General features: G+C 42.4%; 1 protein-coding gene across 1 annotated transcript; it reads right to left on the bottom strand.

Annotated features, from left to right (window-relative positions):
* Positions 1-15859: 15859 nt before the first annotated feature.
* On the bottom strand, positions 15860-62273 carry egln1a (egl-9 family hypoxia-inducible factor 1a). The gene is made up of 5 exons (XM_046368395.1): positions 61162-62273; positions 28020-28139; positions 20872-21008; positions 18477-18544; positions 15860-17071 (listed from the first exon to the last, which is right to left on the bottom strand). Exons 1-5 carry the CDS (start codon positions 61909-61911, stop codon positions 17016-17018), a joined length of 1131 nt encoding a protein of 376 aa, XP_046224351.1. The 5' UTR covers positions 61912-62273; the 3' UTR covers positions 15860-17015.
* Positions 62274-72089: the final 9816 nt, after the last annotated feature.

Here is a 72089-nt window from a genome sequence, read left to right as displayed (position 1 = left end):
TAGGATAGACAACCACATATCAGTCATTATAACTAAGGTAGGACAGACAACCACATATCAGTCATTATAACTAAGGTAGGACAGACAACCACATATCAGTCATTATATTATAACTAAGGTAGGACAGACAACCACATATCAGTCATTACATTATAACTAAGGTAGGATAGACAACCACATATCAGTCATTACATTATAACTAAGGTAGGACAGACAACCACATATCAGTCATTACATTATAACTAAGGTAGGATAGACAACCACATATCAGTCATTACATTATAACTAAGGTAGGACAGACAACCACATATCAGTCATTATAACTAAGGTAGGACAGACAACCACATATCAGTCATTACATTATAACTAAGGTAGGATAGACAACCACATATCAGTCATTATATTATAACTAAGGTAGGATAGACAACCACATATCAGTCATTATAACTAAGGTAGGACAGACAACCACATATCAGTCATTACATTATAACTAAGGTAGGATAGACAACCACATATCAGTCATTATAACTAAGGTAGGACAGACAACCACATATCAGTCATTACATTATAACTAAGGTAGGACAGACAACCACATATCAGTCATTATAACTAAGGTAGGACAGACAACCACATATCAGTCATTATAACTAAGGTAGGACAGACAACCACATATCAGTCATTATAACTAAGGTAGGATAGACAACCACATATCAGTCATTATAACTAAGGTAGGACAGACAACCACATATCAGTCATTATAACTAAGGTAGAATAGACAACCACATATCAGTCATTATAACTAAGGTAGGATAGACAACCACATATCAGTCATTACATTATAACTAAGGTAGGACAGACAACCACATATCAGTCATTATAACTAAGGTAGGATAGACAACCACATATCAGTCATTACATTATAACTAAGGTAGGATAGACAACCACATATCAGTCATTATATTATAACTAAGGTAGGACAGACAACCACATATCAGTCATTATAACTAAGGTAGAATAGACAACCACATATCAGTCATTATAACTAAGGTAGGATAGACAACCACATATCAGTCATTACATTATAACTAAGGTAGGATAGACAACCACATATCAGTCATTATAACTAAGGTAGGACAGACAACCACATATCAGTCATAACATTATAACTAAGGTAGGACAGACAACCACATATCAGTCATTATAACTAAGGTAGGATAGACAACCACATATCAGTCATTATAACTAAGGTAGGACAGACAACCACATATCAGTCATTACATTATAACTAAGGTAGGACAGACAACCACATATCAGTCATTATAACTAAGGTAGGACAGACAACCACATATCAGTCATTACATTATAACTAAGGTAGGACAGACAACCACATATCAGTCATTATAACTAAGGTAGGACAGACAACCACATATCAGTCATTATAACTAAGGTAGGATAGACAACCACATATCAGTCATTATAACTAAGGTAGGACAGACAACCACATATCAGTCATTATAACTAAGGTAGGACAGACAACCACATATCAGTCATTATAACTAAGGTAGGACAGACAACCACATATCAGTCATTATAACTAAGGTAGGACAGACAACCACATATCAGTCATTATAACTAAGGTAGGACAGACAACCACATATCAGTAGGACAGACAACCACATATCAGTCATTATAACTAAGGTAGGATAGACAACCACATATCAGTCATTATAACTAAGGTAGGATAGACAACCACATATCAGTCATTACATTATAACTAAGGTAGGATAGACAACCACATATCAGTCATTACATTATAACTAAGGTAGGATAGACAACCACATATCAGTCATTATATTATAACTAAGGTAGGACAGACAACCACATATCAGTCATTACATTATAACTAAGGTAGGACAGACAACCACATATCAGTCATTATAACTAAGGTAGGATAGACAACCACATATCAGTCATTATAACTAAGGTAGGACAGACAACCACATATTAGTCATTATAACTAAGGTAGGACAGACAACCACATATCAGTCATTATAACTAAGGTAGGACAGACAACCACATATCAGTCATTATAACTAAGGTAGGACAGACAACCACATATCAGTCATTATAACTAAGGTAGGACAGACAACCACATATCAGTCATTATAACTAAGGTAGAACAGACAACCACATATTAGTCATTACATTATAACTAAGGTAGAATAGACAACCACATATCAGTCATTATAACTAAGGTAGGATAGACAACCACATATCAGTCATTATAACTAAGGTAGGATAGACAACCACATATCAGTCATTATAACTAAGGTAGGACAGACAACCACATATCAGTCATTATAACTAAGGTAGGATAGACAACCACATATCAGTCATTATATTATAACTAAGGTAGGATAGACAACCACATATCAGTCATTATAACTAAGGTAGGACAGACAACCACATATCAGTCATTATAACTAAGGTAGGATAGACAACCACATATCAGTCATTATAACTAAGGTAGGACAGACAACCACATATCAGTCATTATAACTAAGGTAGGACAGACAACCACATATCAGTCATTATATTATAACTAAGGTAGGACAGACAACCACATATCAGTCATTACATTATAACTAAGGTAGGACAGACAACCACATATCAGTCATTACATTATAACTAAGGTAGGACAGACAACCACATATCAGTCATTACATTATAACTAAGGTAGGATAGACAACCACATATCAGTCATTACATTATAACTAAGGTAGGACAGACAACCACATATCAGTCATTACATTATAACTAAGGTAGGATAGACAACCACATATCAGTCATTATAACTAAGGTAGGACAGACAACCACATATTAGTCATTATAACTAAGGTAGGATAGACAACCACATATCAGTCATTATAACTAAGGTAGGACAGACAACCACATATCAGTCATTATAACTAAGGTAGGATAGACAACCACATATCAGTCATTATAACTAAGGTAGGACAGACAACCACATATCAGTCATTATAACTAAGGTAGGACAGACAACCACATATCAGTCATTATAACTAAGGTAGAATAGACAACCACATATCAGTCATTATAACTAAGGTAGGATAGACAACCACATATCAGTCATTATAACTAAGGTAGAACAGACAACCACATATCAGTCATTATAACTAAGGTAGGACAGACAACCACATATCAGTCATTATATTATAACTAAGGTAGGACAGACAACCAAATATCAGTCATTACATTATAACTAAGGTAGGATAGACAACCACATATCAGTCATTACATTATAACTAAGGTAGGACAGACAACCACATATCAGTCATTACATTATAACTAAGGTAGGATAGACAACCACATATCAGTCATTACATTATAACTAAGGTAGGACAGACAACCACATATCAGTCATTATAACTAAGGTAGGACAGACAACCACATATCAGTCATTACATTATAACTAAGGTAGGATAGACAACCACATATCAGTCATTATATTATAACTAAGGTAGGATAGACAACCACATATCAGTCATTATAACTAAGGTAGGACAGACAACCACATATCAGTCATTACATTATAACTAAGGTAGGATAGACAACCACATATCAGTCATTATAACTAAGGTAGGACAGACAACCACATATCAGTCATTACATTATAACTAAGGTAGGACAGACAACCACATATCAGTCATTATAACTAAGGTAGGACAGACAACCACATATCAGTCATTATAACTAAGGTAGGACAGACAACCACATATCAGTCATTATAACTAAGGTAGGATAGACAACCACATATCAGTCATTATAACTAAGGTAGGACAGACAACCACATATCAGTCATTATAACTAAGGTAGAATAGACAACCACATATCAGTCATTATAACTAAGGTAGGATAGACAACCACATATCAGTCATTACATTATAACTAAGGTAGGACAGACAACCACATATCAGTCATTATAACTAAGGTAGGATAGACAACCACATATCAGTCATTACATTATAACTAAGGTAGGATAGACAACCACATATCAGTCATTATATTATAACTAAGGTAGGACAGACAACCACATATCAGTCATTATAACTAAGGTAGAATAGACAACCACATATCAGTCATTATAACTAAGGTAGGATAGACAACCACATATCAGTCATTACATTATAACTAAGGTAGGATAGACAACCACATATCAGTCATTATAACTAAGGTAGGACAGACAACCACATATCAGTCATTACATTATAACTAAGGTAGGACAGACAACCACATATCAGTCATTATAACTAAGGTAGGATAGACAACCACATATCAGTCATTATAACTAAGGTAGGACAGACAACCACATATCAGTCATTACATTATAACTAAGGTAGGACAGACAACCACATATCAGTCATTATAACTAAGGTAGGACAGACAACCACATATCAGTCATTACATTATAACTAAGGTAGGACAGACAACCACATATCAGTCATTATAACTAAGGTAGGATAGACAACCACATATCAGTCATTATAACTAAGGTAGGACAGACAACCACATATCAGTCATTACATTATAACTAAGGTAGGATAGACAACCACATATCAGTCATTATAACTAAGGTAGGACAGACAACCACATATCAGTCATTATAACTAAGGTAGGATAGACAACCACATATCAGTCATTATAACTAAGGTAGGACAGACAACCACATATCAGTCATTACATTATAACTAAGGTAGGACAGACAACCACATATCAGTCATTATAACTAAGGTAGGACAGACAACCACATATCAGTCATTATAACTAAGGTAGGACAGACAACCACATATCAGTCATTACAACTAAGGTAGGATAGACAACCACATATCAGTCATTATAACTAAGGTAGGACAGACAACCACATATCAGTCATTATAACTAAGGTAGGATAGACAACCACATATCAGTCATTATAACTAAGGTAGCATAGACAACCACATATCAGTCATTACATTATAACTAAGGTAGGATAGACAACCACATATCAGTCATTACATTATAACTAAGGTAGGATAGACAACCACATATCAGTCATTATATTATAACTAAGGTAGGACAGACAACCACATATCAGTCATTACATTATAACTAAGGTAGGACAGACAACCACATATCAGTCATTATAACTAAGGTAGGATAGACAACCACATATCAGTCATTATAACTAAGGTAGGACAGACAACCACATATTAGTCATTATAACTAAGGTAGGACAGACAACCACATATCAGTCATTATAACTAAGGTAGGACAGACAACCACATATCAGTCATTATAACTAAGGTAGGACAGACAACCACATATCAGTCATTATAACTAAGGTAGGACAGACAACCACATATCAGTCATTATAACTAAGGTAGAACAGACAACCACATATTAGTCATTACATTATAACTAAGGTAGAATAGACAACCACATATCAGTCATTATAACTAAGGTAGGATAGACAACCACATATCAGTCATTATAACTAAGGTAGGATAGACAACCACATATCAGTCATTATAACTAAGGTAGGACAGACAACCACATATCAGTCATTATAACTAAGGTAGGACAGACAACCACATATCAGTCATTATAACTAAGGTAGAATAGACAACCACATATCAGTCATTATATTATAACTAAGGTAGGATAGACAACCACATATCAGTCATTATATTATAACTAAGGTAGGATAGACAACCACATATCAGTCATTATAACTAAGGTAGAATAGACAACCACATATCAGTCATTATAACTAAGGTAGGACAGACAACCACATATCAGTCATTATATTATAACTAAGGTAGGATAGACAACCACATATCAGTCATTATAACTAAGGTAGGACAGACAACCACATATCAGTCATTATAACTAAGGTAGGACAGACAACCACATATCAGTCATTATAACTAAGGTAGAATAGACAACCACATATCAGTCATTATATTATAACTAAGGTAGGATAGACAACCACATATCAGTCATTATATTATAACTAAGGTAGGATAGACAACCACATATCAGTCATTATAACTAAGGTAGAATAGACAACCACATATCAGTCATTATAACTAAGGTAGGACAGACAACCACATATCAGTCATTATATTATAACTAAGGTAGGATAGACAACCACATATCAGTCATTATAACTAAGGTAGGATAGACAACCACATATCAGTCATTATATTATAACTAAGGTAGGATAGACAACCACATATCAGTCATTATAACTAAGGTAGGACAGACAACCACATATCAGTCATTATAACTAAGGTAGGATAGACAACCACATATCAGTCATTATAACTAAGGTAGGATAGACAACCACATATCAGTCATTATAACTAAGGTAGGATAGACAACCACATATCAGTCATTATAACTAAGGTAGGATAGACAACCACATATCAGTCATTATAACTAAGGTAGGACAGACAACCACATATCAGTCATTATAACTAAGGTAGGATAGACAACCACATATCAGTCATTATAACTAAGGTAGGACAGACAACCACATATCAGTCATTACATTATAACTAAGGTAGGATAGACAACCACATATCAGTCATTATAACTAAGGTAGGACAGACAACCACATATCAGTCATTATAACTAAGGTAGGACAGACAACCACATATCAGTCATTATAACTAAGGTAGGATAGACAACCACATATCAGTCATTACATTATAACTAAGGTAGGACAGACAACCACATATCAGTCATTACATTATAACTAAGGTAGGATAGACAACCACATATCAGTCATTATAACTAAGGTAGGATAGACAACCACATATCAGTCATTACATTATAACTAAGGTAGGATAGACAACCACATATCAGTCATTATAACTAAGGTAGGATAGACAACCACATATCAGTCATTATAACTAAGGTAGGATAGACAACCACATATCAGTCATTACATTATAACTAAGGTAGGACAGACAACCACATATCAGTCATTACATTATAACTAAGGTAGGATAGACAACCACATATCAGTCATTATAACTAAGGTAGGACAGACAACCACATATTAGTCATTATAACTAAGGTAGGACAGACAACCACATATCAGTCATTACATTATAACTAAGGTAGGATAGACAACCACATATCAGTCATTATAACTAAGGTAGGACAGACAACCACATATTAGTCATTATAACTAAGGTAGGACAGACAACCACATATCAGTCATTATAACTAAGGTAGGATAGACAACCACATATCAGTCATTATAACTAAGGTAGGACAGACAACCACATATCAGTCATTATAACTAAGGTAGGATAGACAACCACATATCAGTCATTATAACTAAGGTAGGATAGACAACCACATATCAGTCATTACATTATAACTAAGGTAGGACAGACAACCACATATCAGTCATTATAACTAAGGTAGGACAGACAACCACATATCAGTCATTATATTATAACTAAGGTAGGATAGACAACCACATATCAGTCATTACATTATAACTAAGGTAGGACAGACAACCACATATCAGTCATTATAACTAAGGTAGGACAGACAACCACATATCAGTCATTACATTATAACTAAGGTAGGATAGACAACCACATATCAGTCATTATAACTAAGGTAGGATAGACAACCACATATCAGTCATTATAACTAAGGTAGGACAGACAACCACATATCAGTCATTACATTATAACTAAGGTAGGACAGACAACCACATATCAGTCATTATAACTAAGGTAGGATAGACAACCACATATCAGTCATTACATTATAACTAAGGTAGGATAGACAACCACATATCAGTCATTATATTATAACTAAGGTAGGATAGACAACCACATATCAGTCATTATAACTAAGGTAGGATAGACAACCACATATCAGTCATTATAACTAAGGTAGGATAGACAACCACATATCAGTCATTATATTATAACTAAGGTAGGACAGACAACCACATATCAGTCATTATAACTAAGGTAGGATAGACAACCACATATCAGTCATTATAACTAAGGTAGGACAGACAACCACATATCAGTCATTACATTATAACTAAGGTAGGACAGACAACCACATATCAGTCATTATAACTAAGGTAGGATAGACAACCACATATCAGTCATTACATTATAACTAAGGTAGGACAGACAACCACATATCAGTCATTATAACTAAGGTAGGATAGACAACCACATATCAGTCATTATAACTAAGGTAGGATAGACAACCACATATCAGTCATTATATTATAACTAAGGTAGGATAGACAACCACATATCAGTCATTATAACTAAGGTAGGATAGACAACCACATATCAGTCATTATAACTAAGGTAGGACAGACAACCACATATCAGTCATTATAACTAAGGTAGGATAGACAACCACATATCAGTCATTATATTATAACTAAGGTAGGATAGACAACCACATATCAGTCATTATAACTAAGGTAGGACAGACAACCACATATCAGTCATTATAACTAAGGTAGGACAGACAACCACATATCAGTCATTATAACTAAGGTAGAATAGACAACCACATATCAGTCATTATATTATAACTAAGGTAGAATAGACAACCACATATCAGTCATTATAACTAAGGTAGGATAGACAACCACATATCAGTCATTATAACTAAGGTAGGATAGACAACCACATATCAGTCATTATAACTAAGGTAGGACAGACAACCACATATCAGTCATTATAACTAAGGTAGGACAGACAACCACATATCAGTCATTATAACTAAGGTAGAATAGACAACCACATATCAGTCATTATATTATAACTAAGGTAGGATAGACAACCACATATCAGTCATTATATTATAACTAAGGTAGGATAGACAACCACATATCAGTCATTATAACTAAGGTAGAATAGACAACCACATATCAGTCATTATAACTAAGGTAGGACAGACAACCACATATCAGTCATTATATTATAACTAAGGTAGGATAGACAACCACATATCAGTCATTATAACTAAGGTAGGACAGACAACCACATATCAGTCATTATAACTAAGGTAGGACAGACAACCACATATCAGTCATTATAACTAAGGTAGAATAGACAACCACATATCAGTCATTATATTATAACTAAGGTAGGATAGACAACCACATATCAGTCATTATATTATAACTAAGGTAGGATAGACAACCACATATCAGTCATTATAACTAAGGTAGAATAGACAACCACATATCAGTCATTATAACTAAGGTAGGACAGACAACCACATATCAGTCATTATATTATAACTAAGGTAGGATAGACAACCACATATCAGTCATTATAACTAAGGTAGGATAGACAACCACATATCAGTCATTATATTATAACTAAGGTAGGATAGACAACCACATATCAGTCATTATAACTAAGGTAGGACAGACAACCACATATCAGTCATTATAACTAAGGTAGGATAGACAACCACATATCAGTCATTATAACTAAGGTAGGATAGACAACCACATATCAGTCATTATAACTAAGGTAGGATAGACAACCACATATCAGTCATTATAACTAAGGTAGGATAGACAACCACATATCAGTCATTATAACTAAGGTAGGACAGACAACCACATATCAGTCATTATAACTAAGGTAGGATAGACAACCACATATCAGTCATTATAACTAAGGTAGGACAGACAACCACATATCAGTCATTACATTATAACTAAGGTAGGATAGACAACCACATATCAGTCATTATAACTAAGGTAGGACAGACAACCACATATCAGTCATTATAACTAAGGTAGGACAGACAACCACATATCAGTCATTATAACTAAGGTAGGATAGACAACCACATATCAGTCATTACATTATAACTAAGGTAGGACAGACAACCACATATCAGTCATTACATTATAACTAAGGTAGGATAGACAACCACATATCAGTCATTATAACTAAGGTAGGATAGACAACCACATATCAGTCATTACATTATAACTAAGGTAGGATAGACAACCACATATCAGTCATTATAACTAAGGTAGGATAGACAACCACATATCAGTCATTATAACTAAGGTAGGATAGACAACCACATATCAGTCATTACATTATAACTAAGGTAGGACAGACAACCACATATCAGTCATTACATTATAACTAAGGTAGGATAGACAACCACATATCAGTCATTATAACTAAGGTAGGACAGACAACCACATATTAGTCATTATAACTAAGGTAGGACAGACAACCACATATCAGTCATTACATTATAACTAAGGTAGGATAGACAACCACATATCAGTCATTATAACTAAGGTAGGACAGACAACCACATATTAGTCATTATAACTAAGGTAGGACAGACAACCACATATCAGTCATTATAACTAAGGTAGGATAGACAACCACATATCAGTCATTATAACTAAGGTAGGACAGACAACCACATATCAGTCATTATAACTAAGGTAGGATAGACAACCACATATCAGTCATTATAACTAAGGTAGGATAGACAACCACATATCAGTCATTACATTATAACTAAGGTAGGACAGACAACCACATATCAGTCATTATAACTAAGGTAGGACAGACAACCACATATCAGTCATTATATTATAACTAAGGTAGGATAGACAACCACATATCAGTCATTACATTATAACTAAGGTAGGACAGACAACCACATATCAGTCATTATAACTAAGGTAGGACAGACAACCACATATCAGTCATTACATTATAACTAAGGTAGGATAGACAACCACATATCAGTCATTATAACTAAGGTAGGATAGACAACCACATATCAGTCATTATAACTAAGGTAGGACAGACAACCACATATCAGTCATTACATTATAACTAAGGTAGGACAGACAACCACATATCAGTCATTATAACTAAGGTAGGATAGACAACCACATATCAGTCATTACATTATAACTAAGGTAGGATAGACAACCACATATCAGTCATTATATTATAACTAAGGTAGGATAGACAACCACATATCAGTCATTATAACTAAGGTAGGATAGACAACCACATATCAGTCATTATAACTAAGGTAGGATAGACAACCACATATCAGTCATTATATTATAACTAAGGTAGGATAGACAACCACATATCAGTCATTATAACTAAGGTAGGATAGACAACCACATATCAGTCATTATAACTAAGGTAGGACAGACAACCACATATCAGTCATTATAACTAAGGTAGGATAGACAACCACATATCAGTCATTATATTATAACTAAGGTAGGATAGACAACCACATATCAGTCATTATATTATAACTAAGGTAGAATAGACAACCACATATCAGTCATTACATTATAACTAAGGTAGGATAGACAACCACATATCAGTCATTATATTATAACTAAGGTAGGATAGACAACCACATATCAGTCATTATAACTAAGGTAGGATAGACAACCACATATCAGTCATTACATTATAACTAAGGTAGGATAGACAACCACATATCAGTCATTATATTATAACTAAGGTAGGACAGACAACCACATATCAGTCATTATAACTAAGGTAGGATAGACAACCACATATCAGTCATTACATTACAACTAAGGTAGGATAGACAACCACATAACTACAAAACAAGAAACATGAAAAAACCGAAAAAGTCCTATCTGGTGCAACACAGAGACAGGAAACAATCACCCACAAAATACCCAAAGAATATGGCTGCCTAAATATGGTTCCCAATCAGAGACAACGATAAACACCTGCCTCTGATTGAGAACCACTCTAGGCACTCTAGACTTACCTAGACAACTAAACTGAACACAACCCATTAAATCTAATAAACCCCTAGACAAGACAAACACAATAAATTACCCATGTCACACCATGGCCTAACCAAAATAATAAAGAAAACAAAGATAACTAAGGCCAGGGCGTGACACATAATAATATAATAATAATAGTAATCATTATTATAATAATAATATAAAATATAATAATAATAATTACATGGTACTGCATATAGTAAATAAATAAATATATATAGTAATAATTATAATAATAGTAATAATAATACTTAATATAATATAAATAATGATAATAGTAATCATTATCATAGTAATATAATAATTAGAATAGTAATACTAACATTAATAATTATAATATATAATGCATTAATAATAATGCATAGAATATATAACAATAATAATAATAATATTATAGTAAAATACACTGAGTATACAAAACATTAGGAACACCTTAATATTGAGTTGCACCCCCTTTTGCCCCTAAAACAGCCTCAATTCACCAGGGCATGGACTCCACAAGGTGTCAAAAGCGTTCCACATGAATGCTGGCCCAAGTTGACAACAATGCTTCCCACAGCAGCGTTGCAGTTCTTGACACACTCGAACACAAAGCACCTACTACCATACCCTGTTCAAAGGCACTGAAATATTTTTTCTTGACAGGTGATGTAATAATAATAATATACTAATATATCTCAGAGATAAAAATGTAGCATAGTTTTGTTTAATAAAATCATTTTTTATATTAAAATGTATGCACTGGGTTCTACAGTTTGAACACCTGCTGAGTCATATATGTACAATCATGCATGCGTACATTTCTGGACGTCCACACAGGGCACCAGGGAGCTGACCTCTCGGGCTTGCCTGACCCCCTGGCCCCCTGACCCCCGGGCCTGCTGGACCTGGGACTCCTCCACAGGGCTGACCCAGCTGGTGTTATTTTTAGACAGGGCACCAGGGAGCTGACCTCTCGGGCTTGCCTGACCCCCTGACCCCCTGGCCTGCTGGACCTGGGACTCCTCCACAGGGCTGACCCAGCTGGTGTTATTTTTAGACAGGGCACCAGGGAGCTGACCTCTCGGGCTTGCCTGACCCCCTGGCCCCCTGACCCCCTGGCCTGCTGGACCTGGGACTCCTCCACAGGGCTGACCCAGCTGGTGTTATTTTTAGGGGTAGATCAGCTTTAATATTGCAGATAGATTGTGGCAATCAATGTAAATGTCTGCATCATTTCCAAACTCCCGTATATATTTTTTGTAAGTATTTGTAATATTATTTTTAATATATATATTTAAATATATTTTCCTTCTTTATTATTTTCCCCTACCCTACCACCCCTATCCTAATTGGAGTAAACAAATTAAATATATTTCTCTTATTTATTATTTTCCCCTATCTTACCACTCCTATACTACCACCCCTATCCTACCACCCCAATCCTACCACCCCTAACCTACCACCCCTATACTACCACCCCTATACTACCAGCCCTATCCTACCAGCCCTATCCTACCACCCCTATCCTACCACCCCTATCCTACCACCCCTATACTACCACCCCTATCCCTACCACCCCTATCCCTACCACCCCTATCCTACCACCCCTAACCTACCACCCCTATCCTACCACCCCTATCCTACCACCCCTATCTTACCACCCATCCCTTAATTGGGCTAAACTAATGGACAACAATACTTAGGTTTCTACTTCCAGTTTATACATACTATATACATTTTACAGAGAGTTTTACATGAGTTTTCTGTTTGTTCTTCAGCTCAACCATTGTTCCCTCAAATTGTTTTCCGTCTGCTGAGCACAACCTTGAACGTTGTTTCCAGCATTTACTGTGAACGCTGAGGCAGTACCCACTTTAAATTACAGTTTTAACTGTGGCCAAGTAGGCTACTGTGACTATTAGATCATAATGCCTACCATCAAAAACAATGGAGAAAATGCAGTACATAACATGGTAATTTTAACATGGTAATAGCTGTTCTATCATTCAGCCTACATCAGCAGCCAATGTGTGGTGTTCAATGTAGGCCAACATTCCATGAGACTTTTGGGAAAAACATGCATGGCTTGACATTAACCTGTTTATCCACTTGTCAAGGAGGTGACTGAAAATGTATTTGATGCAAGAAACCACTTTACAAAATAAAATGCATTATTATATCCATACCATTATTATAGAAAATCAGACAAATTATGCTACCCTCTGCCTATTGGCTACTTATCTTACTCAAGCCTGTCTCAAAATACAACACTGCCCCTTTAAGAAAAAAAAAGCTTATGTTGGAAAGATCTCAGTTTGTCTCTGTGAATGGTTTGTCCTCTGACAAATCAACTGTAAATTTAGGTGTTCCTCAAGGTTCCGTTTTAGGACCACTATTGTTACATTCAGTAATCAGGGGGTTCTGACAGCCTGTCCGTATTCGAACGGCCAGACGGAGCGAGCCAATCAAGATATGGAGACGGCACTCCGGTGTCTGGTTTCCAGTAACTCCACCACCTGGAGTCAGCAACTGGTCTGGTTGGAATATACACTTTCCCCTGCTCAGCTACTGGACATCCCCCTTGGTATGCCCCATGGGGTATTATCCTCCGCTCTTCCCAGAGCAAGAAGTTGAGGTCAACACACCTTCAGTCCATATGTTCATCCGCCGCTGTCGGCGTACCTGCAAAAGAGCTCGGTCGGCTCTTCGACAAGCGGATCACCACCGGACTTCGGCTCCCTGCTATCGTATCGGGCAGAGGGTATGCTTGTCCACTCGGGACCTTCCCCATTTCTAAAGTCCATAGTCCCACTGCTGTCCGCCTGCTGTTATCCCTTACCCTCCGTGTTCACCCAACTTTTCACATGTCCAGGATTAAGCCCTTGTCTCACATTCATGTGTCTTCTTTCTAGGCCCATCCCTCCCCCCGTGTCATCGATGGCCAGCCAGCGTACACGGTGAGACGCCTCCTGAGGGTTCGACCACAGGGCAGTGGTTTCCAGTACCTGGTTGACTGGGAGGGTTATGACCCGGAGGAGAGGTGCTGGGTTCCCGTTAGAGACATCCTGGACCCGGCCCTCATCGCTGATTTTCACCGCCGACACCCCAGTCAGCCAGGTATGTTTCACCTGTCTTTGTGATTGTCTCCACCCACCTCCAGGTGTCACCTGTTTCCTCATTAGTCCCTGGGTATTTATTCCTGTGTTCCCTGTTTGTCTGTCAAGTCAACCAGCGTGTTTTTCCGTGCTCCTGCTTTTTCTTATCTCTCTTTTGCTAGAGAGCGAGAGAGGAGGGAGAGAGCAGGGAGAGAGGAGGGAGAGAGGAGGGAGAGAGCAGGGAGAGAGGAGGGAGAGAGGAGGTAGAGAGGAGGTAGAGAGCGAGAGAGCAGGGAGAGAGGAGGTAGAGAGGAGGTAGAGCGAGAGAGGAGGTAGAGAGCGAGAGAGCAGGGAGAGAGGAGGTAGAGAGCGAGAGAGGAGGGAGAGAGGAGGTAGAGAGCAAGAGAGCAGGGAGAGAGCGAGAGAGCAGGGAGAGAGGAGGTAGAGAGGAGGTAGAGAGCGAGAGAGCAGGGAGAGAGGAGGTAGAGAGCGAGAGAGGAGGGAGAGAGGAGGTAGAGAGCAAGAGAGCAGGGAGAGAGGAGGTAGAGAGCGAGAGAGGAGGGAGAGAGCAGGGAGAGAGGAGGTAGAGAGGGAGAGAGGAGGTAGAGAGGAGGTAGAGAGCGAGAGAGGAGGGAGAGAGCAGGGAGAGAGGAGGTAGAGAGCGAGAAAGGAGGGAGAGAGCGAGAGAGCAGGGAGAGAGGAGGTAGAGAGCGAGAAAGGAGGGAGAGAGCGAGCGAGAGAGCAGGGAGAGAGGAGGTAGAGAGCGAGAAAGGAGGTAGAGAGCGAGAAAGGAGAGAGAGAGCGAGAAAGGAGAGAGAGAGGCACTTCACTGTGCAGTGACTGAAGATACATAAAAAACATGAGACAAAAATACTGTCCAAATTTGTTTTTTATTGAGATCTCTCCTCATGTTATCAAAAACCTTTAAAAATGAAATCTCTCCTCATGTTATCAAAAACATTTAAAAATGAAATCTCTTCATGTTATCAAAAACAATTTTAATTGAAAACTCTCATGTTATCAAAAACCTTTAAAAATGAGATCTCTTCATGTTATCAAAAACTAGTTTAATTGAGATCTCTGCTAATTTAATTAAAAAACCTCCACAAGCTCATTGAACAAAAAGCTTAAAACAGCTTATTCCTTGTAAACAGCATCAACACAACAAGCAAAACACCGTGGGTCCATACTTACGAACTCTGAATGAACCCTTAAACCTTTTAAAATTAAGTTTGCTGTCCCAATTAGAAGCCTTGCTTCTGAGACGCACTCGCAATACGGTTAACTCGGAGTTCGTCAGTATGGACTCTGTACCTTTAAGGAATCAACCACAACACCAGAACATGTAAAAGACAACAGAACGACAGTCTCTCAGGGGTCGGTTGGATCCTGAAGCTCAACACCAGAAGATGGTGAAAGACAACAGAATGACAGTCTCTCAGGGGTCGGTTGGATCCTGAAGCTCAAAGCGTTCTCTAAATGGCCACTTCTTTTTTCTCAGCATTGTCTTCACCAAAAAGCCACAGACTCTGTCCCAAATGGAACCGTTTTCCCTACAGAGTGCACTACATTTGACCAAGGCCCATAGCTTAGTCCTGGAATAAAAAGCTAGTTCAATGGATATTCTCCATTGAGCATCTATTTTTTGGTCACTAGTCTAGTGCACTATGTAGGAAATAGGGTCCCTTTTGGGCCACAAGCAGAGAAGGGACAGTCTCTCCTTGCAGTACTGTGACGTCATGACATTCAAGGTCAGTTGTGGAATCAGTCCACCCGTAGAGCTCCAGAAAACATAACGAAATACTCTCTCTCTTTCTCTCTCTTACACCATCTCTCTTGGTTTAGGCCTCTCCCTTTCTCAGGGCATAGCACTTCATGGCTGGAGGGGTGGGGGGGAGGGTCTTGGCTGGTAGATGGGGTGTCTCCTCCCCCCTCTGCTCCGCTCCAGTCTCCTCCTCTCCCTCGGCTCCTCTGGTCTCCTCCCCTCCCATCCTCTCTTCTCTCCTTTTCTCCGCTCTCCTCTCTCACTAGCTGGGGTCTGATGGTTTGTTCAGTTCCACCTTCACTCCTTTCTCTCCAGCTCCTGGAAACACACAGAGACAGACAGACAGACACAGAGACACAGAGACAGACAGACAGACAGGCAGACACAGAGACAGACACAGAGACAGACACAGAGACAGACACAGAGACAGACACAGAGACAGACACAGAGACAGACAGACAGGCAGACAGACAGACAGGCAGACAGACAGGCAGACAGACACAGAGACACAGAGACAGACAGACAGACAGACAGACAGGCAGACAGACAGGCAGACAGACAGGCAGACAGGCAGACAGACACAGAGACAGACACAGAGACAGACAGACACAGACACAGAGACAGACAGACAGACAGACAGACAGACAGACAGACAGACAGACAGACAGACAGACAGACAGACAGACAGACAGACAGACAGACAGACAGACAGACAGACAGACAGACAGACAGACAGGCAGACAGACAGGCAGACAGACAGGCAGACAGACAGACAGACAGACAGACAGACAGGCAGACAGACAGGCAGACAGACAGGCAGACAGACAGGCAGACAGGCAGACAGACACAGAGTCAGACTTATAGAGGCTGACAGCGAGATGATTCTCCTAGGTTTATGGAAAGGTGTTAAAACATAAAACTTGAATTTAACGCAGAGTCTCAAACAGCCGCCTGTCCCTTTTAAAAGCTGGGCATCGGCTGTTTCAAATAAACACCGGGTCGAAATAAAGTGTTCACCAGGTTACCATGGACACAACTATTATATTTCCACAGGCATGTGCATTAAAAACATTTGTAAAAATAATTCTGTCATCGTTGCTAGCCATGGCGCCACCAACAAGAAAACACAACATCAAATTCATGGGTGTATGATAGACAGCCTAGTCTTTGTAAGTCTGATCTGCGATAGATAAGTGTTATTATAATGTTTATACTGGTAACTATAAACAGTGGGTTGGTCTTTTCAACATTTTATTGAGAAAATGTTATGTGCATTAAGGAAATAGAAGCCTGTCTCTAAATCGAAGCATGTCTCAAAATAGAAGCCTGTCTCAAAATAGAAGCCTGTCTCAAAATGGAAGCCCGTCTCAAAATGGAAGCCCGTCTCAAAATAGAAGCCCGTCTCTAAATCGAAGCCCGTCTCTAAATAGAAGCCCGTCTCTAAATAGAAGCCCGTCTCTAAATAGAAGCCCGTCTCTAAATAGAAGCCCGTCTCTAAATAGAAGCCCGTCTCTAAATAGAAGCCCGTCTCTAAATAGAAGCCCGTCTCTAAATAGAAGCCCGTCTCTAAATAGAAGCCCGTCTATAATAAGCGTCGGTCTCAAATAAAAGCCTGTCTCTAATAAGCGCCTGTTGTGTTCAATCATTGAATTAAATAAATGCCTGGGCAATTAATGAAAGTTTTACGGTACGTACAGTGATATCCTCATAGTAAGAGGTTTACCTGTTAGGTATTTCTCTTTAGCCCTGGCTCGCTCATCAGCATCAAAATACCACACTGTGATGGCATACCTGGAGAAGAAGAGGTCAGAATTGACATCTCTGGGAGGGAGACACCAGAGATAATAGACCAAGTTCTGGACAGGTGATACAGCTGAGACAGGTGATATAGGTTATACAGGTGAGGGTGTGTTATAAGCTGTTTGCGAGTTGAGGGTGGCTGAGGGTTGAGCGGGTGTTATAAGATGAGTTATAAAGGTGTGTTATACATGTGTGTTATAAAGGTGTGTTATACAGGTGTGTTATACAGGTATGTTATACAGGTATGTTATAAGAAAGTTATACAGGTGTGTTATAAAGGTGTGTTATAAGAAAAGTTATAAAGGTGTGTTATACAGGTGTGTTATACAGGTGTGTTATAAGAAAAGTTATAAAGGTGTGTTATACAGGTGTGTTTTACAGGTGTGTTATACAGGTGTGTTATAAGAAAAGTTATAAAGGTGTGTTATAAGAAAAGTTATAAAGGTGTGTTAAAGGTGTGTTATAAAGGTGTGTTATAAAGGTGAGTTATAAGATGAGTTATAAAGGTGAGTTATAAAGGTGAGTTATAAAGGTGAGTTATAAAGGTGTGTTATAAAGGTGAGTTATAAGATGAGTTATAAAGGTGTGTTAAAGGTGTGTTATAAAGGTGAGTTATAAAGGTGTGTTATAAAGGTGAGTTATAAAGATGAGTTATAAAGGTGTGTTATAAAGGTGAGTTATAAGATGAGTTATAAGATGAGTTATAAAGGTGTGTTATAAGATGAGTTATAAGATGAGTTATAAAGGTGTGTTATAAGATGAGTTATAAGATGAGTTATAAAGGTGTGTTATAAGATGAGTTATAAAGGTGTGTTATAAGATGAGTTATAAGATGAGTTATAAAGGCGTGTTATAAGATGAGTTATAAGGTGTGTTATAAGATGAGTTAAAGGTGTGTTATAAAGGTGTGTTATAAGATGAGTTAAAGGTGTGTTATATGATGTGTTATAAAGGTGTTATAAGAAAAGTTATAAAGGTGCGTTATACAGGTGTTATACAGGTGTGTTATAAGAAAAGTTATAAGGTGTGTTATAAGATGTGTTATAAGGTGTGTTATAAGGTGTGTTATAAAGGTGTGTTATAAGAAAAGTTATAAAGGTGTGTTATAAGAAAAGTTATAAAGGTGTGTTAAAGGTGTGTTATAAAGGTGTGTTATAAAGGTGAGTTATAAGATGAGTTATAAAGGTGAGTTATAAAGGTGAGTTATAAAGGTGAGTTATAAAGGTGAGTTATAAAGGTGTGTTATAAAGGTGAGTTATAAGATGAGTTATAAAGGTGTGTTAAAGGTGTGTTATAAGATGAGTTATAAAGGTGAGTTATAAGGTGAGTTATAAGGTGTGTTATAAGATGAGTTATAAAGGTGAGTTATAAGGTGAGTTATAAGGTGAGTTATAAGGTGTGTTATAAGGTGAGTTATAAAGGTGAGTTATAAGATGAGTTATAAGGTGTGTTATAAGATGAGTTATAAGGTGTGTTATAAGATGAGTTATAAGATGAGTTATAAGGTGTGTTATAAGATGAGTTATAAGATGAGTTATAAAGGTGTGTTATAAGATGAGTTATAAAGGTGTGTTATAAGATGAGTTATAAGATGAGTTATAAGATGAGTTATAAAGGTGTGTTATAAGATGAGTTATAAGATGAGTTATAAGGTGTGTTATAAGATGAGTTATAAGATGAGTTATAAGATGAGTTATAAGATGAGTTATAAAGGTGTGTTATAAGATGAGTTATAAGATGAGTTATAAAGGTGTGTTATAAGATGAGTTATAAGATGAGTTATAAGATGAGTTATAAAGGTGTGTTATAAGATGAGTTATAAGGTGAGTTATAAGATGAGTTATAAGGTTAGTTATAAGGTGTGTTATAAGATGAGTTATAAAGGTGAGTTATAAGGTGTGTTATAAGGTGAGTTATAAGGTGAGTTATAAGGTGTGTTATAAGATGAGTTATAAGATGAGTTATAAGATGAGTTATAAGATGAGTTATAAGATGAGTTATAAGATGAGTTATAAGATGAGTTATAAGATGAGTTATAAGGTGTGTTATAAGGTGTGTTATAAGATGAGTTATAAGATGAGTTATAAGATGAGTTATAAGGTGTGTTATAAGGTGTGTTATAAGGTGAGTTATAAGATGTGTTATAAGATGAGTTATAAGATGAGTTATAAGGTGTGTTATAAGGTGTGTTATAAGAAAAGTTATAAAGGTGTGTTATAAGGTGTGTTATAAAGGTGTGTTATAAGGTGTGTTATAAAGGTGTGTTATAAGATGTGTTACATTGTAGTTAGTTTAACTTGACCAGGTAAGGTACTAACCTGATAGCGTGGGCGGGCTGGACCTCGTGTGGGTTCCGTCTGTCTGACCAGAAAAACAGCAACCGGTCAAACTTAGGCTCGATGTCGGCAAACTGAGCTTTACCCTCTGGGAAGATACGCAGAACACCCCCATGTTCCTGGAACAGAACATATCAATCAATCAAACAATCAAAACACCCCCATGTTCCTGGAACAGAACATATCAATCAATCAGAATACCCCCATGTTCCTGGAACAGAACATATCAATCAATCAAACAATCAAAACACCCCCATGTTCCTGGAACAGAACATATCAATCAATCAAACAATCAAAATACCCCCATGTTTCTGGAACAGAACATATCAATCAATTAGAATATCCCCGTGTTCCTGGAACAGACCACAACAATAGAATGACAGATGATACATGTATGTAGTACTCTGCTATAGAAAGAAATGGGTTTGACTACAAGGTCAACAGACAGATCATAGCAGCACTAAGAGCAACAAACTGTTTGAAAGGATGAGAAGGCCCTTTAAAGGACCTACGGCTGAATCAGTTACAAACGTGGAACTAGAAAAGAGAAGAAAAAGACCGTTCCACCTTCTGGGTCTGTGTTCCAAATGGCTCCCTAGTCCCTTAAGAATGAACTACTGTTGACCAAGAAGTGACAGTCTAGGGAATAGGGTGCCATTTGGGACACTCCAGTGGTGGAGGACTTAGGGAGGAGAGCTGTGGATAGGAAGCGGCGTGGGAACGGTCTTTCCTGCTGAGCAATCAGAAGAATAAGCTAACAGGAAAAGAGTTCGTTTGGATAAAAGAACCCGGAGACTCGCAGTCAGCCTTTCACATCTACGATATGATAGGCTGTTCTCTACACACGTTAATACTACGATATGATAGGCTGTTCTCTACACACGTTAATACTACGATATGATAGGCTGTTCTCTACACACGTTAATACTACGATATGATAGGCTGTTCTCTACACACGTTAATACTACGATATGATAGGCTGTTCTCTACACACGTTAATACTACGATATGATAGGCTGTTCTCTACACACGTTAATACTACGCACGTTAATACTGATATTCTCTACACGATATGATAGGCTGTTAATACTACGTTAATATGATGAGGCTGTTCTCTACACACGTTAATACTACGATATGATAGGCTGTTCTCTACACACGTTAATACTACGATATGATAGGCTGTTCTCTACACACGTTAATACTACGATATAGGCTGTTCTCTACACACGTTAATACTACGATATGATAGGCTGTTCTCTACACACGTTACTACGATATGATAGGCTGTTCTTACACGTTAATACTACGATATGATAGGCTGTTCTCTACACACGTTAATACTACGATATGATAGGCTGTTTCTACACACGTTAATACTACGATATGATAGGCTGTTCTCTACACACGTTAATACTACGATATGATAGGCTGTTCTCTACACACATGTTAATACTACGATATGATAGGCTGTTCTCTACACACGTTAATACTACGATATGATAGGCTGTTCTCTACACACGTTAATACTACGATATGATAGGCTGTTCTCTACACACGTTAATACTACGATATGATAGGCTGTTCTCTACACACGTTAATACTACGATATGATAGGCTGTTCTCTACACACGTTAATACTACGATATGATAGGCTGTTCTCTACACACGTTAATACTACGATATGATAGGCTGTTCTCTACACACGTTAATACTACGATATGATAGGCTGTTCTCTACACACGTTAATACTACGATATGATAGGCTGTTCTCTACACACGTTAATACTACGATATGATAGGCTGTTCTCTACACACGTTAATACTACGATATGATAGGCTGTTCTCTACACACGTTAATACTACGATATGATAGGCTGTTCTCTACACACGTTAATACTACGATATGATAGGCTGTTCTCTACACACGTTAATACTACGATATGATAGGCTCTACACGATATGATACTGTTCTCTACACACGTTAATACTACGATATGATAGGCTGTTCTCTACACACGTTAATACTACGATATGATAGGCTGTTCTCTACACGATATGATAGGCTGTTAATACTACGATATGATAGGCTGTTCTCTACACATGTTAATACTACGATATGATAGGCTGTTCTCTACACACGTTAATACTACGATATGATAGGCTGTTCTCTACACACGTTAATACTACGATATGATAGGCTGTTCTCTACACACGTTAATACTACGATATGATAGGCTGTTCTCTACACACGTTAATACTACGATATGATAGGCTGTTCTCTACACACATGTTAATACTACGATATGATAGGCTGTTCTCTACACACGTTAATACTACGATATGATAGGCTGTTCTCTACACACGTTAATACTACGATATGATAGGCTGTTCTCTACACACATCTAGAGATCAATAAACACCAGACACCTGACCACAAACTACAGATCAATAAACACCAAAAAAATCAAATCAAATTTATTTGTCACATACACATGGTTAGCAGATGTTAATGCGAGTGTAGCGAAATGCTTGAGCTTCTAGTTCCGACAATGCAGTGATAACCAACAAGTAATCTAACTAACAATTCCAAAACTACTGTCTTATACACAGTGTAAGGGGATAAATAATATGTACATAAGGATATATGAATGAGTGATGGTACAGAGCAGCATAGGCAAGATATAGTAGATGGTATCGAGTACAGTATATACATATGAGATGAGTATGTAAACAAAGTGGCATAGTTAAAGTGGCTAGTGATACATGTATTACATAAGGATGCAGTAGATGATATAGAGTACAGTATATACGTATGCATATGAGATGAATAAAGTAGGGTATGTAAACATTATATTAGGTAGCATTGTTTAAAGTGGCTAGTGATATATTTTACATCATTTCCCATCAATTCCCATTATTAAAGTGGCTGGAGTTGAGTCAGTGTTAGTGTGTTGGTAGCGGCCACTCAGTGTTAGTGGTTGCTGTTTAACAGTCTGATGGCCTTGAGATAGAAGCTGTTTTTCAGTCTCTCGGTCCCAGCTTTGATGCACCTGTACTGACCTCGCCTTCTGGATGATAGCGGGGTGAACAGGCAGTGGCTCAGGTGGTTGTTGTCCTTGATGATCTTTATGGCCTTCCTGTAACATCGTGTGGTGTAGGTGTCCTGGAGGGCAGGTAGTTTGCCCCAGGTGATGCGTTGTGCAGACCTCACTACCCTCTGGAGAGCCTTACGGTTGTGGGCGGAGCAGTTGCCGTACCAGGCGGTGATACAGCCCGCCAGGATGCTCTCGATTGTGCATCTGTAGAAGTTTGTGAGTGCTTTTGGTGACAAGCCGAATTTCTTCAGCCTCCTGAGGTTGAAGAGGCGCTGCAGCGCCTTCTCCACGATGCTGTCTGTGTGAGTGGACCAATTCAGTTTGTCTGTGATGTGTATGCCGAGGAACTTAAAACTTGCTACCCTCTCCACTACTGTTCCATTGATGTGGATAGGGGGGTGTTCCCTCTGCTGTTTCCTGAAGTCCACAATCATGTGAGGTTATTTTCCTGACACCACACTCCGAGGGCCCTCACCTCCTCCCTGTAGGCCGTCTCGTCGATGTTGGTAATCAAGCCTACCACTGTTGTGTCGTCCGCAAACTTGATGATTGAGTTGGAGGCGTGCGTGGCCACGCAGTCATGGGTGAACAGGGAGTACAGGAGAGGGCTCAGAACGCACCCTTGTGGGGCCCCAGTGTTGAGGATCAGCGGGGTGGAGATGTTGTTGCCTACCCTCACCACCTGGGGGCGGCCCGTCAGGAAGTCCAGTACCCAGTTGCACAGGGCGGGGTCGAGACCCAGGGTCTCAAGCTTGATGACGAGCTTGAAGGGCACTATGGTGTTAAATGCCGAGCTGTAGTCGATGAACAGCATTCTCACATAGGTATTCCTCTTGTCCAGATGGGTTAGGGCAGTGTGCAGTGTGGTTGAGATTGCATCGTCTGTGGACCTATTTGGGTAAGCAAATTGGAGTGGGTCTAGGGTGTCACGTAGGGTGGAGGTGATATGGTCCTTGACTAGTCTCTCAAAGCATTTCATGATGACGGAAGTGAGTGCTACGGGGTGGTAGTCGTTTAGCTCAGTTACCTTAGCTTTCTTGGGAACAGGAACAATGGTGGCCCTCTTGAAGCATCTGGGAACTGCAGACTGGTATAGGGATTGATTGAATATGTCCGTAAACACACCGGCCAGCTGGTCTGCGCATGCTCTGAGGGTGCGGCTGGGGATGCCGTCTGGGCCTGCAGCCTTGTGAGGGTTAACACGTTTAAATGTTTTACTCACCTCGACTGCAGTGAAGGAGAGGCCGCATGTTTCCATTGCAGGCCGTGTCAGTGGCACTGTATTGTCCTCAAAGCGGGCAAAAAAGTTATTTAGTCTGCCTGGGAGCAAGACATCCTGGTCCGTGACTGGGCTGGGTTTCTTCTTGTAGTCCGTAATTGACTGTAGACCCTGCCACATGCCTCTTGTGTCTGAGCCATTGAATTGAGATTCTACTTTGTCTCTATACTGACGCTTAGCTTGTTTGATAGCCTTGCGGAGGGAATAGCTGCACTGTTTGTATTCAGTCATGTTACCAGTCACCTTACCTTGATTAAAAGCAGTGGTTCGCGCTTTCAGTTTCACGCGAATGCTGCCATCAATCCACGGTTTCTGGTTAGGGAATGTTTTAATCGTTGCTATGGGAACGACATCTTCAACGCACGTTCTAATGAACTCGCACACCGAATCAGCGTATTCGTCAATGTTGTCGTCTGACGCAATACGGAACATATCCCAGTCCAAGTGATGGAAGCAGTCTTGGAGTGTGGAATCAGCTTGGTCGGACCAGCGTTGGACAGACCTCAGCGTGGGAGCCTCTTGTTTTAGCTTCTGTTTGTAGGTAGGGATCAGCAAAATGGAGTCGTGGTCAGCTTTTCCGAAAGGAGGGCGGGGCAGGGCCTTATATGCGTCGCGGAAGTTAGAGTAACAATGATCCAAGGTTTTTCCCGCCCTGGTTGCGCAGTCGATATGCTGATACAATTTAGGGAGTCTTGTTTTCAGATTAGCCTTGTTAAAATCCCCAGCTACAATGAATGCAGCCTCAGGATGTATGGATTCCAGTTTGCTAAGAGTCAAATAAAGTTCGTTCAGAGCCATCAATGTGTCTGCTTGGGGGGGGAATATATACGGCTGTGATTATAATCGAAGAGAATTCTCTTGGTAGATAATGCGGTCTACATTTGATTGTGAGGAATACTAAATCAGGTGAACAGAAGGATTTGAGTTCAATAACCACCAGACACCTGACCACAAACTACAGATCAATAAACACCTGACCACAAACTACAGATCAATAAACACCAGACACCAGACCACAAACTACAGATCAATAAACACCTGACCACAAACTACAGATCAATAACCACCAGACACCAGACCACAAACTGCAGATCAATAAACACCAGACCACAAACTGCAGATCAATAAACACCAGACCACAAACTGCAGATCAATAAACACCAGACACCAGACCACAAACTACAGATCAATAAACACCAGACCACAAACTGCAGATCAATAACCACCAGACACCTGACCACAAACTACAGATCAATAAACACCTGACCACAAACTACAGATCAATAAACACCTGACCACAAACTACAGATCAATAAACACCAGACCACAAACTGCAGATCAATAAACACCAGACACCAGACCACAAACTAGAGATCAATAAACACCTGACCAAAAACTACAGATCAATAACCACCAGACACCTGACCACAAACTACAGATCAATAAACACCAGTCACCTGACCACAAACTGCAGATCAATAAACACCAGACCACAAACTGCAGATCAATAAACACCAGACACCAGACCAAACTACAGATCAATAAACACCAGACCACAAACTGCAGATCAATAACCACCAGACACCTGACCACAAACTACAGATCAATAAACACCTGACCACAAACTACAGATCAATAAACACCTGACCACAAACTACAGATCAATAAACACCTGACCACAAACTACAGATCAATAAGCACCTGACCCCAAACTACAGATCAATAAACACCTGACCACAAACTACAGATCAATAAGCACCTGACCACAAACTACAGATCAATAAACACCAGACCACAAACTACAGATCAATAAACACCTGACCACAAACTGCAGATCAATAAACACCTGATCACAAACTGCAGATCAATAAACACCTGACCACAAACTACAGATCAATAAACACCAGACCACAAACTACAGATCAATAAACACCAGACACCTGACCACAAACTGCAGATCAATAAACACCTGACCACAAACTGCAGATCAATAAACACCTGACCACAAACTACAGATCAATAAACACCAGACACCTGACCACAAACTGCAGATCAATAAACACCTGACCACAAACTACAGATCAATAAACACCAGACCAGAAACTACAGGTCAATAAACACCAGACCAGAAACTACAGGTCAATAAACACCAGTCCCATTCAGGATGCCGGGCATGTGTCCTAGCTCACCCTATTCCCTACTTGGCTCTGGTCAAACCCAAAGGATCTTGTTCACCCTCTGTGCTGGAGGGTTAATTTCAGTATAACTGTAGACAGTAATATTTAAAACCTTGGTATCTCAGTCTCTGTGCTAGAGGGTTAATTTCAATATAACTGTAGACAGTAATATTTAATACCTTGGTATCTCAGTCTCTGTGCTGGAGGGTTCATTTCAGTACAACTGTAGACAGTAATATTTAATACCTTGGTATCTCAGTCTCTGTGCTAGAGGGTTCATTTCAGTATAACTGGAGACAGTAATATTTAATACCTTGGTATCTCAGTCTCTGTGCTAGAGGGTTCATTTCAGTATAACTGGAGACAGTAATATTTAATACCTTGGTATCTCAGTCTCTGTGCTAGAGGGTTCATTTCAGTATAACTGGAGACGGTAATATTTAATACCTTGGTATCTCAGTCTCTGTGCTGGAGGGTGAATTTCAGTATAACTGGAGACAGTAATATTTAATACCTTGGTATCTCAGTCTCTGTGCTAGAGGGTTCATTTCAGTATAACTGTAGACAGTAATGTACCTTGGTGTCCCAGTCTTTATTTAGGTAGTATATACAGGTGACACATCGCCCGTCTCCGTTCGGATTGTCCACATGGCGTACGTATCCGGTCCCGTTGCCTGGGTAACACGCCACCATCGCCTAGACAACAGAACAGAAACATTATGATGATTGCCTTGGAAGGAGATGATTAGTCCTGACTCTTAAGAACGTGATACCATTACTCACGCCAACATTAACTGTCCCTCACGATTAGACCTAGGAAGGTGACCCACACGCACTCCCGATATGAAACGCACTCCCGCTACGAAACGCACTCCCGCTACGAAACGCACTCCCGCTACGAAACGCACTCCCGCTACGAAACGCACTCCCGCTACGAAACGCACTCCCGCTACGAAACGCACTCCCGCTATGACACGAAACACACTCCCGCTATGACACGCACTCCCGCTAAACACACTCCCGCTACGAAACACACTCCCGCTACGAAACACACTCCCGCTACGAAACACACTCCCGCTACGAAACACACTCCCGCTACGAAACACACTCCCGCTACGAAACACACTCCCGCTACGAAACACACTCCCGCTACGAAACACACTCCCGCTACGAAACACACTCCCGCTACGAAACACACTCCCGCTACGAAACACACTCCGGCTACGAAACACACTCCCGCTATGAATGTTACACCCTCCGTTATTGATGTTACAGTCTAAAATAGACATTCAAATAAAAATCATTTGGAATGTAAAAGAAAAATGTCAACGGAAGTTGCAGAAACTTAGAATTGCATAATTATAGATAGACACCACACCCTGACACCACACCCTGACAGGTAGACACCACACCCTGACACCACACCCTGACAGGTAGACACCACACCCTGACACCACACCCTGACAGGTAGACACCACACCCTGACGCCACACCCTGACAGGTAGACACCACACCCTGACACCACACCCTGACAGGTAGACACCACACCCTGACAGGTAGACACCACACCCTGACAGGTAGACGCCACACCCTGACAGGTAGACGCCACACCCTGACAGGAGGACGCCACACCCTGACAAGTAGACGCCACACCCTGACACCACACCCTGACACCACACCCTGACAGGTAGACACCACACCCTGACGCCACACCCTGACGCCACACCCTGATACCACACCCTGACAGGTAGACGCCACACCCTGATGCCACACCCTGACGCCACACCCTGACAGGTAGACGCCACACCCTGACGCCACACCCTGACACCACACCCTGACGCCACACCCTGACAGGTAGACACCACACCCTGACACCACACCCTGACAGGTAGACACCACACCCTGACAGGTAGACGCCACACCCTGACAAGCCAGACACCACACCCTGACAGGTAGACACCACACCCTGACAGGTAGACACCACACCCTGACAGGTAGACGCCACACCCTGACAGGTAGACGCCACACCCTGACAAGGAGACACCACACCCTGACATGTAGACACCACACCCTGACACCACACCCTGACAGGTAGACACCACACCCTGACAGGTAGACACCACACCCTGACAGGTAGACACCACACCCTGACAGGTAGACGCCACACCCTGACGCCACACCCTGACAGGTAGACGCCACACCCTGACAGGTAGACGCCACACCCTGACAGGTAGACACCACACCCTGACAGGTAGACACCACACCCTGACAGGAACCTGACAGGGTGTGGCACCAGGGTGTGGTGTCACCCTGTCAGGTGTGGTGTCTACCTGTCAGGGTGGGTAGACACCACACCTGTCAGGGTGTGGCGTCTACCTGTCAGGGTGTGGCGTCAGGGTGTGGCGTCTACCTGTCACGGTGTGGTGTCTACCTGTCAGGGTGTGGTGTCAGGGTGTGGTGTCTACCTGTCACGGTGTGGTGTCTACCTGTCAGGGTGTGGTGTCAGGGTGTGGTGTCACCTGGGTGTGGTGTCTACCTGTCAGGGGTGACAGGAAGTCTACCTGTCAGGGTGGTGTCTACCTGTCAGGGTGGTGTGGTGTCTACCTGTCAGGGTGTGGTGTCTACCTGTCAGGGTGTGGTGTCTACCTGTCAGGGTGTGGTGTCTACCTGTCAGGGTGTGGTGTCTACCTGTCAGGGTGTGGCGTCTACCTGTCAGGGTGTGGTGTCTACCTGTCAGGGTGTGGTGTCAGGGTGTCTACCTGTCAGGGTGTGGTGTCTACCTGTCAGGGTGTGGTGTCAGGGTGTGGTGTCTACCTGTCAGGGTGTGGTGTCTACCTGTCAGGGTGTGGTGTCTACCTGTCAGGGTGTGGTGTCTACCTGTCAGGGTGTGGTGTCTACCTGTCAGGGTGTGGCGTCTACCTGTCAGGGTGTGGCGTCTACCTGTCAGGGTGTGGTGTCTACCTGTCAGGGACCCTCTGCACACATCAACAACAGTCACCCACGAAGCATCGTTACCCATCGCTCCACAAAAGTCGCGGCCCTTGCAGAGCAAAGGGGAACCACTACTTCAAGGTCTCAGAGCAAGTGACGTCACCGATTGAAACGCAATTTAGCGCGTACCACCGCTAACTAAGCTAGGCGTTTCACATCCGTTACACTTGCGATCCCAATTGTAATATAATTCGCAACCCCCACCATGTAAAAGAGTGATGTGCTCAACAGCTATGACAGTCTATTACAAATCAGTCCAACAGTACTATTGACAGTATTTATATATATTCCATTTAGCAGACGCTTTTATCCAAAGCGACTTACAGTCATGTGTGCATACATTCTACGTATGGGTGGTCCCGGGAATCGAACCCACTACCCTGGCGTTACAAGCGCCATGCTCTACCAACTGAGCTACAGAAGGACCATTTCAAACTGAAGGAAGTATGGTTTGAACTAAGTGACTGAAATGAACCAGAAAGGTGTTGGGTCGATGATTCTACTTCCCTCCCAGTCTGATGTAGGTCTTGTCCTCTGTTCTAATGAGTCCTGCGTGGCTCGTAGAGGGAAACAGACACATACAGTGACGGGCTCATAATATTTTGTAACTTAAACCTTTTATAAAAGATAGAGCCACATACGTAGGAAGAAAACAGAAACGGCCTTGTTCGTGACAACCGCATCTAGCGGCCACTGGAGGTTACGGACTTAACCGCCGGTTCTATGAACAATCAATCCCCATTTTCAAATCAGGCGACCCCTGCCGTGGGGTAAGAGTAGGAGGATACATATGCAAATAAAAGATAACTGGTCATTGGTCAGAATAATCAGAACAGATTGTGATGTCATGCTGTGTGCTGAAAACAGGCTGAAATTCCAGGCGTTCTTTAAAAAAAAAAACTCTTACACTAAAAGGGCATTATCAAAATATTCATAATTTTGGTGTTATTTCAACCTCATAGTGTGGAAAATAAATACACGTTTTTGACTGCACTGCCCCTTTCACAAATTATACAATATACATGGGACGAAGATTCACCTTCCAACAGGACAATGACCCTAAACACACAGCCAAGACAATGCAGGAGTGGCTTCGGGACAAGTCTCTGAATGTCTTTTGAGTGGCCCAGCCAGAGCCTGGACTTGAACCCGATCGAACATCTCTGGAGACCTGAAAATAGCTGTGCAGCGACGCTCCCCATCCAACCTGACATAGCTTGAGAGGATCTGCAGAGGAGAATGGGAGGAACTCCCCAAATACAGGTGTGCCAAGTTTGTAGCGTCATACCCAAAAAGACTTGAGGCTGTAATTACTGCCAAAGGTGCCTCAACAAAGTACTGAGTAAAGGGTCTGAATACTTATATTAATTTTGCTTTGTCATTATGGGGTTTTATTTTAAAATAAGTCCGTAAGGTAACAAAATGTGGAAAAAGTCAAGGGGGCTGAATACTTTCTGAAAGCACCGTACCTAATAAACAAAGCACCGTGCCTAATAAACAAAGCACCGTGCCTAATAAACAAAGCACCGTGGCTAATAAACAAAGCACCGTACCTAATAAACAAAGCACCGTGCATAATAAACAAAGCACCGTGGCTAATAAACAAAGCACCGTACCTAATAAACAAAGCACCGTGCATAATAAACAAAGCACCGTACCTAATAAACAAAGCACCGTACCTAATAAACAAAGCACCGTGGCTAATAAACAAAGCACCGTACCTAATAAACAAAGCACCGTGCATAATAAACAAAGCACCGTGCCTAATAAACAAAGCACCGTGCCTAATAAACAAAGCACCGTGCCTAATAAACAAAGCACCGTGCCTAATAAACAAAGCACCGTGCCTAATAAACAAAGCACCGTGCCTAATAAACAAAGCACCGTGCCTAATAAACAAAGCACCGTGCCTAATAAACAAAGCACCGTACCTAATAAACAAAGCACCGTACCTAATAAACAAAGCACCGTGCCTAATAAACAAAGCACCGTACCTAATAAACAAAGCACCGTACCTAATAAACAAAGCACCGTACCTAATAAACAAAGCACCGTGCCTAATAAACAAAGCACCGTGCCTAATAAACAAAGCACCGTACCTAATAAACAAAGCACCGTACCTAATAAACAAAGCACCGTACCTAATAAACAAAGCACCGTACCTAATAAACAAAGCACCGTACCTAATAAACAAAGCACCGTACCTAATAAACAAAGCACCGTGCCTAATAAACAAAGCACCGTGCCTGATAAACAAAGCACCGTGCCTAATAAACAAAGCACCGTACCTAATAAACAAAGCACCGTGCCTAATAAACAAAGCACAGTACCTAATAAACAAAGCACCGTACCTAATAAACAAAGCACCGTGCCTAATAAACAAAGCACCGTACCTAATAAACAAAGCACCGTGCCTAATAAACAAAGCACCGTACCTAATAAACAAAGCACCGTGCCTAATAAACAAAGCACCGTGCCTAATAAACAAAGCACCGTACCTAATAAACAAAGCACCGTACCTAATAAACAAAGCACCGTACCTAATAAACAAAGCACCGTACCTAATAAACAAAGCACCGTACCTAATAAACAAAGCACCGTGCCTAATAAACAAAGCACCGTACCTAATAAACAAAGCACCGTGCCTAATAAACAAAGCACCGTGCCTAATAAACAAAGCACCGTACCTAATAAACAAAGCACCGTGCCTAATAAACAAAGCACCGTGCCTAATAAACAATGCACCGTGTCTAATAAACAAAGCACCGTACCTAATAAACAAAGCACCGTGCCTAATAAACAGGCCAGTGAGTATTTCAGAAGATAATTTTCGCTAGAACACGTGATTTTCAAGATGTCAATAAACGTCATTAAGTATGGAGACATCTAAAAACTAGCACAGAACATGAGGTGATTCTGAAGCTACAATATGACACATCAATATCCACAACTGTTACGGATAGCATAACTGGGAAAAACACATACTGACAGTGAAAAGAGAGAAACCAATTACAGACCACAAACATCGACGAACGAGAACGTTTCATGATAATCCAATGTATGTTCTACAAAAAAGTTTTCCTAAAAAAAAAAACCCTCACGAAAGTTACATCGCCTGTCCCCCATATCTTTACTAGACTGTAAACAAAACAGGACCCTTCCATTTGGTCTGCATTGTTCATTTAACAGCTAATCTTCAGAAGTAATACTGGGGGGCTGCTGTGAGCCGAAAAACAACCTCTGTGAACCCTTTCTTAAATAAATTAAATATGATTGACTGAAAGGCCTTTGAGACTGTGTATCCTACTCTGTAATGGTCAGAATTCATTTCTGACAGACTTTTTAAAATAAAGTCTGAACTCCAACATGTGGACCTAAAGTATAATTATGGACATGGTTTCATTTGGAAACTAATACACTTTATTTGTAGATGCTCAGGTTGACCGTTCTCCGAAATGGCTCATATACACGCATGGCTATTTCAGTGTGAGTTATTCTCTATCTGGGAGGAACATCCACTGGGAGGAACATCCACTGACTAGTGACTAGGCCATTCTCTATCTGGGAGGAACATCCACTGACTAGTGACTAGGCCAGCCTCCCTCACCCTGCAGCACGCTCTGCACGGCACGTAGCACAACCATCCACTGACTAGTGACTAGGCCATTCTCTATCTGGGAGGAACATCCACTGACTAGTGACTAGGCCAGCCTCCCTCACCCTGCAGCACGCTCTGCACGGCACGTAGCACAACCATCCACTGACTAGTGACTAGGCCAGCCTCCCTCACCCTGCAGCACGCTCTGCACGGCACGTAGCACAACCATCCACTGACTAGTGACTAGGCCAGCCTCCCTCACCCTGCAGCACGGCACGTAGCACAACCATCCACTGACTAGTGACTAGGCCAGCCTCCCTCACCCTGCAGCACGCTCTGCACGGCACGTAGCACAACCATCCACTGACTAGTGACTAGGCCAGCCTCCCTCACCCTGCAGCACGGCACGTAGCACAACCATCCACTGACTAGTGACTAGGCCAGCCTCCCTCACCCTGCAGCACGGCACGTAGCACAACCATCCACTGACTAGTGACTAGGCCAGCCTCCCTCACCCTGCAGCACGGCACGTAGCACAACCATCCACTGACTAGTGACTAGGCCAGCCTCCCTCACGCTGCAGCACGGCACGTAGCACAACCATCCACTGACTAGTGACTAGGCCAGCCTCCCTCACGCTGCAGCACGGCACGTAGCACAACCATCCACTGACTAGTGACTAGGCCAGCCTCCCTCACCCTGCAGCACGGCACGTAGCACAACCATCCACTGACTAGTGACTAGGCCAGCCTCCCTCACGCTGCAGCACGGCACGTAGCACAACCATCCACTGACTAGTGACTAGGCCAGCCTCCCTCACGCTGCAGCACGCTCTGCACGGCACGAAGCACAACCATCCACTGACTAGTGACTAGGCCAGCCTCCCTCACCCTGCAGCACGGCACGTAGCACAACCATCCACTGACTAGTGACTAGGCCAGCCTCCCTCACCCTGCAGCACGCTCTGCACGGCACGTAGCACAACCATCCACTGACTAGTGACTAGGCCAGCCTCCCTCACGCTGCAGCACGCTCTGCACGGCACGTAGCACAACCATCCACTGACTAGTGACTAGGCCAGCCTCCCTCACCCTGCAGCACGGCACGTAGCACAACCATCCACTGACTAGTGACTAGGCCAGCCTCCCTCACGCTGCAGCACGCTCCGCACGGCACGTAGCACAACCATTAAAACATACTCCCTCTGGAGAGGGGCCAGGAGTCAGAGTTGGAACCCAGTTTATTATCTCCCTCCCACTCTTTCTCCTCCTCCCCTCCTCCTCCTCATCCCTCTCCCGCTCAGTGGCCCTGTAGAAACCCTACAGCACAACGAGTTGTACATGTGAGACGTGCAGAGAGCCGTTGTTTACATGGATAACTGGTTGTCTTGGTTACCCGGTAGTCCTGTACATTACAACAGAGCGGTGACAAACACACCCAGGGTTAGGAGCACAGGCGGTTCCAGCGTCAATACCTCCAGATCGACAAACATTTCAATTAAACATATTCTAAACCTCCGTAAATGTTAACTTTGAGACATGTATGTATAAATATGATGTTTTAACCTTCTGTTAAACATTTAAACCAGTGCTTTTTACACAAGATATATGAGCCCTGTGAAATGTCCTAGGCTACATCAACAGATGGAATCGGATCGCTTTACGGAACAGAAAGATTTGACATGATGAGTCTCGGTGTGTTACGAGCCCAGGGAGGCTAGTCTGCTATAATGCCATAATAATAATATGGTTTCTATGATGTTGACGTAACCGGATAGAGGAACATGGACTAACACGCAGACAGGCGAGGTGCTTCATGACGACTGAACCTGTCTCTGTTCCAGGAAGCTCATCTGTCTGCGTTTTTGCACGTGGCTTCTTCTGAGTTAAACTAGGCGCATACGTTTCATATACAATATCATGCAATCCTCCAAGATTTATGGGTGAAGTCACGTCCAAATCCTACAATATCGTGTTTGTTTTGAAACACGCGCGGCAGTTGCTCTCTAAACGTAACTAATGTTGTACTAAAGATACACTATATCTACAGCAGTATGTGAAGACCCCTTCACATGAGTGGAGCCACACCACATCAGCCACAGCCGTCGCTGACAGGTGTATAATATCGAGCAGAGCCATGCAATCTCCATAGACAAATCTGGGATTGGCGGATGCCAGGAGAACTACCTATCCGAAATGCATAGTACCAACTGTAAAGTTTGGTGGAGGAGGAATAATGGTCTGGGGCTGTTTTGAATGGTTCGGGCTAGGCCTCTTTCAGCATGACATCGCCCCCGTGCACAAAAGCGAGGGCCTTACAGAAAAGGTTTGTCGAGATCGGTGTGGAAGAACTTGTCTGGCCTGCTGAGAGTGACCTAAGCCCCATCAAACACCTTTAGTATGAATTGGAACGCTGACTACGAGCCAGGCCCAATCGCTCAACATCAGTACCCGACCTCACTGATGCTCTTGTGGCTGAATGGAAGCAAGTCCCCACAGCAATGTTCCTACATCTAGTGGAAAGCCTTCCCAGAAGAGTGGAGGCTGTTATAGCAGCAATGTTCCAACATCTAGTGGAAAGCCTTCCTAGAAGAGTGGAGGCTGTTATAGCAGCAATGTTCCTACATCTAGTGGAAAGCCTTCCCATAAGAGTGGAGGCTGTTATAGCAGCAATGTTCCAACATCTAGTGGAAAGCCTTCCCAGAAGAGTGGAGACTGTTATAGCAGCAATGTTCCTACATCTAGTAGAAAGCCTTCCCAGAAGAGTGGAGGCTGTTATAGCAGCAATGTTCCTACATCTAGTGGAAAGCATTCCCACAAGAGTGGAGGCTGTTATAGCAGCAATGTTCCTACATCTAGTAGAAAGCATTCCCACAAGAGTGGAGGCTGTTATAGCAGCAATGTTCCAACATCTAGTAGAAAGCCTTCGCAGAAGAGTGGAGGCTGTTATAGCAGCAAAGGGGGGACCAACTCCATATTCACTCCCATGATTTTAGAATGAGATGTCCGACGAGCAGGTGTCCACATACCTTTAATGGCTAGTAGCTCTGTCTCAGAGTTATAGGCTAGTAGCTCTGTCTCAGAGTTATAGGCTAGTAGCTCTGTCTCAGAGTTATAGGCTAGTAGCTCTGTCTCAGAGTTATAGATTAGTAGCTCTGTCTCAGAGTTATAGATTAGTAGCTCTGTCTCAGAGTTATAGGTTAGTAGCTCTGTCTCAGAGTTATATGTGTTTAATGGTTAGTAGCTCTGTCTCAGAGTTATAGATTAGTAGCTCTGTCTCAGAGTTATAGGTTAGTAGCTCTGTCTCAGAGTTATGTGTTTAATGGTTAGTAGCTCTGTCTCAGAGTTATATGTGTTTAATGGTTAGTAGCTCTGTCTCAGAGTTATATGTGTTTAATGGTTAGTAGCTCTGTCTCAGAGTTATAGATTAGTAGCTCTGTCTCAGAGTTATAGATTAGTAGCTCTGTCTCAGAGTTATAGGTTAGTAGCTCTGTCTCAGAGTTACATGTGTTTAATGGTTAGTAGCTCTGTCTCAGAGTTATAGGTTAGTAGCTCTGTCTCAGAGTTATAGATTAGTAGCTCTGTCTCAGAGTTATATGTGTTTAATGGTTAGTAGCTCTGTCTCAGAGTTATAGATTAGTAGCTCTGTCTCAGAGTTATAGATTAGTAGCTCTGTCTCAGAGTTATATGTGTTTAATGGTTAGTAGCTCTGTCTCAGAGTTATATGTGTTTAATGGTTAGTAGCTCTGTCTCAGAGTTATATGTGTTTAATGGTTAGTAGCTCTGTCTCAGAGTTATAGATTAGTAGCTCTGTCTCAGAGTTATAGATTAGTAGCTCTGTCTCAGAGTTATAGGTTAGTAGCTCTGTCTCAGAGTTATAGATTAGTAGCTCTGTCTCAGAGTTATAGATTAGTAGCTCTGTCTCAGAGTTATAGGTTAGTAGCTCTGTCTCAGAGTTATATGTGTTTAATGGTTAGTAGCTCTGTCTCAGAGTTATATGTGTTTAATGGTTAGTAGCTCTGTCTCAGAGTTATAGGTTAGTAGCTCTGTCTCAGAGTTATAGATTAGTAGCTCTGTCTCAGAGTTATATGTGTTTAATGGTTAGTAGCTCTGTCTCAGAGTTATATGTGTTTAATGGTTAGTAGCTCTGTCTCAGAGTTATAGGTTAGTAGCTCTGTCTCAGAGTTATAGGTTAGTAGCTCTGTCTCAGAGTTATATGTGTTTAATGGCTAGTAGCTCTGTCTCAGAGTTATAGGTTAGTAGCTCTGTCTCAGAGTTATAGATTAGTAGCTCTGTCTCAGAGTTATATGTGTTTAATGGCTAGTAGCTCTGTCTCAGAGTTATAGGTTAGTAGCTCTGTCTCAGAGTTATAGGTTAGTAGCTCTGTCTCAGAGTTATATGTGTTTAATGGTTAGTAGCTCTGTCTCAGAGTTATATGTGTTTAATGGTTAGTAGCTCTGTCTCAGAGTTATAGGTTAGTAGCTCTGTCTCAGTGTTATAGGTTAGTAGCTCTGTCTCAGAGTTATAGGTTAGTAGCTCTGTCTCAGAGTTATAGGTTAGTAGCTCTGTCTCAGAGTTATAGATTAGTAGCTCTGTCTCAGAGTTATATGTGTTTAATGGTTAGTAGCTCTGTCTCAGAGTTATAGGTTAGTAGCTCTGTCTCAGAGTTATAGATTAGTAGCTCTGTCTCAGAGTTATAGATTAGTAGCTCTGTCTCAGAGTTATAGATTAGTAGCTCTGTCTCAGAGTTATAGATTAGTAGCTCTGTCTCAGAGTTATAGATTAGTAGCTCTGTCTCAGAGTTATAGATTAGTAGCTCTGTCTCAGAGTTATAGATTAGTAGCTCTGTCTCAGAGTTATAGATTAGTAGCTCTGTCTCAGAGTTATAGATTAGTAGCTCTGTCTCAAAGTTATAGGTTAGTAGCTCTGTCTCAGAGTTATAGATTAGTAGCTCTGTCTCAGAGTTATAGATTAGTAGCTCTGTCTCAGAGTTATAGATTAGTAGCTCTGTCTCAGAGTTATAGATTAGTAGCTCTGTCTCAGAGTTATAGATTAGTAGCTCTGTCTCAGAGTTATAGATTAGTAGCTCTGTCTCAGAGTTATAGGTTAGTAGCTCTGTCTCAGAGTTATATGTGTTTAATGGTTAGTAGCTCTGTCTCAGAGTTATATGTGTTTAATGGTTAGTAGCTCTGTCTCAGAGTTATAGGTTAGTAGCTGTGTGTCAGAGTTAAATGTGTTTAACAACCTATTCCTCGACAGAGAAGCTGATGTGGACGACAGGGAACGGAGTCCCGGAACAGGCCCCCATTCACATCGACGGGGCTGTAGTGGATTGGGTCGAGAGCTTCAAGTTTCTCGGTGTCCACATCACTTTTTTCCATTTCACCTTTATTTAACCAGGTAGGCTAGTTGAGAACACCTTTATTTAACCAGGTAGACTAGTTGAGAACACCTTTATTTAACCAGGTAGGCTCGTTGAGAACACCTTTATCTAACCAGGTAGGTTAGTTGAGAACACCTTTATTTAACCAGGTAGGTTAGTTGAGAACACCTTTATTTAACCAGGTAGACTAGTTGAGAACACCTTTATTTAACCAGGTAGGCTAGTTGAGAACACCTTTATTTAACCAGGTAGGCTAGTTGAGAACACCTTTATTTAACCAGGTAGGCTAGTTGAGAACAAGTTCTCATTTACAACTGCGACCTGGCCAAGATAAAGCATAGCAGTGTGAACAGACAACACCGAGTACTTCCGGGTTGGATTTTTCTCAAGCTTTCACCTGCAACATCTTTCTGTTACGCTCACAGACAATATTTTTACAGTTTTGGAAACTTTAGAGTGTTTTCTATCCTAAGCTGTCGATTATATGAATATTCTAGCATCTTGTCCTGACAAAATATCCCGTTTACTACGGGAACGTTTATTTTTCAAAAATGAAAATACTGTCCCCTAGTCACAACAGGTTTTAATAGACCAGGTCATATTCACTGAGGGGTTTAATAGACCAGGTCATATTCATATCCACTGAGGGGTTTAATAGACCAGGTCATATTCACTGAGGGGTTTAATAGACCAGGTCATATTCACTGAGGGGTTTAATAGACCAGGTCATATTCACTGAGGGGTTTAATAGACCAGGTCATATTCACTGAGGGGTTTAATAGACCAGGTCATATTCACTGAGGGGTTTAATAGACCAGGTCATATTCACTGAGGGGTTTAATAGACCAGGTCATATTCACTGAGGGGTTTAATAGACCAGTTTAATAGACCAGGTCATATTCACTGAGGGGTTTAATAGACCAGGTCATATTCACTGAGGGGTTTAATAGACCAGGTCATATTCACTGAGGGGTTTAATAGACCAGGTCATATCACTGAGGGGTTTAATAGACCAGGTCATATCCACTGAGGGGTTTAATAGACCAGGTCATATTCACTGAGGGGTTTAATAGACCAGGCCATATTCACTGAGGGGTTTAATAGACCAGGTCATATTCACTGAGGGGTTTAATAGACCAGGTCATATTCACTGAGGGGTTTAATAGACCAGGTCATATTCATATTCACTGAGGGGTTTAATAGACCAGGTCATATTCACTGAGGGGTTTAATAGACCAGGTCATATCCACTGAGGGGTTTAATAGACCAGGTCATATTCATATCCACTGAGGGGTTTAATAGACCAGGTCATATTCACTGAGGGGTTTAATAGACCAGGTCATATCCACTGAGGGGTTTAATAGACCAGGTCATATTCACTGAGGGGTTTAATAGACCAGGTCATATTCACTGAGGGGTTTAATAGACCAGGTCATATTCACTGAGGGGTTTAATAGACCAGGTCATATTCACTGGGTGGTTTAATAGACCAGGTCATATTCACTGAGGGGTTTAATAGACCAGGTCATATCCACTGAGGGGTTTAATAGACCAGGTCATATTCACTGAGGGGTTTAATAGACCAGGTCATATTCACTGAGGGGTTTAATAGACCAGGTCATATTCATATCCACTGAGTGGTTTAATAGACCAGGTCATATTCACTGAGGGGTTTAATAGACCAGGTCATATTCACTGAGGGGTTTAATAGACCAGGTCATATCCACTGAGGGGTTTAATAGACCAGGTCATATTCATATTCACTGAGGGGTTTAATAGACCAGGTCATATCCACTGAGTGGTTTAATAGACCAGGTCATATCCACTGAGGGGTTTAATAGACCAGGTCATATCCACTGAGGGGTTTAATAGACCAGGTCATATTCACTGAGTGGTTTAATAGACCAGGTCATATTCACTGAGGGGTTTAATAGACCAGGTCATATTCACTGAGGGGTTTAATAGACCAGGTCATATTCATATCCACTGAGGGGTTTAATAGACCAGGTCATATCCACTGAGGGGTTTAATAGACCAGGTCATATCCACTGAGGGGTTTAATAGACCAGGTCATATTCATATCCACTGAGGGGTTTAATAGACCAGGTCATATCCACTGAGGGGTTTAATAGACCAGGTCATATTCACTGAGGGGTTTAATAGACCAGGTCATATTCACTGAGGGGTTTAATAGACCAGGTCATATTCACTGAGGGGTTTAATAGACCAGGTCATATTCACTGAGGGGTTTAATAGACCAGGTCATATTCACTGAGGGGTTTAATAGACCAGGTCATATTCACTGAGGGGTTTAATAGACCAGGTCATATTCACTGAGGGGTTTAATAGACCAGGTCATATCCACTGAGTGGTTTAATAGACCAGGTCATATTCACTGAGGGGTTTAATAGACCAGGTCATATCCACTGAGGGGTTTAATAGACCAGGTCATATTCACTGAGGGGTTTAATAGACCAGGTCATATTCACTGAGGGGTTTAATAGACCAGGTCATATCCACTGAGGGGTTTAATAGACCAGGTCATATCCACTGAGGGGTTTAATAGACCAGGTCATATTCACTGAGGGGTTTAATAGACCAGGTCATATTCATATCCACTGAGGGGTTTAATAGACCAGGTCATATTCACTGAGGGGTTTAATAGACCAGGTCATATTCACTGAGGGGTTTAATAGACCAGGTCATATCCACTGAGGGGTTTAATAGACCAGGTCATATCCACTGAGGGGTTTAATAGACCAGGTCATATCCACTGAGGGGTTTAATAGACCAGGTCATATTCACTGAGGGGTTTAATAGACCAGGTCATATCCACTGAGGGGTTTAATAGAACAGGTCATATCCACTGAGGGGTTTAATAGACCAGGTCATATCCACTGAGGGGTTTAATAGACCAGGTCATATTCACTGAGGGGTTTAATAGACCAGGTCATATTCACTGAGGGGTTTAATAGACCAGGTCATATCCACTGAGGGGTTTAATAGACCAGGTCATATCCACTGAGGGGTTTAATAGACCAGGTCATATCCACTGAGGGGTTTAATAGACCAGGTCATATTCACTGAGGGGTTTAATAGACCAGGTCATATCCACTGAGGGGTTTAATAGACCAGGTCATATCCACTGAGGGGTTTAATAGACCAGGTCATATTCACTGAGGGGTTTAATAGACCAGGTCATATTCATATCCACTGAGGGGTTTAATAGACCAGGTCATATTCACTGAGGGGTTTAATAGACCAGGTCATATTCATATCCACTGAGGGGTTTAATAGACCAGGTCATATCCACTGAGGGGTTTAATAGACCAGGTCATATCCACTGAGGGGTTTAATAGACCAGGTCATATCCACTGAGGGGTTTAATAGACCAGGTCATATTCACTGAGGGGTTTAATAGACCAGGTCATATTCACTGAGGGGTTTAATAGACCAGGTCATATTCACTGAGGGGTTTAATAGACCAGGTCATATTCACTGAGGGGTTTAATAGACCAGGTCATATTCACTGAGGGGTTTAATAGACCAGGTCATATCCACTGAGGGGTTTAATAGACCAGGTCATATTCACTGGGTGGTTTAATAGACCAGGTCATATTCACTGAGGGGTTTAATAGACCAGGTCATATTCATATCCACTGAGGGGTTTAATAGACCAGGTCATATTCACTGAGGGGTTTAATAGACCAGGTCATATTCACTGAGGGGTTTAATAGACCAGGTCATATTCACTGAGGGGTTTAATAGACCAGGTCATATTCACTGAGGGGTTTAATAGACCAGGTCATATCCACTGAGGGGTTTAATAGACCAGGTCATATTCACTGAGGGGTTTAATAGACCAGGTCATATTCATATCCACTGAGGGGTTTAATAGACCAGGTCATATCCACTGAGGGGTTTAATAGACCAGGTCATATTCACTGAGGGGTTTAATAGACCAGGTCATATTCACTGAGGGGTTTAATAGACCAGGTCATATTCACTGAGGGGTTTAATAGACCAGGTCATATTCACTGAGGGGTTTAATAGACCAGGTCATATTCACTGAGGGGTTTAATAGACCAGGTCATATTCACTGAGGGGTTTAATAGACCAGGTCATATTCACTGAGGGGTTTAATAGACCAGGTCATATTCATATCCACTGAGGGGTTTAATAGACCAGGTCATATTCACTGAGGGGTTTAATAGACCAGGTCATATTCACTGAGTGGTTTAATAGACCAGGTCATATCCACTGAGGGGTTTAATAGACCAGGTCATATTCACTGAGGGGTTTATTCACTGAGGGGTTTAATAGACCAGGTCATATTCACTGAGGGGTTTAATAGACCAGGTCATATTCACTGAGGGGTTTAATAGACCAGGTCATATTCACTGAGGGGTTTAATAGACCAGGTCATATTCATATCCACTGAGGGGTTTAATAGACCAGGTCATATCCACTGAGGGGTTTAATAGACCAGGTCATATTCACTGAGGGGTTTAATAGACCAGGTCATAGTCACTGAGTGGTTTAATAGACCAGGTCATATCCACTGAGGGGTTTAATAGACCAGGTCATATTCACTGAGGGGTTTAATAGACCAGGTCATATTCACTGAGTGGTTTAATAGACCAGGTCATATCCACTGAGTGGTTTAATAGACCAGGTCATATTCACTGAGTGGTTTAATAGACCAGGTCATATTCACTGAGGGGTTTAATAGACCAGGTCATATTCACTGAGGGGTTTAATAGACCAGGTCATATTCATATTCACTGAGGGGTTTAATAGACCAGGTCATATTCACTGAGGGGTTTAATAGACCAGGTCATATTCACTGAGGGGTTTAATAGACCAGGTCATATTCACTGAGGGGTTTAATAGACCAGGTCATATTCACTGGGTGGTTTAATAGACCAGGTCATATCCACTGAGTGGTTTAATAGACCAGGTCATATCCACTGAGGGGTTTAATAGACCAGGTCATATTCATATCCACTGAGTGGTTTAATAGACCAGGTCATATTCATATCCACTGAGGGGTTTAATAGACCAGGTCATATTCACTGAGGGGTTTAATAGACCAGGTCATATCCACTGAGGGGTTTAATAGACCAGGTCATATTCCACTGAGGGGTTTAATAGGGTTTCACTGAGGGGTTTAATAGACCAGGTCATATCCACTGAGGGGTTTAATAGACCAGGTCATATTCACTGAGGGGTTTAATAGACCAGGTCATATTCACTGAGGGGTTTAATAGACCAGGTCATATTCACTGAGGGTTTAATAGACCAGGTCATATTCACTGAGGGTTTAATAGACCAGGTCATATTCATATCCACTGAGGGGTTTAATAGACCAGGTCATATTCACTGAGGGGTTTAATAGACCAGGTCATATTCCACTGAGTGGTTTAATAGACCAGGTCATATCCACTGAGGGGTTTAATAGACCAGGTCATATTCACTGAGGGGTTTAATAGACCAGGTCATACCACTGAGGGTTTAATAGACCAGGTCATATTCACTGAGGGGTTTAATAGACCAGGTCATATTCACTGAGGGGTTTAATAGACCAGGTCATATTCATATCCACTGAGGGGTTTAATAGACCAGGTCATATTCACTGAGGGGTTTAATAGACCAGGTCATATCCACTGAGGGGTTTAATAGACCAGGTCATATCCACTGAGGGGTTTAATAGACCAGGTCATATCCACTGAGGGGTTTAATAGACCAGGTCATATTCACTGAGGGGTTTAATAGACCAGGTCATATTCACTGAGGGGTTTAATAGACCAGGTCATATTCACTGAGGGGTTTAATAGACCAGGTCATATCCACTGAGGGGTTTAATAGACCAGGTCATATTCACTGAGGGGTTTAATAGACCAGGTCATATTCACTGAGGGTTTAATAGACCAGGTCATAGACCAGGTCATATTCACTGAGGGTTTAATAGACCAGGTCATATCCACTGAGAGGGTTTAATAGACCAGGTCATATTCACTGAGGGTTTAATAGACCAGGTCATATTCACTGAGGGGTTTAATAGACCAGGTCATATTCACTGAGGGGTTTAATAGACCAGGTCATATTATATTCACTGAGGGGTTTAATAGACCAGGTCATATCCACTGAGGGGTTTAATAGACCAGGTCATATTCACTGAGGGGTTTAATAGACCAGGTCATATTCACTGAGTGGTTTAATAGACCAGGTCATATTCATATCCACTGAGGGGTTTAATAGACCAGGTCATATTCATATCCACTGAGGGGTTTAATAGACCAGGTCATATTCACTGAGGGGTTTAATAGACCAGGTCATATTCACTGAGTGGTTTAATAGACCAGGTCATATTCATATCCACTGAGGGGTTTAATAGACCAGGTCATATTCACTGAGGGGTTTAATAGACCAGGTCATATCCACTGAGGGGTTTAATAGACCAGGTCATATTCACTGAGGGGTTTAATAGACCAGGTCATATTCACTGAGGGGTTTAATAGACCAGGTCATATCCACTGAGGGGTTTAATAGACCAGGTCATATTCACTGAGGGGTTTAATAGACCAGGTCATATTCATATCCACTGAGGGGTTTAATAGACCAGGTCATATTCACTGAGGGGTTTAATAGACCAGGTCATATTCATATCCACTGAGGGGTTTAATAGACCAGGTCATATCCACTGAGGGGTTTAATAGACCAGGTCATATCCACTGAGGGGTTTAATAGACCAGGTCATATCCACTGAGGGGTTTAATAGACCAGGTCATATCCACTGAGGGGTTTAATAGACCAGGTCATATTCATATCCACTGAGGGGTTTAATAGACCAGGTCATATCCACTGAGGGTTTAATAGACCAGGTCATATTCACTGAGGGGTTTAATAGACCAGGTCATATTCACTGAGGGGTTTAATAGACCAGGTCATATCCACTGAGGGGTTTAATAGACCAGGTCATATCCACTGAGGGGTTTAATAGACCAGGTCATATTCACTGAGGGGTTTAATAGACCAGGTCATATCCACTGAGGGGTTTAATAGACCAGGTCATATCCACTGAGGGGTTTAATAGACCAGGTCATATCCACTGAGGGGTTTAATAGACCAGGTCATATCCACTGAGGGGTTTAATAGACCAGGTCATATTCATATCCACTGAGTGGTTTAATAGACCAGGTCATATCCACTGAGGGGTTTAATAGACCAGGTCATATTCATATCCACTGAGGGGTTTAATAGACCAGGTCATATCCACTGAGGGGTTTAATAGACCAGGTCATATTCACTGAGGGGTTTAATAGACCAGGTCATATTCACTGAGGGGTTTAATAGACCAGGTCATATCCACTGAGGGGTTTAATAGACCAGGTCATATTCATATCCACTGAGGGGTTTAATAGACCAGGTCATATCCACTGAGGGGTTTAATAGACCAGGTCATATTCACTGAGGTCACTGAGGGGTTTAATAGACCAGGTCATATTCACTGAGGGGTTTAATAGACCAGGTCATATCCACTGAGGGGTTTAATAGACCAGGTCATATCCACTGAGGGGTTTAATAGACCAGGTCATATTCACTGAGGGGTTTAATAGACCAGGTCATATTCACTGAGGGGTTTAATAGACCAGGTCATATTCACTGAGGGGTTTAATAGACCAGGTCATATCCACTGAGGGGTTTAATAGACCAGGTCATATTCATATTCACTGAGGGGTTTAATAGACCAGGTCATATTCACTGAGGGGTTTAATAGACCAGGTCATATTCACTGAGGGGTTTAATAGACCAGGTCATATTCACTGAGGGGTTTAATAGACATATTCACTGAGGGGTTTAATAGACCAGGTCATATCGACTGAGGGGTTTAATAGACCAGGTCATATTCACTGAGTGGTTTAATAGACCAGGTCATATTCACTGAGGGGTTTAATAGACCAGGTCATATCCACTGAGGGGTTTAATAGACCAGGTCATATTCATATCCACTGAGGGGTTTAATAGACCAGGTCATATTCACTGAGGGGTTTAATAGACCAGGTCATATTCACTGAGTGGTTTAATAGACCAGGTCATATCCACTGAGGGGTTTAATAGACCAGGTCATATTCACTGAGGGGTTTAATAGACCAGGTCATATTCACTGAGGGGTTTAATAGACCAGGTCATATTCATATCCACTGAGGGGTTTAATAGACCAGGTCATATTCACTGAGGGGTTTAATAGACCAGGTCATATCCACTGAGTGGTTTAATAGACCAGGTCATATTCACTGAGTGGTTTAATAGACCAGGTCATATCCACTGAGGGGTTTAATAGACCAGGTCATATTCACTGAGGGGTTTAATAGACCAGGTCATATCCACTGAGGGGTTTAATAGACCAGGTCATATTCATATCCACTGAGGGGTTTAATAGACCAGGTCATATCCACTGAGGGGTTTAATAGACCAGGTCATATCCACTGAGGGGTTTAATAGACCAGGTCATATTCACTGAGGGGTTTAATAGACCAGGTCATATTCACTGAGGGGTTTAATAGACCAGGTCATATCCACTGAGGGGTTTAATAGACCAGGTCATATCCACTGAGGGGTTTAATAGACCAGGTCATATCCACTGAGGGGTTTAATAGACCAGGTCATATTCACTGAGGGGTTTAATAGACCAGGTCATATTCACTGAGGGGTTTAATAGACCAGGTCATATCCACTGAGGGGTTTAATAGACCAGGTCATATTCACTGAGGGGTTTAATAGACCAGGTCATATTCACTGAGGGGTTTAATAGACCAGGTCATATTCACTGAGGGGTTTAATAGACCAGGTCATATTCATATCCACTGAGGTTTAATAGACCAGGTTTAATAGACCAGGTCATATCCACTGAGGGGTTTAATAGACCAGGTCATATCCACTGAGGGGTTTAATAGACCAGGTCATATCCACTGAGGGGTTTAATAGACCAGGTCAGGTAGACCATCATATCCACTGAGGGTTTAATAGACCAGGTCATATTCACTGAGGGGTTTAATAGACCAGGTCATATCCACTGAGGGGTTTAATAGACCAGGTCATATCCACTGAGTGGTTTAATAGACCAGGTCATATCCACTGAGGGGTTTAATAGACCAGGTCATATTCACTGAGGGGTTTAATAGACCAGGTCATATTCACTGAGGGGTTTAATAGACCAGGTCATATCCACTGAGGGGTTTAATAGACCAGGTCATATTCACTGAGGGGTTTAATAGACCAGGTCATATCCACTGAGGGGTTTAATAGACCAGGTCATATTCACTGAGGGGTTTAATAGACCAGGTCATATTCACTGAGGGGTTTAATAGACCAGGTCATATTCACTGAGGGGTTTAATAGACCAGGTCATATTCACTGAGGGGTTTAATAGACCAGGTCATATTCACTGAGGGGTTTAATAGACCAGGTCATATTCACTGAGGGGTTTAATAGACCAGGTCATATTCACTGAGGGGTTTAATAGACCAGGTCATATTCACTGAGGGGTTTAATAGACCAGGTCATATTCACTGAGGGGTTTAATAGACCAGGTCATATCCACTGAGGGGTTTAATAGACCAGGTCATATTCACTGAGGGGTTTAATAGACCAGGTCATATTCACTGAGGGGTTTAATAGACCAGGTCATATCCACTGAGGGGTTTAATAGACCAGGTCATATTCACTGAGGGGTTTAATAGACCAGGTCATATCCACTGAGGGGTTTAATAGACCAGGTCATATCCACTGAGGGGTTTAATAGACCAGGTCATATCCACTGAGGGGTTTAATAGACCAGGTCATATTCACTGAGTGGTTTAATAGACCAGGTCATATTCACTGAGTGGTTTAATAGACCAGGTCATATCCACTGAGGGGTTTAATAGACCAGGTCATATTCACTGAGGGGTTTAATAGACCAGGTCATATCCACTGAGGGGTTTAATAGACCAGGTCATATCCACTGAGGGGTTTAATAGACCAGGTCATATTCATATCCACTGAGTGGTTTAATAGACCAGGTCATATTCACTGAGTGGTTTAATAGACCAGGTCATATTCACTGAGTGGTTTAATAGACCAGGTCATATTCACTGAGTGGTTTAATAGACCAGGTCATATTCACTGAGGGGTTTAATAGACCAGGTCATATCCACTGAGGGGTTTAATAGACCAGGTCATATTCACTGAGGGGTTTAATAGACCAGGTCATATTCACTGAGGGGTTTAATAGACCAGGTCATATTCACTGAGGGGTTTAATAGACCAGGTCATATCCACTGAGGGGTTTAATAGACCAGGTCATATTCACTGAGGGGTTTAATAGACCAGGTCATATTCATATCCACTGAGGGGTTTAATAGACCAGGTCATATTCACTGAGGGGTTTAATAGACCAGGTCATATTCATATCCACTGAGGGGTTTAATAGACCAGGTCATATTCACTGAGGGGTTTAATAGACCAGGTCATATTCACTGAGTGGTTTAATAGACCAGGTCATATCCACTGAGGGGTTTAATAGACCAGGTCATATTCACTGAGGGGTTTAATAGACCAGGTCATATTCACTGAGGGGTTTAATAGACCAGGTCATATTCACTGAGGGGTTTAATAGACCAGGTCATATTCACTGAGGGGTTTAATAGACCAGGTCATATTCATATCCACTGAGGGGTTTAATAGACCAGGTCATATTCACTGAGGGGTTTAATAGACCAGGTCATATTCACTGAGTGGTTTAATAGACCAGGTCATATCCACTGAGGGGTTTAATAGACCAGGTCATATTCACTGAGGGGTTTAATAGACCAGGTCATATAGACCAGGTCACTATTCATATTAATAGACCAGGTCATATCCACTGAGGGGTTTAATAGACCAGGTCATATTCACTGAGGGGTTTAATAGACCAGGTCATATTCACAGACCAGGTCATATTCACTGAGGGGTTTAATAGACCAGGTCATATTCACTGAGGGGTTTAATAGACCAGGTCATATTCACTGAGGGGTTTAATAGACCAGGTCATATTCATATCCACTGAGGGTTTAATAGACCAGGTCATATTCACTGAGGGGTTTAATAGACCAGGTCATATTCACTGAGTGGTTTAATAGACCAGGTCATATCCACTGAGGGGTTTAATAGACCAGGTCATATTCACTGAGTGGTTTAATAGACCAGGTCATATCCACTGAGTGGTTTAATAGACCAGGTCATATTCACTGAGTGGTTTAATAGACCAGGTCATATTCACTGAGGGGTTTAATAGACCAGGTCATATTCACTGAGGGGTTTAATAGACCAGGTCATATCCACTGAGTGGTTTAATAGACCAGGTCATATCCACTGAGGGGTTTAATAGACCAGGTCATATTCACTGAGGGGTTTAATAGACCAGGTCATATTCATATTCACTGAGGGGTTTAATAGACCAGGTCATATTCACTGAGGGGTTTAATAGACCAGGTCATATTCACTGGGTGGTTTAATAGACCAGGTCATATCCACTGAGTGGTTTAATAGACCAGGTCATATTCACTGGGTGGTTTAATAGACCAGGTCATATTCATATCCACTGAGTGGTTTAATAGACCAGGTCATATTCATATCCACTGAGGGGTTTAATAGACCAGGTCATATTCACTGAGGGGTTTAATAGACCAGGTCATATTCACTGAGTGGTTTAATAGACCAGGTCATATTCATATCCACTGAGGGGTTTAATAGACCAGGTCATATTCACTGAGGGGTTTAATAGACCAGGTCATATCCACTGAGGGGTTTAATAGACCAGGTCATATTCACTGAGGGGTTTAATAGACCAGGTCATATTCACTGAGGGGTTTAATAGACCAGGTCATATTCACTGAGGGGTTTAATAGACCAGGTCATATTCATATCCACTGAGGGGTTTAATAGACCAGGTCATATTCACTGAGGGGTTTAATAGACCAGGTCATATTCATATCCACTGAGGGGTTTAATAGACCAGGTCATATTCACTGAGGGGTTTAATAGACCAGGTCATATTCACTGAGTGGTTTAATAGACCAGGTCATATCCACTGAGGGGTTTAATAGACCAGGTCATATTCACTGAGGGGTTTAATAGACCAGGTCACTGAGGGGTTTATAGACCAGGTCATATTAGACCACTGAGGGGTTTAATAGACCAGGTCATATTCACTGAGGGGTTTAATAGACCAGGTCATATTCATATCCACTGAGGGGTTTAATAGACCAGGTCATATTCACTGAGGGGTTTAATAGACCAGGTCATATTCACTGAGTGGTTTAATAGACCAGGTCATATTCACTGAGGGTAGACCAGGTCATATTCAATAGACCAGGTCATATTCACTGAGGGGTTTAATAGACCAGGTCATATCCACTGAGGGGTTTAATAGACCAGGTCATATTCACTGAGGGGTTTAATAGACCAGGTCATATTCACTGAGGGGTTTAATAGACCAGGTCATATTCACTGAGGGGTTTAATAGACCAGGTCATATCCACTGAGGGGTTTAATAGACCAGGTCATATCCACTGAGGGGTTTAATAGACCAGGTCATATTCACTGAGGGTTTAATAGACCAGGTCATATTCATATCCACTGAGGGGTTTAATAGACCAGGTCATATTCACTGAGGGGTTTAATAGACCAGGTCATATTCATATCCACTGAGGGGTTTAATAGACCAGGTCATATTCACTGAGGGGTTTAATAGACCAGGTCATATTCACTGAGTGGTTTAATAGACCAGGTCATATCCACTGAGGGGTTTAATAGACCAGGTCATATTCACTGAGGGGTTTAATAGACCAGGTCATATTCACTGAGGTCATATTCACTGAGGGGTTTAATAGACCAGGTCATATTCACTGAGGGGTTTAATAGACCAGGTCATATTCACTGAGGGGTTTAATAGACCAGGTCATATTCATATCCACTGAGGGGTTTAATAGACCAGGTCATATTCACTGAGGGGTTTAATAGACCAGGTCATATTCACTGAGTGGTTTAATAGACCAGGTCATATCCACTGAGGGGTTTAATAGACCAGGTCATATTCACTGAGGGGTTTAATAGACCAGGTCATATTCACTGAGGGGTTTAATAGACCAGGTCATATTCATATCCACTGAGGGGTTTAATAGACCAGGTCATATTCACTGAGGGGTTTAATAGACCAGGTCATATTCACTGAGTGGTTTAATAGACCAGGTCATATTCACTGAGGGGTTTAATAGACCAGGTCATATTCACTGAGGGGTTTAATAGACCAGGTCATATTCACTGAGGGGTTTAATAGACCAGGTCATATCCACTGAGGGGTTTAATAGACCAGGTCATATTCATATTCACTGAGGGGTTTAATAGGGGTTTAATAGACCAGGTCATATCCACTGAGGGGTTTAATAGACCAGGTCATATTCACTGAGGGGTTTAATAGACCAGGTCATATTCACTGAGGGGTTTAATAGACCAGGTCATATCGACTGAGGGGTTTAATAGACCAGGTCATATTCACTGAGGGGTTTAATAGACCAGGTCATATTCATATTCACTGAGGGGTTTAATAGACCAGGTCATATCCACTGAGGGGTTTAATAGACCAGGTCATATTCACTGAGGGGTTTAATAGACCAGGTCATATTCACTGAGGGGTTTAATAGACCAGGTCATATCCACTGAGGGGTTTAATAGACCAGGTCATATTCACTGAGTGGTTTAATAGACCAGGTCATATCCACTGAGGGGTTTAATAGACCAGGTCATATCCACTGAGGGGTTTAATAGACCAGGTCATATTCATATCCACTGAGTGGTTTAATAGACCAGGTCATATTCACTGAGGGGTTTAATAGACCAGGTCATATTCACTGAGTGGTTTAATAGACCAGGTCATATCCACTGAGGGGTTTAATAGACCAGGTCATATTCACTGAGGGGTTTAATAGACCAGGTCATATTCACTGAGGGGTTTAATAGACCAGGTCATATTCATATCCACTGAGGGGTTTAATAGACCAGGTCATATTCACTGAGGGGTTTAATAGACCAGGTCATATCCACTGAGTGGTTTAATAGACCAGGTCATATTCACTGAGTGGTTTAATAGACCAGGTCATATCCACTGAGGGGTTTAATAGACCAGGTCATATTCACTGAGGGGTTTAATAGACCAGGTCATATCCACTGAGGGGTTTAATAGACCAGGTCATATTCATATCCACTGAGGGGTTTAATAGACCAGGTCATATCCACTGAGGGGTTTAATAGACCAGGTCATATCCACTGAGGGGTTTAATAGACCAGGTCATATTCACTGAGGGGTTTAATAGACCAGGTCATATTCACTGAGGGGTTTAATAGACCAGGTCATATCCACTGAGGGGTTTAATAGACCAGGTCATATCCACTGAGGGGTTTAATAGACCAGGTCATATCCACTGAGGGGTTTAATAGACCAGGTCATATTCACTGAGGGGTTTAATAGACCAGGTCATATTCACTGAGGGGTTTAATAGACCAGGTCATATCCACTGAGGGGTTTAATAGACCAGGTCATATTCACTGAGGGGTTTAATAGACCAGGTCATATTCACTGAGGGGTTTAATAGACCAGGTCATATTCATATCCACTGAGGGGTTTAATAGACCAGGTCATATTCACTGAGGGGTTTAATAGACCAGGTCATATTCACTGAGTGGTTTAATAGACCAGGTCATATCCACTGAGGGGTTTAATAGACCAGGTCATATTCACTGAGGGGTTTAATAGACCAGGTCATATTCACTGAGTGGTTTAATAGACCAGGTCATATCCACTGAGTGGTTTAATAGACCAGGTCATATTCACTGAGTGGTTTAATAGACCAGGTCATATTCACTGAGGGGTTTAATAGACCAGGTCATATTCACTGAGGGGTTTAATAGACCAGGTCATATTCACTGGGTGGTTTAATAGACCAGGTCATATCCACTGAGTGGTTTAATAGACCAGGTCATATTCACTGGGTGGTTTAATAGACCAGGTCATATTCATATCCACTGAGGGGTTTAATAGACCAGGTCATATTCACTGAGGGGTTTAATAGACCAGGTCATATTCACTGAGTGGTTTAATAGACCAGGTCATATTCATATCCACTGAGGGGTTTAATAGACCAGGTCATATTCACTGAGGGGTTTAATAGACCAGGTCATATCCACTGAGGGGTTTAATAGACCAGGTCATATTCACTGAGGGGTTTAATAGACCAGGTCATATTCACTGAGGGGTTTAATAGACCAGGTCATATCCACTGAGGGGTTTAATAGACCAGGTCATATTCACTGAGGGGGGTTTAATAGACCAGGTCATATTCATATCCACTGAGGGGTTTAATAGACCAGGTCATATTCACTGAGGGGTTTAATAGACCAGGTCATATTCATATCCACTGAGGGGTTTAATAGACCAGGTCATATCCACTGAGGGGTTTAATAGACCAGGTCATATCCACTGAGGGGTTTAATAGACCAGGTCATATCCACTGAGGGGTTTAATAGACCAGGTCATATCCACTGAGGGGTTTAATAGACCAGGTCATATTCATATCCACTGAGTGGTTTAATAGACCAGGTCATATCCACTGAGGGGTTTAATAGACCAGGTCATATTCATATCCACTGAGGGGTTTAATAGACCAGGTCATATCCACTGAGGGTTTAATAGACCAGGTCATATTCACTGAGGGGTTTAATAGACCAGGTCATATTCACTGAGGGGTTTAATAGACCAGGTCATATCCACTGAGGGGTTTAATAGACCAGGTCATATTCATATCCACTGAGGGGTTTAATAGACCAGGTCATATTCACTGAGGGGTTTAATAGACCAGGTCATATTCACTGAGGGGTTTAATAGACCAGGTCATATTCACTGAGGGGTTTAATAGACCAGGTCATATTCACTGAGGGGTTTAATAGACCAGGTCATATCCACTGAGGGGTTTTTCCACTGAGGGGTTTAATAGACCAGGTCATATTCACTGAGGGGTTTAATAGACCAGGTCATATTCACTGAGGGGTTTAATAGACCAGGTCATATTCACTGAGGGGTTTAATAGACCAGGTCATATTCAGGTCATATCCACTGAGGGGTTTAATAGACCAGGTCATATTCACTGAGGGGTTTAATAGACCAGGTCATATTCACTGAGGGGGTTTAATAGACCAGGTCATATTCACTGAGGGGTTTAATAGACCAGGTCATATTCACTGAGGGGTTTAATAGACCAGGTCATATCCACTGAGGGGTTTAATAGACCAGGTCATATTCACTGAGGGGTTTAATAGACCAGGTCATATTCACTGAGGGGTTTAATAGACCAGGTCATATCCACTGAGGGGTTTAATAGACCAGGTCATATTCATATCCACTGAGTGGTTTAATAGACCAGGTCATATTCACTGAGGGGTTTAATAGACCAGGTCATATTCACTGAGGGGTTTAATAGACCAGGTCATATCCACTGAGGGGTTTAATAGACCAGGTCATATTCACTGAGGGGTTTAATAGACCAGGTCATATTCACTGAGGGTTTAATAGACCAGGTCATATTCACTGAGGGGTTTAATAGACCAGGTCATATTCACTGAGGGGTTTAATAGACCAGGTCATATCCACTGAGTGGTTTAATAGACCAGGTCATATTCACTGAGTGGTTTAATAGACCAGGTCATATCCACTGAGGGGTTTAATAGACCAGGTCATATTCACTGAGGGGTTTAATAGACCAGGTCATATCCACTGAGGGGTTTAATAGACCAGGTCATATTCATATCCACTGAGGGGTTTAATAGACCAGGTCATATCCACTGAGGGTTTAATAGACCAGGTCATATCCACTGAGGGGTTTAATAGACCAGGTCATATTCACTGAGGGGTTTAATAGACCAGGTCATATTCACTGAGGGGTTTAATAGACCAGGTCATATCCACTGAGGGGTTTAATAGACCAGGTCATATCCACTGAGGGTTTAATAGGGTTTAATAGACCAGGTCATATCCACTGAGGGGTTTAATAGACCAGGTCATATTCACTGAGGGGTTTAATAGACCAGGTCATATTCACTGAGGGGTTTAATAGACCAGGTCATATCCACTGAGGGGTTTAATAGACCAGGTCATATTCACTGAGGGGTTTAATAGACCAGGTCATATTCACTGAGGGGTTTAATAGACCAGGTCATATTCACTGAGGGGTTTAATAGACCAGGTCATATTCATATCCACTGAGGGGTTTAATAGACCAGGTCATATCCACTGAGGGGTTTAATAGACCAGGTCATATCCACTGAGGGGTTTAATAGACCAGGTCATATTCACTGAGGGGTTTAATAGACCAGGTCATATCCACTGAGGGGTTTAATAGACCAGGTCATATCCACTGAGGGGTTTAATAGACCAGGTCATATTCACTGAGGGGTTTAATAGACCAGGTCATATTCACTGAGGGGTTTAATAGACCAGGTCATATCCACTGAGGGGTTTAATAGACCAGGTCATATCCACCGAGTGGTTTAATAGACCAGGTCATATCCACTGAGGGGTTTAATAGACCAGGTCATATTCACTGAGGGGTTTAATAGACCAGGTCATATTCACTGAGGGGTTTAATAGACCAGGTCATATCCACTGAGGGGTTTAATAGACCAGGTCATATTCACTGAGGGGTTTAATAGACCAGGTCATATCCACTGAGGGGTTTAATAGACCAGGTCATATTCACTGAGGGGTTTAATAGACCAGGTCATATTCACTGAGGGGTTTAATAGACCAGGTCATATTCACTGAGGGGTTTAATAGACCAGGTCATATTCACTGAGGGGTTTAATAGACCAGGTCATATTCACTGAGGGGTTTAATAGACCAGGTCATATTCACTGAGGGGTTTAATAGACCAGGTCATATTCACTGAGGGGTTTAATAGACCAGGTCATATTCACTGAGGGGTTTAATAGACCAGGTCATATTCACTGAGGGGTTTAATAGACCAGGTCATATCCACTGAGGGGTTTAATAGACCAGGTCATATTCACTGAGGGGTTTAATAGACCAGGTCATATTCACTGAGGGGTTTAATAGACCAGGTCATATCCACTGAGGGGTTTAATAGACCAGGTCATATTCACTGAGGGGTTTAATAGACCAGGTCATATCCACTGAGGGGTTTAATAGACCAGGTCATATCCACTGAGGGGTTTAATAGACCAGGTCATATCCACTGAGGGGTTTAATAGACCAGGTCATATTCACTGAGTGGTTTAATAGACCAGGTCATATCCACTGAGGGGTTTAATAGACCAGGTCATATTCACTGAGGGGTTTAATAGACCAGGTCATATCCACTGAGGGGTTTAATAGACCAGGTCATATCCACTGAGGGGTTTAATAGACCAGGTCATATTCATATCCACTGAGTGGTTTAATAGACCAGGTCATATTCACTGAGTGGTTTAATAGACCAGGTCATATTCACTGAGTGGTTTAATAGACCAGGTCATATTCACTGAGTGGTTTAATAGACCAGGTCATATTCACTGAGGGGTTTAATAGACCAGGTCATATCCACTGAGGGGTTTAATAGACCTGGTCATATTCACTGAGGGGTTTAATAGACCAGGTCATATTCACTGAGGGGTTTAATAGACCAGGTCATATTCACTGAGGGGTTTAATAGACCAGGTCATATCCACTGAGGGGTTTAATAGACCTGGTCATATTCACTGAGGGGTTTAATAGACCAGGTCATATTCACTGAGGGGTTTAATAGACCAGGTCATATCCACTGAGGGGTTTAATAGACCAGGTCATATTCACTGAGGGGTTTAATAGACCAGGTCATATTCACTGAGGGGTTTAATAGACCAGGTCATATCCACTGAGGGGTTTAATAGACCAGGTCATATTCATATCCACTGAGGGGTTTAATAGACCAGGTCATATCCACTGAGGGGTTTAATAGACCTGGTCATATTCACTGAGGGGTTTAATAGACCAGGTCATATTCACTGAGGGGTTTAATAGACCAGGTCATATCCACTGAGGGGTTTAATAGACCAGGTCATATTCACTGAGGGGTTTAATAGACCAGGTCATATTCACTGAGGGGTTTAATAGACCAGGTCATATCCACTGAGGGGTTTAATAGACCAGGTCATATCCACTGAGGGGTTTAATAGACCAGGTCATATCCACTGAGGGGTTTAATAGACCAGGTCATATCCACTGAGGGGTTTAATAGACCAGGTCATATTCATATTCACTGAGGGGTTTAATAGACCTGGTCATATTCACTGAGGGGTTTAATAGACCAGGTCATATCCACTGAGGGGTTTAATAGACCTGGTCATATCCACTGAGGGGTTTAATAGACCTGGTCATATTCACTGAGTGGTTTAATAGACCAGGTCATATTCATATCCACTGAGGGGTTTAATAGACCAGGTCATATTCACTGAGGGGTTTAATAGACCAGGTCATATCCACTGAGGGGTTTAATAGACCAGGTCATATTCACTGAGGGGTTTAATAGACCAGGTCATATCCACTGAGTGGTTTAATAGACCAGGTCATATTCACTGAGTGGTTTAATAGACCAGGTCATATTCATATTCACTGAGGGGTTTAATAGACCAGGTCATATCCACTGAGGGGTTTAATAGACCAGGTCATATCCACTGAGGGGTTTAATAGACCAGGTCATATTCATATCCACTGAGGGGTTTAATAGACCAGGTCATATCCACTGAGGGGTTTAATAGACCAGGTCATATTCACTGAGGGGTTTAATAGACCAGGTCATATTCACTGAGGGGTTTAATAGACCAGGTCATATTCACTGAGGGGTTTAATAGACCAGGTCATATTCACTGATTAATTGTAACCACACCTTGTGTGCATATTAAACGGTCATGCTATTGTAACCACACCTTGTGTGCATACCAAACAGTCATGCTATTGTAACCACACAGTGTGTGCATACCAAACGCCACCCCATATAGTGGATTACATTAGACCAGGGTCTATATAGTGGATTAGACCAGGGTCTATATCGTGGATTTGACCAGGGTCTATATCGTGGATTTGACCAGGGTCTATATAGTGGATTAGACCAGGGTCTATATCGTGGATTTGACCAGGGTCTATATAGTGGATTAGACCAGGGTCTATATAGTGGATTAGACCAGGGTCTATATAGTGGATTTGACCAGGGTCTATATAGTGGATTTGACCAGGGTCTATATAGTGGATTAGACCAGGGTCTATATAGTGGATTTGACCAGGGTCTATATAGTGGATTAGACCAGGGTCTATATAGTGGATTAGACCAGGGTCTATATAGTGGATTAGACCAGGGTCTATATAGTGGATTAGACCAGGGTCTATATAGTGGATTAGACCAGGGTCTATATAGTGGATTAGACCAGGGTCTATATAGTGGATTAGACCAGGGTCTATATAGTGGATTAGACCAGGGTCTATATAGTGGATTAGACCAGGGTCTATATAGTGGATTAGACCAGGGTCTATATAGTGGATTTGACCAGGGTCTATATAGTGGATTTGACCAGGGTCTATATAGTGGATTTGACCAGGGTCTATATAGTGGATTACATTTGACCAGGGTCTATATAGTGGATTACATTTGACCAGGGTCTATATAGTGGATTAGACCAGGGTCTATATAGTGGATTTGACCAGGGTCTATATAGTGGATTTGACCAGGGTCTATATCGTGGATTTGACCAGGGTCTATATCGTGGATTTGACCAGGGTCTATATAGTGGATTTGACCAGGGTCTATATAGTGGATTTGACCAGGGTCTATATAGTGGATTAGACCAGGGTCTATATAGTGGATTAGACCAGGGTCTATATAGTGGATTTGACCAGGGTCTATATAGTGGATTAGACCAGGGTCTATATAGTGGATTTGACCAGGGTCTATATAGTGGATTAGACCAGGGTCTATATAGTGGATTAGACCAGGGTCTATATAGTGGATTAGACCAGGGTCTATATAGTGGATTAGACCAGGGTCTATAGGGCTCTACAGCGGCAGGGGGCATAGCAGGGAAGAGCGTTGGGCCAGTTGCTGGTTCGAATCCCTTAATGGACGAGGTGAAAAGTCTGCCTTTGTGCATATCACCAAGGTACCTAACCCTAATTGGTAATGGATAAGAGTGTCTGCTAAAGATAACATTATAATGTAAAGGGCCAGAGTGACATTTGGGAAACAGACTCAACTATTGCATGACATATGGGCCAAGATTAAATACCCAGGTTTGAAATCACTCTGCCATTTCCTGGTTGTTAAAATTCTAATAGTTCGACTAATTTCAGTTTGTGTGACAAAACCAGCAAGTATAGTGAAGACAATCATTGTACCATCTAAACAAAACCACTGTGAAATGAATTGAACATATGCAAAAACATATTTTCAGCTGTTTTTGTCGGTGGGGTACAAAACCGAAAGTAGAAGACACAAAAACTACACGTAATGGTGTGCATAGAAATGACACACACAGAGCTACAGCAATGCTTTCAATGAGAATGACAGATCTATAACTTACAAGTCTATGTGAATTTGATCGGGTTGGACAAAACGTTTCATATGGCAGCTTTAACTTAACCTGGCTACTTACTTTAGTCCTTCCATTTATTGTAAAGTTTCCCAGCTGACCATTACAATGTCTGACCAGATCATCCATCCGGCTCATGAGGAAGCAGATCTTCTCACATCCGGTCTCTCGGCCCTCGATCCATGTGATCTTATCTCCCCTAATGTCTTTAGTGGAGTCCGTTTTCTGACTGACCAACTGACCGTCGGTAAACTTCCCGGTTTTATGCAACAATTTGACGTCTTCCAAGATGGCCAGCCCCGTTTCACCGCCGAGGAAGTTGTCAACAACACATATCCCGTGTTTTATCATACACGGGACGATGTACTCAATGGCGAGATTCTGAGGCGTGGACCGGGTGGTGGTCTGTCCGTTGGGTTTGGTGCTGGACCCGCCTGGTTTCCCGACCGAGGCGCACTCTGCGTTAGTTATAAAACCTTTCATTCTTGTCTCTCCGCTCGGAGATGCGGTGTTGTCCGGTTGGACGCGTGTCTTTAGTTGTGGTGACGGTAGTGTCTGTCCCTCTATCCCACCGGACGGTGCCTGAGGTTCAGCAGACTTCTGTTTTGAAACCTGTGGTTTTACCTCGGATTCTTTACAATTCACCTTGTGCATTTTCCAGTGCTGCTTCTGGTGCTCCTTGCTGCAGTAAAACGAGTTTCGACACCGGCCGCACTTTAGGAGATTCTCCATTTTCCCACAAAGTTCACAATACTGTCTTTCTCGCTCCATGTCCTGAGCAGCCTGAGCTGCAGTCTTAAGTTTAGTCTCCATGTTTCGCAGTCGGAAGTAACGTTAGCTGACTAGTGTGTTACGGTCTTTAAATCCAATCATTTATACACGCGTCCCGGTACTGATTTCGTTTGGAAGTGATCCACACACAGATCGAGCCCAGCCTGCCACGCCACACCGAGTGAAACGGAAAACCAGCTCCTGATAATTTCATCACACGTATTCCGTTGTTTACTTTATTTTACAGGGAAATAAGAGTTTCGGTGCGTTCGAGCCCAACGTTGGGATAATCCCAGTGTTCGGGAGGTTTTGTAGCACGGAGCCATCGATCAGACGGTGTCGCATAACGCCGTCAGTGTTACGACGTCTTATCGCTCTCCGAGCGTATTCATTACGCAGATTCTGTGACGTTTCTTAAACGGAAGCGAACAAAACGGGGCGGGATATACCTGCATCTGTCCAATAGAAACTCTAGTTTTAGTTACAAATCGGAATGATAACGATTACGCCTCTGGGCTGCGTTTCGTATGTTTTTACGTTCTGAAACGGTGCTGTACTGAACGACCAGTTGAAAAAAGGGTCGGGGAACCCAGTCGACATCGCCACTTCCCTTTAAATACGTTACTCCTTGCTTCAAGTCACGCCTCGCCACACCCACCAAATGGCAGCAAACCTACCTCAAAGTATGTTCAAGAACGTACAAGAACGTTTTGGAGAAACGTCGTTCAATACAAACAGTTGCACAACGTAGCAAACGTTCAAGCGAACTGAACGCACCCACGATGTCAACAACGAAACCTGCCTGCTGGTCCTCCCTTGTTGTTTATAATCTATATATACTTGTGTTCTGTATTGATTTGTTTTTCATTTAAAAAATATATATTCGAATTGTAATGTTGGTGCTCTGTAGTCAACCTGTAATGCTCTGTAGTCGACCTGTAATGTTGGTGCTCTGTAGTCGACCTGTAATGTTGGTGCTCTGTAGTCAACCTGTAATGCTCTGTAGTCAACCTGTAATGTTGGTGCTCTGTAGTCAACCTGTAATGTTGGTGCTCTGTAGTCAACCTGTAATGTTGGTGCTCTGTAGTCAATCTGTAATGCTCTGTAGTCAACCTGTAATGTTGGTGCTCTGTAGTCAACCTGTAATGTTGGTGCTCTGTAGTCAACCTGTAATGTTGGTGCTCTGTAGTCAACCTGTAATGTTGGTGCTCTGTAGTCAACCTGTAATGTTGGTGCTCTGTAGTCAATCTGTAATGCTCTGTAGTCAACCTGTAATGTTGGTGCTCTGTAGTCAACCTGTAATGTTGGTGCTCTGTAGTCAACCTGTAATGTTGGTGCTCTGTAGGCGACCTGTAATGTTGGTGCTCTGTAGTCAACCTGTAATGTTGGTGCTCTGTTGTCAACCTGTAATGTTGGTGCTCTGTAGTCAACCTGTAATGTTGGTGCTCTGTAGTCGACCTGTAATGCTCTGTAGTCAACCTGTAATGCTCTGCCAATTTGTAAGTCGCTCTGGATAAGAGCGTCTGCTAAATGACTTAAATGTAAATGTAAATGTCTGTAGTCGACCTGTAATGTTGGTGCTCTGTAGTCAACCTGTAATGCTCTGTAGTCAACCTGTAATGTTGGTGCTCTGTAGTCGACCTGTAATGTTGGTGCTCTGTAGTCGACCTGTAATGTTGGTGCTCTGTAGTCGACCTGTAATGTTGGTGCTCTGTAGTCGACCTGTAATGTTGGTGCTCTGTAGTCAACCTGTAATGTTGGTGCTCTGTAGTCAACCTGTAATGTTGGTGCTCTGTAGTCGACCTGTAATGTTGGTGCTCTGTAGTCGACCTGTAATGTTGGTGCTCTGTAGTCAACCTGTAATGTTGGTGCTCTGTAGTCAACCTGTAATGTTGGTGCTCTGTAGTCAACCTGTAATGTTGGTGCTCTGTAGTCAACCTGTAATGCTCTGTAGTCGACCTGTAATGTTGGTGTTCTGTAGTCAACCTGTAATGTTGGTGCTCTGTAGTCAACCTGTAATGTTGGTGCTCTGTAGTCAACCTGTAATGCTCTGTAGTCGACCTGTAATGTTGGTGTTCTGTAGTCAACCTGTAATGTTGGTGCTCTGTAGTCAACCTGTAATGTTGGTGCTCTGTAGTCAAACTGTAATGTTGGTGCTCTGTAGTCAACCTGTAATGTTGGTGCTCTGTAGTCAACCTGTAATGTTGGTGCTCTGTAGTCAACCTGTAATGCTCTGTCGTCGACCTGTAATGTTGGTGCTCTGTAGTCAACCTGTAATGTTGGTGCTCTGTAGTCAACCTGTAATGTTGGTGCTCTGTAGTCAACCTGTAATGTTGGTGCTCTGTAGTCAACCTGTAATGTTGGTGCTCTGTAGTCAACCTGTAATGCTCTGTAGTCAACCTGTAATGTTGGTGCTCTGTAGTCAACCTGTAATGCTCTGTAGTCAACCTGTAATGTTGGTGCTCTGTAGTCAACCTGTAATGTTGGTGCTCTGTAGTCAACCTGTAATGCTCTGTAGTCAACCTGTAATGTTGGTGCTCTGTAGTCAACCTGTAATGCTCTGTAGTCGACCTGTAATGTTGGTGTTCTGTAGTCAACCTGTTATGTTAGTGTTCTGTAGTCAACCTGTAATGTTGGTGCTCTGTAGTCAACCTGTAATGTTGGTGCTCTGTAGTCAACCTGTAATGCTCTGTAGTCAACCTGTAATGTTGGTGCTCTGTAGTCAACCTGTAATGCTCTGTAGTCAACCTGTAATGTTGGTGCTCTGTAGTCGACCTGTAATGTTGGTGCTCTGTAGTCAACCTGTAATGCTCTGTAGTCGACCTGTAATGTTGGTGCTCTGTAGTCAACCTGTAATGCTCTGTAGTCGACCTGTAATGTTGGTGCTCTGTAGTCAACCTGTAATGCTCTGTAGTCGACCTGTAATGTTGGTGCTCTGTAGTCAACCTGTAATGCTCTGTAGTCGACCTGTAATGTTGGTGCTCTGTAGTCGACCTGTAATGTTGGTGCTCTGTAGTCAACCTGTAATGCTCTGTAGTCAACCTGTAATGTTGGTGCTCTGTAGTCAACCTGTAATGCTCTGTAGTCAACCTGTAATGCTCTGTAGTCAACCTGTAATGCTCTGTAGTCAACCTGTAATGCTCTGTAGTCGACCTGTAATGTTGGTGCTCTGTAGTCAACCTGTAATGCTCTGTAGTCAACCTGTAATGTTGGTGCTCTGTAGTCGACCTGTAATGTTGGTGCTCTGTAGTCAACCTGTAATGTTGGTGCTCTGTAGTCAACCTGTAGTCAACCAGTTCCTTGTTATACATTTTTATGATAGGTTTTCTTTCCAGTATGTTTGTTCTCCCTGTTGTGAAGGTTTAGAGTCCCTGGGTAGCAAGGAGCCCACCTGGTACAGGATAGGAGTAGCTGAGAGGACCAGATGGTTTATAATAATGCTTTACTCTGTTTTCCATGACCAAAGTTTTATTACATTTACATTTAAGTCACTTAGCAGACGCTCTTATCCAGAGCGACTTACAAATTGGTGCATTCACCTTATGACATCCAGTGGGACAGTCACTTAACAATAGTGCATCTAAAACTTAGGGGGGGTGGGGTGAGAGGGAACATCTTACATGTCAATAAACAATAAAGTCTTATCCTGTTTTTGACAAAAGGGGGAAACAAAAGCATATATCACTTGTCCATTTTTTCTATTTTTCTTGGTTGATTTTTCTTTTCTGTTTTTCTGTTTTATTAATAATAAACTTTTTATTATTTTCATGAAATGCTATTAACATATTACTATGTTGGGACTGCTGAAATAAAGGATAATGAGTGACACCCTAGCGGGTGTCAAAAGGGGGACTTAAATTTCACACCATTTTCTTTTGTTCTGTTTTTGAATGAGCTGTTGTTCTCTTTGGACATGAGGGTTGTAAGTTCCTAGGTGGCTGGTAGCCAATCTAGTACATAGTGCGATCGAATGGAGGACATGAAGGTATTTTAAACTTTGTAACTGTTATATGATTCATTGCTGAATTTTTGTTCACACCCTTGGGTTTGTGAAAAAGGGGGATTGTTGGATCCTTTATTTTACATTATAGCCATTACCATATATATGATTGAATATTATCTGCTGTTGCCTTGTGTGGATGTATGTATGTGTTATGCAGCCTAGTTGATTTGAAACATTGTTAAAAGTATCAGGGCCATGGGACTTTCTCATGATGGAAAAATACAGAGTAGCATGAAGACTAACTGTTCAAATGAGTTGGGAGGGGGGCACATTCAGAGCAGGGTGTTGCGAGAACAAGCGGTCTTTTGTTAGATAACAGGAGCCAGGTGCGAGATAACGGTGTGGAACATGAGAGCCTGGATGTTCTTCATAAGCAAGTTACATCAACAGATGCGCCAGGAGCAGCTTTTATTGATTAAGCTTCTCCATTGAATGTCGTGCCTCTTCTGAGATGGGAAGAGGGGGCATTGCGGCCTTTGTGGGCCATTCCGTATAGACTTACCTAGTTTAGGCTGTAATGTATCTGGACTATATCACATCTCTTAGGAGATGTGAAGAGAGGGAATCACAAAACTTTTCCTTCTGGGAAAAGTTTTCTTTTTGTGTCTGGATCTAGTTAGGTTGTGTCACGTCTCTGGGGAGATGTGAAGAGAGGGATTTGTAAGGAAGTGCTATTTCTTATGCAAATGACCAGCTTACTGCTATTACATTGCTATAACTGAGACAACGTATTTTCACAGTGAAACATGTTAGGTCCCATACAGGATAGCTTCCACACCCACACACACACAGCACACACACATACACACACTAACTGCCGAGGACACACAGATAAGACATACACCCACACATTGGGAGGAAGAGACACAGCCTTGACTTGCAGAAACAAGCACACACACACAATCTCCTTCCTAGCCGAACATTGTGTGACTGAGAACAGCCCGACGAGACCCGGAGGAACGACGGACGGCTCAACAGGACCAATCCAAGAAGACAACACCTCAACTGTGGCCAACCAAAAGACCGGGACCTCCAAACTCAACCTACTTTCTGTACTGTACATAACATGCTTGCAATCTGTTATCGGGGCTTCTTTCTGCTGGTTCCTTGTGAGCCAAATGAATGAGCCCGTATACGTTGTACCAGATATCTTTACTCTGAATAAACTGTCGCTTGTCGTACAATTTACCACTTTGTCTGAATCGATCCTTGACCGGCTCACCTTTCTACATATCCCATTATCAACAATAGCCCTTAGCCGCACCCTCATACTACTCCTTCTCTGTTCCGCGGGTGATGTGGAGGTAAACCCAGGCCCTGCATGTCCCCAGGCACCCTCATTTGTTGACTTCTGTGATCGAAAAAGCCTTGGTTTCATGCATGTCAACATTAGAAGCCTCCTCCCTAAGTTTGTTTTACTCACTGCTTTAGCACACTCTGCTAACCCTGATGTCCTTGCCGTGTCTGAATCCTGGCTCAGGAAGGCCACCAAAAATTCAGAGATTTCCATACCCAACTATAACATCTTCCGTCAAGATAGAACTGCCAAAGGGGGAGGAGTCGCAGTCTACTGCAGAGATAGCCTGCAAAGTAATGTCATACTTTCCAGGTCCATACCCAAACAGTTCGAACTACTAATTCTGAAAATTAGTCTCTCCAGAAATAAGTCTCTCACTGTTGCCGCCTGCTACCGACCCCCCTCAGCTCCCAGCTGTGCCCTGGACACCATTTGTGAATTGATTGCCCCCCATCTAGCTTCTGAGTTTGTTCTGTTAGGTGACCTAAACTGGGATATGCTTAACACCCCGGCAGTCCTACAATCTAAGCTAGATGCCCTCAATCTCACACAAATCATCAAGGAACCCACCAGATACAACCCTAACTCTGTAAGCAAGGGCACACTCATAGACGTCATCCTGACCAACTGGCCCTCCAAATACACCTCCGCTGTCTACAACCAGGATCTCAGCGACCACTGCCTCATTGCCTGTATCCGCTACGGTGCCGCAGTCAAACGACCACCCCTCATCACTGTCAAACGCTCCCTAAAACACTTCTGTGAGCAGGCCTTTCTAATCGACCTGGCCCGGGTATCCTGGAAGGACATTGACCTCATCCCGTCAGTTGAGGATGCCTGGTCATTCTTTAAGAGTAACTTCCTCACCATATTAGATAAGCATGCTCCGTTCAAAAAATGCAGAACTAAGAACAGATACAGCCCTTGGTTCACTCCAGACCTGACTGCCCTCGACCAGCACAAAAACATCCTGTGGCGGACTGCAATAGCATCGAACAGTCCCCGCGATATGCAACTGTTCAGGGAAGTCAGGAACCAATACACGCAGTCAGTCAGGAAAGCTAAGGCCAGCTTCTTCAGGCAGAAGTTTGCATCCTGTAGCTCCAACTCCAAAAAGTTCTGGGACACTGTGAAGTCCATGGAGAAAAAAGCACCACCTCCCAGCTGCCCACTGCACTGAGGCTAGGGAACACGGTCACCACCGACAAATCCATGATTATCGAAAACTTCAACAAGCATTTCTCAACGGCTGGCCATGCCTTCCGCCTGGCTACTCCTACCTCGGCCAACAGCTCCGGCCCCCCCGCAGCTCCTCGCCGAAGCCTCTCCAGGTTCTCCTTTACCCAAATCCAGATAGCAGATGTTCTGAAAGAGCTGCAAAACCTGGACCCGTATAAATCAGCTGGGCTTGACAATCTGGACCCTCTATTTCTGAAACTATCCGCCGCCATTGTCGCAACCCCTATTACCAGCCTGTTCAACCTCTCTTTCATATCGTCTGAGATCCCCAAGGATTGGAAAGCTGCCGCAGTCATCCCCCTCTTCAAAGGGGGAGACACCCTGGACCCAAACTGTTACAGACCTATATCCATTCTGCCCTGCCTATCTAAGGTCTTCGAAAGCCAAGTCAACAAACAGGTCACTGACCATCTCGAATCCCACCGTACCTTCTCCGCTATGCAATCTGGTTTCCGAGCCGGTCACGGGTGCACCTCAGCCACACTCAAGGTACTAAACGATATCATAACCGCCATCGATAAAAGACAGTACTGTGCAGCCGTCTTCATCGACCTTGCCAAGGCTTTCGACTCTGTCAATCACCATATTCTTATCGGCAGACTCAGTTGCCTCGGTTTTTCGGATGACTGCCTTGCCTGGTTCACCAATTACTTTGCAGACAGAGTTCAGTGTGTTAAATCGGAGGGCATGTTGTCCGGTCCTCTGGCAGTCTCTATGGGGGTGCCACAGGGTTCAATTCTCGGGCCGACTCTTTTCTCTGTGTATATCAATGATGTTGCTCTTGCTGCGGGCGTTTCCCTGATCCACCTCTACGCAGACGACACCATTCTGTACACTTTCGGCTCGTCATTGGACATTGTGCTACCTAACCTCCAATCGAGCTTCAATGCCATACAACACTCCTTCCGTGGCTTCCAACTGCTCTTAAACGCTAGTAAAACCAAATGCATGCTTTTCAACCGATCGCTGCCTGCACCCGCTTGCCCGACTAGCATCACCACACTGGATGGTTCCGACCTTGAATATGTGGACACCTATAAGTATCTAGGTGTCTGGCTAGACTGCAAACTCTCCTTCCAGACCCATATCATGAATAGAACTCAACAACCCGGTCGCATTCACAGGTAGTATCACATTTTCGTTTCATTGCATTACAGTACAACGGTTTGATTTGTTTGATCGTAGCTAGCTACATAGCTAGCTACATAGCCGTCTTTGTATCAAAGATAATTGTGTAGTCTAGAGCGATTTTCTAGGTTAGCTAGCCAGCTATTGTCGTTCTTTTAACGCAACGTAACGTAAACAACACTGCTAGCTAGCCAGCTAGCCCCCGAATAGCAGCACTGCAGAAACTATTACACTCAAAGGATCGACTTGATTAGTGTAGTGTCAACAACGCACCCACTGCCAGCTAGCCTACTTCAGCAGTACTGTATCATTTTAATCATTTTAGTCAATAAGATTCTTGCTACGTAAGCTTAACTTTCTGAACATTCGAGACGTGTAGTCCACTTGTCATTCCAATCTCCTTTGCATTCGCGTAGCCTCATCTGTTGCCTGTCAACTATGTGTCTGTCTATCCCTGTTCTCTCCTCTCTGCACAGACCATACAAACGCTCCACACCGCGTGGCCGCGGCCACCCTAATCTGGTGGTTCCAGCGCGCACGACCCACGTGGAGTTCCAGGTCTCCGGTAGCCTCTGGAACTGCCGATCTGCGGCCAACAAGGCAGAGTTCATCTCAGCCTATGCCTCCCTCCAGTCCCTCGACTTCTTGGCACTGACGGAAACATGGATCACCACAGACAACACTGCTACTCCTACTGCTCTCTCTTCGTCCGCCCACGTGTTCTCACACACCCCGAGAGCTTCTGGTCAGCGGGGTGGTGGCACCGGGATCCTCATCTCTCCCAAGTGGTCATTCTCTCTTTCTCCCCTTACCCATCTGTCTATCGCCTCCTTTGAATTCCATGCTGTCACAGTTACCAGCCCTTTCAAGCTTAACATCCTTATCATTTATCGCCCTCCAGGTTCCCTCGGAGAGTTCATCAATGAGCTTGATGCCTTGATAAGCTCCTTTCCTGAGGACGGCTCACCTCTCACAGTTCTGGGCGACTTTAACCTCCCCACGTCTACCTTCGACTCATTTCTCTCTGCCTCCTTCTTTCCACTCATCTCCTCTTTTGACCTCACCCTCTCACCTTCCCCCCCTACTCACAAGGCAGGCAATACGCTCAACCTCATCTTTACTAGATGCTGTTCTTCCACTAACCTCATTGCAACTCCCCTCCAAGTCTCCTACCACTACCTTGTATCCTTTTCCCTCTCGCTCTCATCCAACACCTCCCACACTGCCCCTACTCGGATGGTATCGCGCCGTCCCAACCTTCGCTCTCTCTCCCCCGCTACTCTCTCCTCTTCCATCCTATCATCTCTTCCCTCTGCTCAAACCTTCTCCAACCTATCTCCTGATTCTGCCTCCTCAACCCTCCTCTCCTCCCTCTCTGCATCCTTTGACTCTCTATGTCCCCTATCCTCCAGGCCGGCTCGGTCCTCCCCTCCCGCTCCGTGGCTCGATGACTCATTGCAAGCTCACAGAACAGGGCTCCGGGCAGCCGAGCGGAAATGGAGGAAAACTCGCCTCCCTGCGGACCTGGCATCCTTTCACTCCCTCCTCTCTACATTTTCCTCCTCTGTCTCTGCTGCTAAAGCCACTTTCTACCACTCTAAATTCCAAGCATCTGCCTCTAACCCTAGGAAGCTCTTTGCCACCTTCTCCTCCCTCCTGAATCCTCCTCCCCCTCCCCCCCTCTCTGCAGATGACTTCGTCAACCATTTTGAAAAGAAGGTCGACGACATCCGATCCTCGTTTGCTAAGTCAAACGACACCGCTGGTTCTGCTCACACTGCCCTACCCTGTGCTCTGACCTCTTTCTCCCCTCTCTCTCCAGATGAAATCTCGCGTCTTGTGACGGCCGGCCGCCCAACAACCTGCCCGCTTGACCCTATCCCATCCTCTCTTCTCCAGACCATTTCCGGAGACCTTCTCCCTTACCTCACCTCGCTCATCAACTCATCCCTGACCGCTGGCTACGTCCCTTCCGTCTTCAAGAGAGCGAGAGTTGCACCCCTTCTGAAAAAACCTACAGTCGATCCCTCCGATGTCAACAACTACAGACCAGTATCCCTTCTTTCTTTTCTCTCCAAAACTCTTGAATGTGCCGTCCTTGGCCAGCTCTCCCGCTATCTCTCTCTGAATGACCTTCTTGATCCAAATCAGTCAGGTTTCAAGACTAGTCATTCAACTGAGACTGCTCTCCTCTGTATCACGGAGGCGCTCTGCACTGCTAAAGCTAACTCTCTCTCCTCTGCTCTCATCCTTCTAGATCTATCGGCTGCCTTCGATACTGTGAACCATCAGATCCTCCTCTCCACCCTTTCCGAGTTGGGCATCTCCGGCGTGGCCCACGCTTGGATTGCGTCCTACCTGACAGGTCGCTCCTACCAGGTGGCGTGGCGAGAATCTGTCTCCTCACCACGCGCTCTCACCACTGGTGTCCCCCAGGGCTCTGTTCTAGGCCCTCTCCTATTCTCGCTATACACCAAGTCACTTGGCTCTGTCATAACCTCACATGATCTCTCCTATCATTGCTATGCAGACGACACACAATTAATATTCTCC

The sequence above is a fragment of the Oncorhynchus gorbuscha genome, linkage group LG11 (genome assembly GCF_021184085.1).
Source record: "Oncorhynchus gorbuscha isolate QuinsamMale2020 ecotype Even-year linkage group LG11, OgorEven_v1.0, whole genome shotgun sequence".
Taxonomy (NCBI): domain Eukaryota; kingdom Metazoa; phylum Chordata; class Actinopteri; order Salmoniformes; family Salmonidae; genus Oncorhynchus; species Oncorhynchus gorbuscha.
This window is presented reverse-complemented; position numbering and strand designations above follow the sequence as displayed.

What these genes read in the sequence shown, in the direction of transcription:
- egln1a (XM_046368395.1), bottom strand. Translation starts at nt 61,911, where the DNA reads ATGGAGACTAAACTTAAGACTGCAGCTCAGGCTGCTCAGGACATGGAG. An exon ending in CAATAAATGGAAGGACTAAA is followed by an intron (nt 28,140 to 61,161) that starts GTAAGTAGCCAG and finishes TCTGTTGTCTAG; the next exon opens with GCGATGGTGGCGTGTTACCC. An exon ending in TAAAGAGAAATACCTAACAG is followed by an intron (nt 17,072 to 18,476) that starts GTAAACCTCTTA and finishes GTGTGTTTCCAG; the next exon opens with GAGCTGGAGAGAAAGGAGTG.